Source organism: Parasteatoda tepidariorum, chromosome 8 (genome assembly GCF_982258835.1).
Source record: "Parasteatoda tepidariorum strain Cologne lab strain chromosome 8, Ptep-v5.0, whole genome shotgun sequence".
Taxonomy (NCBI): Eukaryota; Metazoa; Arthropoda; class Arachnida; order Araneae; family Theridiidae; genus Parasteatoda; species Parasteatoda tepidariorum.
This window is the reverse complement of record NC_141762.1, coordinates 10,064,841-10,136,929: the sequence shown is the minus strand read 5'-3', so window position 1 is coordinate 10,136,929 and position 72,089 is coordinate 10,064,841. Positions and strand designations below refer to the sequence as shown.

Sequence of the window (72,089 nt, the reverse complement as noted above, 5' to 3'; positions counted from 1 at the left end):
TAAATAAATCAAGTATGAAGCATATTAGAAATAATCTACGGCTATTAAAAATCAGTTCGGTAAATAAAATAATATAAATAGGTGACAAAATTTAGTTAACACTAAGCATTTAATAACTGGTCAAAGGACTAATTATTGTAATGCTGTATTACATTGTATTGTAAGTTAAAGTTGTGATTTATCAAGACAAGCTCATTCGTATACAATAAATTATTTTCTACAGAATAAAGTGTTCTTTTTCACATGTTCATCTACCTTATCGTCTGCTAAACAAATCAATTTTACCTTAATGTACCATTTACATCTTTGTTGTTGTTGATTGTTGATGAAGTCTATAATGAATTAGATAAAGGCAGCTATGCGGCTCTAGGTGCCCTGATTCATAATCATCCTAAGCCAAAATTCGCTCTTTTATACTCCCTTCGTCCCAAATTAGTTGCTACATTTAGGTCGAAAGTTATGTCCCAAATTAGTTCTACATTTCAAGTGGAATCATAAATAACTTCGGATGCATTTTAATAAATTCACACCAGTAAAATTACACTATTTATGAATTCTCGATTCATCTAACTATATGATAGTTCCGAGCGAATGCTGATGGAAGAGTCAGAATCCTTATTAAATAGGACGTGTCTATAACCCCTTAACGCACAGATTTTTTGAAAAAAAAAACCGGTCAAAAAAAATCATATTTTTTATGTGAAAGAAACACACTTTAGAACATTTTCTTTTCGCTTGGTGGACAATTTTGATATACAGCGCTTTTGTTCCGTGGAAAAAATCTATATTCAAAGATGCCAACTATTCCGGACACGCCGAAATAATGAAAAAAAAACGGTAAATAACTACAAAGTAAAATTTGCAATTATTTTTGTTTGCTTTTTCAAAGCAATAGCACGACATAGAGACAAATCAGACTTTGGTTCAGTAGATCAAAATTACGATCTGCGGATGGATGGGTAAGGGTTTTGCAAACCTAGGTACATGTCCACGTCTGGAGGAAAGGAAAAGATGGATGGTGTGTCAATGTGCTTTCCCCGTAAAACGGGATGTAACGTATGTATGTTGTCTCCGAATCCTCCTCAGGGATGTTTCCCAAACTGCCGCCAATAGCCCATTGTGTAGCTCTAGGACGATGTCAATGAAAGGCAGTACAGTATTATATTTTCCATTATTGATTTATATGATAAGCTCGATTGTAATTAAGCTTTATATTTGCACGGAGGCAGAATGGTCAAGTTCTGAACTCTCCGATGGCTGTAGTTACACAAGAGATGGCGGCTTGTGAAGTTGCTGGAGTTCTCTTTACTTGTGATCTTGTAAATAATAACCCGGATGTCATCACAATAACAGCAAATTATGGATTAGGAGAGGTAAGAAATGCGAATAACATGTGATTTTATTAATTGAGACATTTTTCTCTTTAGAAAAAGATGAAATTATCTTTAATCCTTTGCAAGTTACGAAAAGACCATTGCTGTATGGGATTCAAGTTATTATTTCTGACTGCATATAGCTCCGTTTTATTTCACTATCACATTATGCAAATATGCTTTCGACACAATATAAAAGGTTTTAAAAGTTCATCACGTCAAACTGAAATTTAATTCATACTATCTATTATAATATGTATTAAAGAATTATTAAAATAAAGTTTATAGCTTCGTAGTCTTGCTGGAATCCTAGATTTAGCAACTTGCCCTTAACAAATCAAATGCTAGATAAAAAAAATGTTACTTCTGTTTCCCTGTAGAAGAAAATGGTCAGCAAGCGGCAATATTTATTATTCTTTCATCCGTTTTTTTAAATGCTGACAAAAGGACGTACATTTGTTACAATTTTTAGAAATTATTTTTATTAATTCTTCTTAACAAAACGATATGTTTCATTTCCCTCATTTTCAAGAGTTGGCGATGTTGATATTCATTCGTTCCAGCTGGGACCTAGAGTATGAATGCAAAGAAATTATTGTACACAATGTGGAACTTGCAGATGGCACGAAAATTTTTTTTTTTTTTTTTGCTTTTGTTTTTGTATTTATAACGTTTGTGATATCTCTGTCTTCAATGTTTGGATAGTTTTTAAGGATTCTTGTATCACTCTAATTACTCATCGTGAATAATTCGTTCTTGTGCTTGAAGAACTGCGAAATAGTATTTTGAGGCAGAGAGCCCCGAATTTACAACATTCATTCTGTAAAATAAAAGCTTCTTTTAACATCACAAAGGACATCATGAAACTTCTGTTAGTTAAGAGAGATGCTAGGAACCAATTTGTTGATATTTTACTGACACGCATAAATAGTAATGATGGAATTTCCGTAACATGTTTAAAACGTGTGATGGAAATTTAAAACATGTGTGCTAATACGTATTGCTTATACTCGTGTCTTTTCTTTATATTTGTATGAGTTGTGTTCTAGTCAAAGAATAATTTACAATACAATATTATACTGTATTGTTATATTGTCATTATTTTAGCCCAAAAAAATAACCAATAGAATTTTTTCAGTATCTAGAAACCCTTATATAATGTATTTTTAACAATATCCACCAGTTACAAAATATACCAGTTTATAATTCTAATGACCAATAAGTAAGGACAGCTTAAAAATAAGAGAACATTAGACACTTTAGTAAAACATACTTATCTACATAGACGTCGTGAGTTAAAAAAACAACAAGCCAATAAGTAAGTTCAATTTTTCTTACCCAGTAGACTGCCTGTTCGCTTTAAAAGAGAACTAATTTCGCCAAATCAGAGAAAAATTTAAAGATGACATGCAAATTCAGTTTTAATCTAAAAAATTACATTGCAAAATAAAAAAGAACATAACTATTCTGTTGCGATCGCTTTTTATTGAAATTCATAAAATTTTGAAGTGATAATTTTCTTTTATGTTATCTTATACAAGGTCCGGCTATTAATTTCCAGGACTGACGTAACTGTAGGAGAACGAAAAGCCGGAAGATGGCGCTAATGATTGCATATTGAAGAGTGCTTTCTTGCGCATGTGCAGTGCAATCGGCACCATGCTGAAGTAAGTGGTTCTTGTAGAAAGGCGCATTGAAACGTAGCTCTTAAATTCCTGTTGTCGAAGTGAAAATGGAGCAAGAATAAACATTAAATGTTGCTTCAAATTGGGCAAGACAGCTGCGGAAACCTACAAATTGTTAAAACAAGTTTACGGCGAGGAAGCATTATGTCGCTCAAGAACTTTTGAATGGTTTAAAAGCTTTCGGGACTGCGCGAAAGCGTGGAAGATGATCCACACACAGGTTGGCCGCAGTCGTTACGCACGCCCGAAGCAATTGAAAAAGTTCGCTTCCACACATTGCGCTGCCTGTGAGGCTATTCTTAACCCAGCATGGTGTCGTTGAGATGCAGCATCCACCATACTCTCCAGACCTAGCACCCGCAGACTGTTTCCTAAGCTGAAAAATTCGCTGAAGGGGACAAGATTTCAAGATATCGAAGCCATCAAGAAGACTGTAACGTCACTATTAAAGAGCATTCCGAAAGAGGACTTTAAAACTTCTTTCCGAAATTTGTACAGCCGAGCACAGACGTGCATTACGGCTGATGGGGATTACTTCGAATAATATTAAATGGCTATGCGTTTAATTTTATTTTCTTCTGAGTTATTCTATGAGTCCTGGAAATTAATAGCCGGACCTTGTATATTACGAGCCTGTAGATCATTTGTAACTCAACTATCATAATTGTCATGAAGTTTAAAAAATATCTACTATCCCAGCTTCAAAAGCTAGAATAATAATATTTTATAGTAAATATTGGTTTTTATAATACACAATAATATTTTTTCTTACCTAATTTTTGTATTAATCGATTTTAATTGTTCTGAGATAATTATGACTGAAATTTGCATTTCTAAGTTTCTGCAGCAATTTGCTTTCTCAAATTTACTAAGAGGGATTAAACTTGGCAATTTTTTCAGACAAATTTCTTTCATTTAACAATTAAAGGTGAATGCAAACTTCGTTTCGCTATAAAAAATTATTGCTATGGGGATAGTTATGACTAGGACTGGGCGATATTAGAAATTATGTATAGTGATGCATCGTCAGTTTTGCATCTCGATATAGCGATGTATCGCGATATAGTATTTTTGAATTTCATTTACTTGTAAGGCACAGAAAATCAGATTTCTATCAAAACTTTATACTCAGATTGATTTAAATCAATTTATAAATTTGAAGATATATATGTTTTACTTAAGAAAGATATTAAATAAATTGACTACAATGTACAAATCTTACTTAAAATATTTATTGAAATGTTTGTTTAGAAATTCATAATACTCGTAAAACAAAGTGTTAAAAACTTTTTTTCAAGCGTTTTTTACAAATTAATATTTTCTTGTACTATTATGCATAAATAATTACATAATTATTAAGTTAGATCGTAATGTTCAATTTCTAAATGAAACGTTAAAAATTATTTGTATGTTTAAAACAAAGTGCTAAATAAATTTTAGAAAAAAACGCTTTTAAAACACTTTTTTATTATTATTATCATTTCAGTTATTATAGTTCATTTACGTCACACTAGAGCTGCACAATGGGCTATAGGCGACGGTCTGGGAAACATCCCTGAGGATGATCCGAAGACATGTCATTACAATTTTGATCCTCTGCAGATGGGATGGCACCCCCGCTTCGGTAGCTCGACGACCTGCACGCGATGTCGAGCACTTTACGGTAGAACAGTTTAACGAGGACCCATACCGCACACCCTCGGTCCCTACGCAGACTGATCCAAGTGGTCACTCACCCGCGCACTGACCGCAGCCAGTGATGCTTGACTTCGGTGATCTGCAGGGAACCGTGTCTTAACGATCAGTCCACTGCGGGACCTTATCATTTCAGATAAATAATTAAATTAAATTAAATAATGACCGAATTATGAACGAAAAACAAAGTAAGATTTAATTTCTTAAAAATAAAAAAATTTTGATATTCGATAATATATTTAGCTAATTAACAAATAATATGAAAAGAACATTTTTTAAAAAAAATTATTATACTCTCTAATAAAACGAAGTGCTAAATGATTTAAAAAAATGAAAAAAATACGCAAACCTTTCGAATTTTTTTGTATAAACAAAGTTGATTGACTTATGTCCAAATCCATATGACAAAAATAAATTTTGTTTTAACTTTATGTCTAAAAATAAAAACAACAAGATTTATAAATTTAAAATCAGTAATAAAAACTCATTAAATTATTAGACGTTTCATCCAAAAAAGTTATTAATAAATTAAAAGAAAGTAGAAAAAAATAACCTAACAAATTCAATTCTTTCTGGGCGCCTGAATTAGATTGTCGATAATTTTCACATTTAAAAATAAAAAGATGTTTTTTTTTAAAAAAAAAAAACTTATGTAATTAATGAGGAAACTCTTCTTTATATATTCGTTTCAATAATAGATTGCCTTCAGAACTAGGTAACATCGGCGATCACGAAGTTAGTACCACTGAAAATAATCTGCAAGAAAAGTCGCGACAAAGAAAAAAAAAGCTAAGAGGTGCGAAAAGGAACATGCGATATAACGATTTGTGTTCTCAAAACTCTGATTCTGATTCTACAGCTCTTCAATCAAGGCCATTTCAACATAACGAAACGAACATCGTCTTCCACAGCGCGAGTCGACATCGGAACGTAAGAGAAGAGTCTTATATCGCTATATCGTTATCTTATATCCTTGCGTGTCTTATATCGCTATATCGTTTTGCGCTCGTTGTCTTTACTCGACAGCTTAAATCAGATTTCTGATGCATCGCCTTGAATGAAAGTCGCTGTATCGTCTTGCCTATATATGCGTTAAATCGATATGTCTCGATACATCGATTTACAGTCCAGTCCTAGTTATGACTTTAAAATTTAATCGATTAATTATATAAAAATAAAAAAAATAGTTTCTACCACTTCTAGTTGTAAGTGGAATCCCTGAAATAGACGAATTCCACAGAGAGTTTCAAAAGAAGCGATCGCAATTTTTTTTTTTTAAGAAATTACGAAATTATTCGTAAATTCTAAGAACTTAAGAATTCCAATAATATCTCTAAACTATCAACCTTTATGGCTATTTTTGTTCCCTCATTAAGATACCTTAACCCTTTCTAAAGCCGTGGTAACATATTTACCACCAATTTTTGAAGTCGATGGTGAAATTTTTTACTACTTTTAATTCAGGTTTCTATTTGTTAATAACTTCAGCTTTCTTGAAGTTCGTTTGAATAAAATTGGCAACCATCAGTTAGTTTAAAAAAACGTATACAAGTTATAAAATGCATCATTCCTTTTGAAGATTGAAGCATTTATAAGATTTATTTCATAAATAAATAAAAATGAAAGTCAATAAGTTCCTAATAGGTCGTGTTAAATGCATTTAACACCCAAACAATGGCATTTTTATAAACTAAATGAGTTTTTTTTTTTACTTATATCAAATACTATTCTTAAAACAATTTCAACACCAAAAATATTTTTATTTACCTTCACTAGAATTAAATGACCCCTTCAAAGGGTTAAATACTGACTTGATGTCCAACTCCGTAGCCTTGTAATTTTGAACCAATCTAGAAGACAAGGAAACTCCTGGATCAGTACCCCCAGAGGTATTGATTTGTCATGGGAACATGGAGGACTTTGAGACTCGACGGATTAAACGAGCATCAATCACCATTTACTACACGGGCCGGTGGGGATCGAACCCACGAACTCCTGGACGTGGGCCCAGTGCCCTACCAACCAGGCTATCCCGGCCAAATATTAAACATTATTTAAATTGAATATCCAATAACCATTTATGCATTATTGATTTATATTTATTAGGTACATTGCTGATTAGATGTTATTTTGTTCAGCATATTCGGTTTTATTAATTTTTTTAAAAAGCAGATGGATTTAAAGAAAAACTATAATTAAACATATATTGTTTTAGACAACTCATTTTCTGATATTCGACTAATTTTTTCTTTTGCTAAACGACTAATTTTTTTGTTTCGGTAAAGGACTAATTTTTTGTTCTAAATATTTTTTTAGCACTTAAATCTGCTGATACATTTATTATACAGCCACTCCCAACGAAAGAAATAGAACCAAGCAAATAGTCAACCAAGTCCTTCAACTGTGAGGGAAGAAATGTTTCTTCTTTCTTCTTTGTTTTACTCATTGTCTCGATATAGTCCGTATTTATTGAGTATCGATATTTATCGAGTGTCAATATTTTCCGGTATGTATCGAGTATCGGTTTCTTATGACGTTTATTGACTGTCAATATTTTCTGGTATTTATCTAATTTGGTATTTTTCGCTATAGTTTTGTGTCTATATTTATCCGATTTATAACAGATCGTTATTCAAGGAAGTTTGTTTTACCCATTGTCTCGATATAGTCCGTATTTATTGAGTATCGATATTTATCGAGTGTCAATATTTTCCGGTATGTATCGAGTATCGGTTTCTTATGACGTTTATTGACTGTCAATATTTTCCGGTATTTATCTAATTTGGTATTTTTCGTTATTGTTTTGTGTCTATATTTATCTGATTTATAACAGATCGTTCTTCAAGGAAGTTTGTTTTACTCATTGTCTCGATATAGTCCGTATTTATTGAGTATCGATATTTATCGAGTGTCATTATTTTCCGGTATGTATCGAGTATCGGTTTCTTATGACGTTTATTGACTGTCAATATTTTCCGGTATTTATCTAATTTGGTATTTTTCGCTATTGTTTTGTGTCTATATTTATCTGATTTATAACAGATCGTTCTTCAAGGAAGTTTGTTTTACTCATTGTCTCGATATAGTCCGTATTTATTGAGTATCGATATTTATCGAGTGTCATTATTTTCCGGTATGTATCGAGTATCGGTTTCTTATGACGTTTATTGAGTGTCAATATTTTCCGGTATTTATCTAATTTGGTATTTTTCGTTATTGTTTTGTGTCTATATTTATCCGATTTATGACAGATCGTTCTTCAAGGAAGTTTGTTTTACTCATTGTCTCGATATAGTCCGTATTTATTGAGTATCGATATTTATCGAGTGTCATTATTTTCCGGTATGTATCGAGTATCGGTTTCTTATGACGTTTATTGACTGTCAATATTTTCCGGTATTTATCTAATTTGGTATTTTTCGCTATTGTTTTGTGTCTATATTTATCCGATTTATGACAGATCGTTATTCAAGGAAGTTTGTTTTACCCATTGTCTCGATATAGTCCGTATTTATTGAGTATCGATATTTATCGAGTGTCAATATTTTCCGGTATGTATCGAGTATCGGTTTCTTATGACGTTTATTGACTGTCAATATTTTCCGGTATTTATCTAATTTGGTATTTTTCGCTATTGTTTTGTGTCTATATTTATCTGATTTATAACAGATCGTTCTTCAAGGAAGTTTGTTTTACTCATTGTCTCGATATAGTCCGTATTTATTGAGTATCGATATTTATCGAGTGTCATTATTTTCCGGTATGTATCGAGTATCGGTTTCTTATGACGTTTATTGACTGTCAATATTTTCCGGTATTTATCTAATTTGGTATTTTTCGTTATTGTTTTGTGTCTATATTTATCCGATTTATGACAGATCGTTCTTCAAGGAAGTTTGTTTTACTCATTGTCTCGATATAGTCCGTATTTATTGAGTATCGATATTTATCGAGTGTCATTATTTTCCGGTATGTATCGAGTATCGGTTTCTTATGACGTTTATTGACTGTCAATATTTTCCGGTATTTATCTAATTTGGTATTTTTCGCTATTGTTTTGTGTCTATATTTATCTGATTTATAACAGATCGTTCTTCAAGGAAGTTTGTTTTACTCATTGTCTCGATATAGTCCGTATTTATTGAGTATCGATATTTATCGAGTGTCATTATTTTCCGGTATGTATCGAGTATCGGTTTCTTATGACGTTTATTGACTGTCAATATTTTCCGGTATTTATCTAATTTGGTATTTTTCGCTATTGTTTTGTGTCTATATTTATCTGATTTATAACAGATCGTTCTTCAAGGAAGTTTGTTTTACTCATTGTCTCGATATAGTCCGTATTTATTGAGTATCGATATTTATCGAGTGTCATTATTTTCCGGTATGTATCGAGTATCGGTTTCTTATGACGTTTATTGACTGTCAATATTTTCCGGTATTTATCTAATTTGGTATTTTTCGTTATTGTTTTGTGTCTATATTTATCCGATTTATGACAGATCGTTCTTCAAGGAAGTTTGTTTTACTCATTGTCTCGATATAGTCCGTATTTTTTGAGTATCGATATTTATCGAGTGTCATTATTTTCCGGTATGTATCGAGTATCGGTTTCTTATGACGTTTATTGACTGTCAATATTTTCCGGTATTTATCTAATTTGGTATTTTTCGCTATTGTTTTGTGTCTATATTTATCTGATTTATAACAGATCGTTCTTCAAGGAAGTTTGTTTTACTCATTGTCTCGATATAGTCCGTATTTATTGAGTATCGATATTTATCGAGTGTCATTATTTTCCGGTATGTATCGAGTATCGGTTTCTTATGACGTTTATTGACTGTCAATATTTTCCGGTATTTATCTAATTTGGTATTTTTCGTTATTGTTTTGTGTCTATATTTATCCGATTTATGACAGATCGTTCTTCAAGGAAGTTTGTTTTACTCATTGTCTCGATATAGTCCGTATTTATTGAGTATCGATATTTATCGAGTGTCATTATTTTCCGGTATGTATCGAGTATCGGTTTCTTATGACGTTTATTGACTGTCAATATTTTCCGGTATTTATCTAATTTGGTATTTTTCGCTATTGTTTTGTGTCTATATTTATCTGATTTATAACAGATCGTTCTTCAAGGAAGTTTGTTTTACTCATTGTCTCGATATAGTCCGTATTTATTGAGTATCGATATTTATCGAGTGTCATTATTTTCCGGTATGTATCGAGTATCGGTTTCTTATGACGTTTATTGACTGTCAATATTTTCCGGTATTTATCTAATTTGGTATTTTTCGCTATTGTTTTGTGTCTATATTTATCTGATTTATAACAGATCGTTCTTCAAGGAAGTTTGTTTTACTCATTGTCTCGATATAGTCCGTATTTATTGAGTATCGATATTTATCGAGTGTCATTATTTTCCGGTATGTATCGAGTATCGGTTTCTTATGACGTTTATTGACTGTCAATATTTTCCGGTATTTATCTAATTTGGTATTTTTCGCTATTGTTTTGTGTCTATATTTATCTGATTTATAACAGATCGTTCTTCAAGGAAGTTTGTTTTACTCATTGTCTCGATATAGTCCGTATTTATTGAGTATCGATATTTATCGAGTGTCATTATTTTCCGGTATGTATCGAGTATCGGTTTCTTATGACGTTTATTGACTGTCAATATTTTCCGGTATTTATCTAATTTGGTATTTTTCGCTATTGTTTTGTGTCTATATTTATCTGATTTATAACAGATCGTTCTTCAAGGAAGTTTGTTTTACTCATTGTCTCGATATAGTCCGTATTTATTGAGTATCGATATTTATCGAGTGTCATTATTTTCCGGTATGTATCGAGTATCGGTTTCTTATGACGTTTATTGACTGTCAATATTTTCCGGTATTTATCTAATTTGGTATTTTTCGTTATTGTTTTGTGTCTATATTTATCCGATTTATGACAGATCGTTCTTCAAGGAAGTTTGTTTTACTCATTGTCTCGATATAGTCCGTATTTATTGAGTATCGATATTTATCGAGTGTCATTATTTTCCGGTATGTATCGAGTATCGGTTTCTTATGACGTTTATTGACTGTCAATATTTTCCGGTATTTATCTAATTTGGTATTTTTCGCTATTGTTTTGTGTCTATATTTATCTGATTTATAACAGATCGTTCTTCAAGGAAGTTTGTTTTACTCATTGTCTCGATATAGTCCGTATTTATTGAGTATCGATATTTATCGAGTGTCATTATTTTCCGGTATGAATCGAGTATCGGTTTCTTATGACGTTTATTGACTGTCAATATTTTCCGGTATTTATCTAATTTGGTATTTTTCGCTATTGTTTTGTGTCTATATTTATCTGATTTATAACAGATCGTTCTTCAAGGAAGTTTGTTTTACTCATTGTCTCGATATAGTCCGTATTTATTGAGTATCGATATTTATCGAGTGTCATTATTTTCCGGTATGTATCGAGTATCGGTTTCTTATGACGTTTATTGACTGTCAATATTTTCCGGTATTTATCTAATTTGGTATTTTTCGCTATTGTTTTGTGTCTATATTTATCTGATTTATAACAGATCGTTCTTCAAGGAAGTTTGTTTTACTCATTGTCTCGATATAGTCCGTATTTATTGAGTATCGATATTTATCGAGTGTCATTATTTTCCGGTATGTATCGAGTATCGGTTTCTTATGACGTTTATTGACTGTCAATATTTTCCGGTATTTATCTAATTTGGTATTTTTCGCTATTGTTTTGTGTCTATATTTATCTGATTTATAACAGATCGTTCTTCAAGGAAGTTTGTTTTACTCATTGTCTCGATATAGTCCGTATTTATTGAGTATCGATATTTATCGAGTGTCATTATTTTCCGGTATGTATCGAGTATCGGTTTCTTATGACGTTTATTGACTGTCAATATTTTCCGGTATTTATCTAATTTGGTATTTTTCGCTATTGTTTTGTGTCTATATTTATCTGATTTATAACAGATCGTTCTTCAAGGAAGTTTGTTTTACTCATTGTCTCGATATAGTCCGTATTTATTGAGTATCGATATTTATCGAGTGTCATTATTTTCCGGTATGTATCGAGTATCGGTTTCTTATGACGTTTATTGACTGTCAATATTTTCCGGTATTTATCTAATTTGGTATTTTTCGCTATTGTTTTGTGTCTATATTTATCTGATTTATAACAGATCGTTCTTCAAGGAAGTTTGTTTTACTCATTGTCTCGATATAGTCCGTATTTATTGAGTATCGATATTTATCGAGTGTCATTATTTTCCGGTATGTATCGAGTATCGGTTTCTTATGACGTTTATTGACTGTCAATATTTTCCGGTATTTATCTAATTTGGTATTTTTCGTTATTGTTTTGTGTCTATATTTATCCGATTTATGACAGATCGTTCTTCAAGGAAGTTTGTTTTACTCATTGTCTCGATATAGTCCGTATTTATTGAGTATCGATATTTATCGAGTGTCATTATTTTCCGGTATGTATCGAGTATCGGTTTCTTATGACGTTTATTGACTGTCAATATTTTCCAGTATTTATCTAATTTGGTATTTTTCGCTATAGTTTTGTGTCTATATTTATCCGATTTATGACAGATCGTTATTCAAGGAAGTTTGTTTTACCCATTGTCTCGATATAGTCCGTATTTATTGAGTATCGATATTTATCGAGTGTCAATATTTTCCGGTATGTATCGAGTATCGGTTTCTTATGACGTTTATTGACTGTCAATATTTTCCGGTATTTATCTAATTTGGTATTTTTCGCTATTGTTTTGTGTCTATATTTATCTGATTTATAACAGATCGTTCTTCAAGGAAGTTTGTTTTACTCATTGTCTCGATATAGTCCGTATTTATTGAGTATCGATATTTATCGAGTGTCATTATTTTCCGGTATGTATCGAGTATCGGTTTCTTATGACGTTTATTGACTGTCAATATTTTCCGGTATTTATCTAATTTGGTATTTTTCGTTATTGTTTTGTGTCTATATTTATCCGATTTATGACAGATCGTTCTTCAAGGAAGTTTGTTTTACTCATTGTCTCGATATAGTCCGTATTTATTGAGTATCGATATTTATCGAGTGTCATTATTTTCCGGTATGTATCGAGTATCGGTTTCTTATGACGTTTATTGACTGTCAATATTTTCCGGTATTTATCTAATTCGGTATTTTTCGCTATTGTTTTGTGTCTATATTTATCTGATTTATAACATATCGTTCTTCAAGGAAGTTTGTTTTACTCATTGTCTCGATATAGTCCGTATTTATTGAGTATCGATATTTATCGAGTGTCATTATTTTCCGGTATGTATCGAGTATCGGTTTCTTATGACGTTTATTGACTGTCAATATTTTCCGGTATTTATCTAATTTGGTATTTTTCGCTATTGTTTTGTGTCTATATTTATCTGATTTATAACAGATCGTTCTTCAAGGAAGTTTGTTTTACTCATTGTCTCGATATAGTCCGTATTTATTGAGTATCGATATTTATCGAGTGTCATTATTTTCCGGTATGTATCGAGTATCGGTTTCTTATGACGTTTATTGACTGTCAATATTTTCCGGTATTTATCTAATTTGGTATTTTTCGCTATTGTTTTGTGTCTATATTTATCTGATTTATAACAGATCGTTCTTCAAGGAAGTTTGTTTTACTCATTGTCTCGATATAGTCCGTATTTATTGAGTATCGATATTTATCGAGTGTCATTATTTTCCGGTATGTATCGAGTATCGGTTTCTTATGACGTTTATTGACTGTCAATATTTTCCGGTATTTATCTAATTTGGTATTTTTCGTTATTGTTTTGTGTCTATATTTATCCGATTTATGACAGATCGTTCTTCAAGGAAGTTTGTTTTACTCATTGTCTCGATATAGTCCGTATTTATTGAGTATCGATATTTATCGAGTGTCAATATTTTCCGGTATGTATTGAGTATCGGTTTCTTATGACGTTTATTGATTGTCAATATTTTCCGGTATTTATCTAATTTGGTATTTTTCGCTATTGTTTTGTGTCTATATTTATCTGATTTATAACAGATCGTTCTTCAAGGAAGTTTGTTTTACTCATTGTCTCGATATAGTCCGTATTTATTGAGTATCGATATTTATCGAGTGTCATTATTTTCCGGTATGTATCGAGTATCGGTTTCTTATGACGTTTATTGACTGTCAATATTTTCCGGTATTTATCTAATTTGGTATTTTTCGTTATTGTTTTGTGTCTATATTTATCCGATTTATGACAGATCGTTCTTCAAGGAAGTTTGTTTTACTCATTGTCTCGATATAGTCCGTATTTATTGAGTATCGATATTTATCGAGTGTCAATATTTTCCGGTATGTATTGAGTATCGGTTTCTTATGACGTTTATTGATTGTTAATATTTTCCGGTATTTATCTAATTTGGTATTTTTGGCTATTGTTTTGTGTTTATATTTATCCGATTTATAACAGATCGTTCTTCAAGGAAGTTTGTTTTACTCATTGTCTCGATATAGTCCGTATTTATTGAGTATCGATATTTATCGAGTGTCATTATTTTCCGGTATGTATCGAGTATCGGTTTCTTATGACGTTTATTGACTGTCAATATTTTCCGGTATTTATCTAATTTGGTATTTTTCGTTATTGTTTTGTGTCTATATTTATCCGATTTATGACAGATCGTTCTTCAAGGAAGTTTGTTTTACTCATTGTCTCGATATAGTCCGTATTTATTGAGTATCGATATTTATCGAGTGTCAATATTTTCCGGTATGTATTGAGTATCGGTTTCTTATGACGTTTATTGATTGTTAATATTTTCCGGTATTTATCTAATTTGGTATTTTTGGCTATTGTTTTGTGTTTATATTTATCCGATTTATAACAGATCGTTCTTCAAGGAAGTTTGTTTTACTCATTGTCTCGATATAGTCCGTATTTATTGAGTATCGATATTTATCGAGTGTCAATGTTTTCCGTTATGTATCGGTTCCGAGTATCGGTTTCTTATGACATTTATTGAGCGTCAATGTGTTTTCCGGTTTTTATCTAATTTGGTATTTTTCGCTATTATTTTGTGTCTATATTTTTCCTATTTATGATAGATCGTTAGAATATATTTTTAATATTGTTATCGCGACAAGCAAAAATATCAATATTTTACGATGCACCGTCCAGTTCTTTTAAAAGCATAGAAAATGTTGTTATTATTATTATTTTTTTAAATTTTAACGTACCACTTAAAGTGTTAAATTATTTTTATCAATAATTATATCCTTTATTCAAATAAACGTAGGGTTTGATATATCGAGCTTTGAACTGTCGAATTCGGGTTATACGGAAAGATGCTGGAGCCCGGTTGTACGAAATTTTATCCTTGACGATTCCGGTCAGCCCATTTGATGTTCCTGACGAGGAAAAAATTTTGATGTTTTGAGTTATTGATGTTTAATCCTTTTGGTGAGTAGTTCTTAATAATTCTCTCGAAATTATGTCTGGACGTGGCAAAGTTTGAAGCTCGTAGTTTAAAGTAAAGTACAAAAATTAAGTTTAAGTTTATTCAATTCAATTTTTAAAGTACTGCAAAATGAGTCTTCGACGTTGCGGACGTGGTGGAAAGACAAGCACGCCTACCGGGCGTCAAAACCTCAGTGACTCTACGACGGATGAGGAATCCACAGAATTCGACAACAAAATCAAATCACGCAATATGGCTACATATCAAAATCATCCACGTGGCGGAAAATGGCAAACCGAAAAGACTTCACGAGAACCAACGGTCAGCGTATTGACAAAACATACCGTAGATTGTAAACGTGGCGATTGCAGGTGGAGTTGGCGATGGATTACGCGTAAATGTGGTGGGAGAACGAAATTACATTAACCTAAGCAGTGTAATTCGATATTTTCTTCTTCTCCTCGACTAGCCATTATGAATAAAAATAACTCATTAATTCCTTTTAGCAGAGAAAATAAAAAAGAAAATAACACCTTTTTATTGTCAGGATCACTTTACAAATACACTGTATTCATATTTTATTAAGTGCTATAATTTATATTTTATAAAACGATCTAGCTTTTTGATAAAACAGATTCAATTTTTTAATTTTTTTTACAAGAATTGTGTTTGCGAAGAAATAAAAATAATTTATTAATGAACCAATCACAAAAAATAACGTAACATTTTAATACTATGTTTTATTGAAACGCTATTTTGAAGAATTAATTCTATTTAACTTTTATTGTAAGAAAACATAACCTGTTTTATTTTAGTGATATTTTCTATGAAATCAATATTCTCTATAAAAGAATAATGTAAGCTTTTTTATAAAGATTATTTTTTTAGAAATTAACAAAGACATATTATTTACTAGAAAAAAAATAGAGTATTCAAAAATGCTATCACGCTTTAAAGTAATAGTTTCTTGTTAACGAAATAATCAATATTTTTAAAATAAAGTTTGAAAGCGTTTGTTTCATTACTAGAAGCATTCATTATAAAAAAATATATATTAAATTACTTTTTTGCATAATTTTATGAAATAACTTTTTTTTGGAATGAGATGAGATTTTAAACTTTGTGAAAAATTGATTCAATTCCTTAATATATATAAAAGTCGGTAAATACTTCATTCATTATGGAGGTCATAGATAACTTGATACCTTTTCAATGTAAGAATAATAAATGCAATTAATAGAAAATTCACAATTTTAAAAATATATTTTATTTACACGCATTGCGTACAGGTTATAATGCAACTATCATACGTAACATAAATTTATAGATTCCTAAATACTGTTATATGAGTTTGGTAATTAAAAATATAATTAAAAAGTAACATAATTAAAAAATAACATAATTAAAAAAAATTTCAACCTTCAATTAAAAACTTCCTCTTGTCATATATTAATAATAATGATAATTTTTAGCAACTTTTTTGGGCACAAATTTTTAATTCTCGAACTTAATACTATCCTTTATATGAAAATATCAGAAAATTTATAAAAGAAAAACTATATTTTAAAATTGAAACATTGGCGACCACAGAGGTTAGATGTATGTGCTGAGTTTAAATAAATTATATGTTATAAAACTCACATTTAAGATTTAGATCAATTTATTATCAGGTCATAAGAGTGTTTTTTAATAAATAAATGCAGTGATTGTTTGATTTACAATTGTAAGGTCCTGGGTGTTTAATGTTAAGTTATACATTTCTTTAGAAATAATATTTGAAATATGCAAAGCAGGGCGGCATTCATTTCAACTTAAAAATCATCAACTTAACTTTCAATAACTATAGATAAATAAAAAACAAAAGTTTGATAAAAACTTTAAAAGAAATACTTTTAGAAAAATTCTTTCTAAATAATATTTAAATAAAACACAATCACTTCGTCTGAGTGATTCTGTAAGAAATTCTAAACTTTACAATTTTACAAGTTAGGTGAAAAGTAAATATCTACAATAGTGGTAGGGAATTAAGGAAATTCTAAATCTAAAGTTTGAGTCCTAGAACGTAAACATCTGATCATTAGATCAAAAGTTAGTTTTAGATTTTTCGTTTATTGCTCACTGTACACTAAAAGGTGATTTTTTTTTCTTTTGAAATTTTGATTTTAATGCCCTTACTTCAACCTCCTTCGAGTTATGCTTACTTTATAAATTTAATCTCAACTTTATTTTTCTTTTCACTTTTAAACTGTAAAAGACTTTTTCTCCATTTGTAAATTATGAAAAAAGTTATTAATCTGATTGCGTAAACAGTTAATTTATTAAAATTGAACATTCCAAATTAATTCCTTTTAATAGTCATTTATATTATTAATAATAATTATTTGCACAAAATTATAATAGAGGAAAGTTTGATTAGAAATTTAAAAGTTCTTGCTACAATAATTAGGGAATTTCTATTGACAAATTCAAGTAATTTTTTTTCCGGAGCAAAATGCATTTTTATTTAAAATGGAACAGTACTGACTTAACATTTATACGATAAAACACTCTCTAATCGCTAACACCGATGACAGGAAAAAAATTTCGTTTTTTTTTTCTTTTCCACAAAAAGTTTAGAACTTAAAATGTTGTTCTTTCATTATAAAGCAATAGCATAATATTCTCGTATCATGTAAAACTTGATGACGAAGTTACTTATCTACCGCTTTACAGTTATAAAATGAAATGATTATTGAATTCTACTTGCATTTTAAAATGTCAATGTCTCCATCGTTCAATGAATTTTACGATTATTTTTAAAAAACTGTGTATAATGAACATTTCAACTAAAATAATTAGTGCAAAATAGCTGCTAATAATTCTCTTAAACATTTATAAATATTATACATTTATAAATTTCAGCCTTTCGCATTATTGCTAAATAACCTCTACGTCGAAAAATATTTAAGGAATTCCATAATAACTGAAAATTAAATAAAACTTAAAAAAAATTGTAAATGGTTATCGAGCAGAACCATTAAGTTTAATTAATGAATATAGAATTACTAGCAAAGTCACTGCTGAACAATAATTTTTTTTTTAATCTTTTAAGTAAACAAACTTTATTGTAATAATCATTTCATTATTAAGGATTAGAGGTTATTGTGAAATTATTAATTTTAATAAGTGGATGAGTAGGTAAAGAAGTTCACTACTCGAAATACGCGTATACATTTAATGAAAGTTATGAAAATACAGAAGGGGGCTATGGAGGTAATAATATAAAAAATTTTTTATCTTAGTTTTATTATGATCTTCTAAAAAACGCTAATAAACACAATTATGTTAACAAATACAAACGATTATGTCGGAGCTATAACAAAAAAATACGCTTTATATTTCATTTAATGCAGAAGAATCTAATGAAGATCAGCTTATTTGAAACTCTGAAATGTGACACCCATATATAACTTGGTGAATGATAGATACGTGATACCGAAAACAAAACAAAAACATAAGCACACAGCTGTTTGGCGATTTGCGAGGCGCTCCTTCAACGCCGATAGATATTTTCGCCAACCCCTTTACAATCTACGGTATGTTTTGTCAATACGCCAACGGTCAATGTGGAAAGCATGAGTCCAGGTGAACGAAAGTTATATGAAGAATGGATGGAAATGATAAGGATGACCAACGAAGAAATTGAAACAACAGAGAAAGAGCTCCAGGATTGCTCGCAACTCAAAACTCAACTTATGGAAAGTCAAGATGCAGGCCAACATTTAGAACCGAAAAGTGAAATGACAACCGATACAGAAAATACAGCTAAAAATAATGCAGAGCCTCCTACAAAAAAGCGAAAAAGGAAGAAGAAAAAGCAAAACAAAGCCAAAAATATTGAGGATACACAAATCATGATTACAGAAAGCACCTCTTCTTCACCAATAGATGCCGCCACCTCCTTGCTACTATCTGAAACAATAGTCAACTCCGACATAGCTCCACCCATGGAAGTTCCCAATGAAGAAACAGACACACCCATAACCTCTGCACAAGCACATCCAACCATACATATTAAAGTATTACTCCGTGGACTATCAACAGAATACAAAACAGATGAGATCTCCCATCAACTGGCAAAAACAGGCATTACAACTCATAAAGTCATACAGTTTAAGAGAAAAGTGGGCGAGGCCTATAGGCTCCTCCCACTTTTTCTCATAATTCTTAAAAATACAGTGCAAAATCATCAAATTAACTCCATCACCACTATTCAAAGTATTCCAGTCAGAATAGAGAGATTTAGGGGGGGGGTCGTGGACCAATTCAATGTTTTAATTGTCAAGCATTCCACCACACTCAAAGATCATGCAACGCTGCCTCAAGATGTGTGAAATGCGCTGGCAATCATCGCTCCCATGAATGCAGAAAGGACAGACACACTCCACCAAAATGTTGCAACTGTAGTGAATCCCACACCGCAAACTACACTGGGTGCATAGCCCGTCCCACTAGGAAGGGCTCTCGCCCGATTCCTACAACAACAGCCGGTATGGCTCGCAGACTTGTCATAATAATAAAAGAACTGCAAGAACTCATAAAGAATGAAGAGGTACTCCAATTACTGCAAAGAATCATTAGAGATAATGCTCCATAATGTCATAGTCATGCCCAATTCCGGACTATTCATTCTGAACTCTTGCATTAGTGTAATATGTAGATTATCAAACTCTTCTTCAATGAAAAAAGTAAAACAGCTCAATTAAATTGCAAACTGTGTCCGATTGATGGCGACACCAATATTAAACAAAACTTCTGTAAATTTATCATATATCATGTTATATTTGCTTTACAACATAAAATTACACAATTCTAACTTTATTCAATGATAAATTGTCAATCGCATTTGCATATATTCTAATTTTACTCATAATTTATCACAACTTATGAATGCATCAAATTTAAATTCCATTCAATGCTAAAATATCAATTGTAATTGTTTTTACATTAATTTAATTCATATTTTAATCACAACCTATGATTGCATCAAATTTAATACCAATCAATGCTTAAATATCAATTGTGCTTTTTATATTCACGAAAATTTCGGATTATTGCATAAATCATGACTTATATTAAATATCAAATTATGTTTAATTTATCAAGCAAATATGCTTGATCTTCTGTAATGCTACCTAAATGCTGCATAATTCAAAATGTTTTTTAATTCAACTTGTAAATACTTCATGATGAATGGGTTAGGGGCCGCTGCGCGGCCCAGGCACCCAATTTTAGTTAAATAAAGAGAAAAGAGAAATAAACGTAGTTCAATTCGTTTGCATAACGTTTTTTTACCGTTTCCGTGGCTTCTGCGGAAATATTTAAGAAGATAAGTTAGTAATCGATAATTTTTTCTTTCGCTATACATGCTTCCCTTTTTTGTAGTATATATGTTACGGTTAATGTGAAATAGTCGGTTATTAATATATTAACCGTTAATAATCAATAATATTATTAAATATAATATTAATAACAAAAAAGTCGGTTAAAGGGAATAATTTAAATGAACATTAACCGGTTATTATTAACCTCTTGGAGGCTCGAGTTAATTCGAGCGCGCAGAACAGGCCAAACTGTGCACACTCGAGATAGTTCGAGCGGCTTTGTATTTTATGCTGCTATAATTTTTCATACTCGAATATAATCGAGAATTGAAAATAATAATGTGAAAGCTAAGTAAAAAAAATCGTTTTATTGATATCTATCATTTACATAGGATTGTAAGTTATAACACTTATTTATTCAAGAATAACCTATTCAGAGATCCCGACTTGCTCCGGACAGCGAATAAATATTTTCGAGTGGTAGTTTATTAATTACGATTTTTGATTTAATAAATTCAATTTAGTAGATTTTTATCCACCACAATTTCTGAATAATTCGTAGGCTTATATAATTCACCACTTACTAATACTTATGTAATGCTATGCCTTTTAAGTAGCAAGCAAAAATAGTCAATTTATTTTGTTATTTACCGTTTTTTAAAAATTATTTTGGCGTGTCCTCCAAAGCCATAGCCTTTTCCATGGAACAGCAGCGCAGTATAACAAAATTGTCCACGAAAAGAAAAGACAATGTTTTAAAGTGTGTGTTTTTTACATTAAAAAGAATTGATTTCTTTTGGTCGGTTTTTTTCAAAAGATCTGTGCGTTAAGGGGTTTATTAATAACCAATGAAGCTTGATCAATGTCATTCTTCCCCGTTTTTATTGGAGGTAGTTCCATATCGTGATCTGCCACTATAAGGCGCCAAATTAATTTGAAACTAGAAAAATTAAAATTTAAAAAGAAAAAAAAAATGTAGATGTTTTTTTCCTTGTGTTGGCTATGAGTTCATTTCGAGTTGGTCCCTTTCTGATATGTTCTTTTTAGTTCCTCGTGTGCAGATGTCTGGAATTTGCCAAGACTTGGCGATTAGTCAGCCACAGATTACAGTACAGAAATCTCCCCTTTTAATATCTCATTCTGACCAAAAGGAGCCGTTATTATTAATAATAACCGGATTTATTACTTTAATCATTACGTATATGCAAATTCTAGTTTTTTCACAACATTTAATACTATTTTTTCAACATAATTTACTTATAACAAATGTTTTTAAAACTAGAAAAATAATTCAGTTTAGAAAGGTACTTACGAATCTAATAATATGACGCGAGTTTTTTTATAATCATAACAGCATTTTAATAAATCCCGTAATATATATCTATCTTAAAACTAAATATTTGCAATTTTGAGATACAAAATGACTTTCAAAATGAAATCTAGTCAAAAGTAGTTTCCATCTTTTTCATTACAGTATTGGTATAATTTGTTATTTTTTAATAAGCAATTATTATGCAAGCGTTTTTAGTTTCATTGACGAAATCGTCTCCTGTCAATAAAAATAAACAAATTTGTATGTGGAATAAAATAAGCGTAGAAAGAAACTTTGAGTTCCTTAATCTGTACTACAGTCTTTTTTTAAAGTTTTAATCTAACACTTAATGTATCAGGAGGCTATTTCGCCAACACTTAGATAGGTATAATTGCCGATCAGTACTTTCTTATATACATTTGCTTCATATTTTTTTTAAAAGAAACTTTTAAAAAAATTATCTTTACAATTTAAGCTATAATCACTGTTTTATATTTTTTTCTTCTTAGTGAATTATTGTTAACTGTTAGATTAGTATATCTATTTTTAAGACACTTTAACTTTTACACCACGTCTGTAATTTTGCTTTCTTTCTTTTATCTCAAACTCATTTTCAATTGCATTTTTGTTTTTTAGTGATATAGACGCATTATAAAGAGTAATTTTTATCTTAGGATAATTTTTCTTTATTTTGAAATATCGCATTTAACATCGTAAAGGAATGCGTCCTCAAGAGAATCTTTACGTTTTCCCGTTAAAAAATAATGCATACATTCATGCTTCAATCATAGGTTCATCATGGTAGTTAAATAATTTGATATTTAACTTATTAATATTAATTATAAGTATTAAATTATTTTTACTTAACAATAAATAAAAATGAGGTTAATTAAAATTATATGAAATTAAAATTTATATGTTTAAATAATCTGACCAGGCTCCTACTATCAATAGGCTCCTACTAGTTGCCATTGACGAAAAAGTTGCTTTTTTACATTGTTTTTGGAATTATAAATATTAATAACGCATATTCATTAATAATTTTCTCTCATAATTTCTTTCAGGCTGTTGTTTCTGGATCAGTTGAACCGGATACAATTATGCTTGAAAGATCTGATAATGATGAATTAAAAGTGAAATCTATAACAGTTGGCTCTAAGCACCAAAGAATTGTTTTAAAAGGTAAAACTCAATGCATCCACTTTTGGTGTAGTCAGTAATATTGACTTAATTCAATACTCTATGTTTAGGTACTTTATTTAAACAGTTAGTGTTTCGATTAAAATGTCATTTTACGTCTTAGATTATAGTTAACTCATTGCCTGGCATTCTATTGCCTTTAACAGTAATTACTTATTATACCTATTATAATTTACTAATGAATTCAAGAACTTTTCTTCTTAACTAATTACGCTTTTAGATATAAAAGATTGGATAAATTATTTACCGCGCTTTGTTTCACTAGCAATTGTTTTGAAGTTTATTCACATTTAAAAAAAATTTAATTGAATTTAAAAGCACGTTACTTAAAATACGTATCTAAATTAATCAAAATTCATTTTTTTTAAATCAAATTTTTTTTATCATTCTTACAGCACGTTTCTGATTGAATAGTTTATTACAAAACTGTGATGAAACGCACTTATGAGGATTTTATGGGTCTGGTTCATTTCATCGACAATCACTTCATCGACAGGCCATTTCATCGACACCACTTCATCGACAGGCCATTTCATCGACTAGGTCATTTCGTCGACAGGCCGTTTCCTCGACAGGGGTGTTTCGTCGACAGGCCATTTCATCGACTAGGTCATTTCGTCGACAGGCCGTTTCCTCGACAGGGTCGTTTCGTCGACAAGTCATTTCGTCGACAGGGTCATTTCGTCGACAAGTCATTTCGTCGACAGGGTCATTTCGTCGACAAGGTCATTTCGTCGACAGGGTCATTTCGTCGACAAGTCATTTCGTCGACAGGGTCATTTCGTCGACAGGCTCATTTCATCGACAAGTCATTTCGTAGACAGGGTCATTTCGTCGACAAGTCATTTCGTCGACAGGGTCATTTCGTCGACAAGTCATTTCGTCGACAGGGTCATTTCGTCGACAAGTCATTTCGTCGACAGGGTCATTTCGTCGATAGGTCATTTCGTCGACAGGGTTATTTCGTCGACAGGTCATTTCGTCGACAGGGTCATTTCGTCGACAAGTCATTTCGTCGACAGGGTCTTTTCATTTACAGGGTCGTTTCGTCGACAAGGTCATTTCGTCGACAGGGTTATTTCGTCGACAAGTCATTTCGTTGACAGGATCTTTTCATTTACAGGGTCATTTCGTCGACAGGGTCATTTCGTTGATAGTGTCATGCGTAATTCTGAAACTATTTTTGAGATTTATTCTAAATATTTCTATTATTAATTAGAAAAATGCACTTATTTAATTTTATACTAAAGTAAAATTCTTTATGGCGGTTTATTGTTCCAATTGCACTAAAAGAAGTTCGCTTTTTAAATTAATTAATAGGTAGTTGAGAAGCGTTTAAACGGTTGATGTATCGAAATCTACATTTCTATATCTAAATCGTAATAGCTCGACACTTATTTTTAGGATAGGTGAGGATTGTCTTCAGAACATTACCAAGCATGATATCCGGACCGTGGTTGCAGTTAATATAGTGTGACGTTAACAATCAAATTGTTTTTAATATCAAATCAAATTAATAAAATATATTTTTAGAATTAAAAGTAATAAAAATATATTACAATGAAAATTTAGACACTATTTCAAGGAGAGGAAAGCTAAATTTATTGCTGTAAAAATTTTCAACATTTTTACATAAATTTTAACAAAAACATAGACATCAGTCGAATTCGCACAGAAATGAAAATAATCATAGACCTAATTATTATATCTGCATAAGTAGAAAAAAAATTCTAGGTTTTTTATGATGGAAAAGTAATTTCTTAATGTTCACTTTAATTGCAATTTTAAACTTTTTGCTCAGCATCTTTAACATTAGGACAGGAATATGCTTATTCGAACGATCAAACTGAGTCTTAGTTTCGTTACTACTATTAGAGATTTCGAAGAACAATAGGAACACAAACTTGATGTTTAGGTATTTACCGAGGCGGTTGTAGATTCCCACAATATTTAAAGTGCTACTCACCTTACCAAAATTGTTTAGAAGCACGGGCGTAACGTTGCAAGCCTGTTAGTGTTTGGTCTTCACAAAATATGTTTTTTCTATGAATAGTGAATTTAATAATAGTATTAATTATTCAATTCTAATCTAATACTATCAAATTATACTATTTTTGAATTATACTATTATTATAATTAAATAATAATAGTATAATTTAATAAGAATAATAATAGTATAATTTAATAAGAATAATAATAGTAGTAAGTAAATGATGAATTAATTCATTTTTTATTTGCAGGATTTAAATTAGACACATTTTGCTTAAAAGAAAATTAACAAAAAGTCAAGCTTGGAATTTAAATGTAAGAATAAATAACTCCTACTCTACAAAAAAGAAAAAAAAATTTTGCAATTAAAATTTGACCAATTTTTTACTAGTATAATTGCTTAAATTTTTAACTGATTTTCTACACAGGATGAAAACACAATTTTCAAACACTTACTGACCACTATTAGCACGACTTATCGCCAATCAAAATTTTGATTATTTTCTGCCTGAACAAGCCAGGAGACTCAAAACTAAAATGTAGAAAAAATGAAAATAAAAAATGCATATGTATTTAAAATATCAAGTTTGTTCAATAGACTACAAATGAGAAAAACAATTTATAAAAATTTTCACGCATAGCAAAAACCACAAGGGCAAAATTTCACAAAATATTCTATCAACATTCAAAATTCCACTTTTTTCGTTTTGGTAACAAAAATTCACATTTCTTTATCAGGACACATATCAAACATGAAATTAAAAAACATTTCCATTAACGCTTTTAAAAGGACTTATTGCTCGCCTTTAAAATATATACTCTCCCTGCAAATTTTATTAATTTAAATAAATTTTTATTCTCTTGCAAATCGAAAAGAAAAACATTTTAATATTTGAGTAAAAAAACAAGTTTGCTAAACTTATTTTAATAAAACATTAATGGGAATAAAATCAGATGCATATAGATAACTCTCCTCAATTATAAACTCAAAAGTCAATTTATTTGTTATATCGTAGTAAATTGCGTTTCCCCTCCAAATGTTTTAGATCATAAAAACCAATTAAACAGGTTTCCTCCCCTCCTCTGATTTAGAACCATTTTTTATATCATTTCGATTGCATCGCATACCGAGGATGTGGAGTCATTGTGAGTTTTTTTTTTTTTTTTTTACTTTAACGAAGTTTATTTTATAAGGTAAAAGAACTTATAAATGTTTAGGGAACATATAGGATAAAATACATATTAAACGCCACAACGTTATAAATAATTAATTAAATAAGAAATAAAATAAACTGGAAATGCGAGAACAAGATTTTTGTTTCAAATAATATTTCATTTAAATTTCACAAGAATTGTCAGAAACTTCCCTCTTCAGCAGAATAGCTTACAAAGACATGAGGAAGAGGATTAGAACAAAAAATTTATCAACATTATTTCCCAATGTGTTTTCCAAGTTGGATTTTCATTTTATTTTTCCCCTCATGCATTTTTTCCCAAGATTTTTATAATACTAGGAAGTTCAGCCCGTTGCTCACTTCGCTCGCCAACCTTCGTAATAGCCACTCATATAACTTAGTTTGTTTTTTTCCTATATCGATCTTTCTTTTAAAGAGAAAATATATAAATATTGAAATTTCATGTAAGAAAATTTTATTAATATGTCAATAGTAACAAAATTAACGATTACTTGCATATAAAAAAAAATCAACTGAGCTTGAAAAAAATAAATATCTAAACACAGGGAATATATAAATTTTTGATAAAACAAGAAGTAATCTTACTAGCTAACTATCTAAAAGGTTTGTGTTTTTCGGATTAAATTCTTTGTAAACATCACCATTGTTATCATTGCAAAAGTTAGTTCCTTTTCCTTCTCTTTTTTTTTTTGGACAAGGTTTTAAACCGTATTAATGCGTTTTACTAATTGCGGGGGAACGTTATATAAGTATAATTTTCTTTTTTATCGACAGAAAATTTTTGCAGCTGAAATGGCCTGTTAACGAAAAAACCTTGTCATTGAAATTATCTATCGACCACATGGTTTCATTATCTCTCAGATTCATTTTATACCGTCTTTTTTTCCTTCCTAATTTCACCCGTCATTCACTCCCTACATCAAGAATCATTCACAATAGTTGTTGCAATTGCTTTTGGGATGATAATCTACAATAATGTACATTAAAAATTAATCTTAGAAACAAATGTGTTAAATATGGTTAGACAAAATTGTGTAATATACAACTTAAATGTGTAAAATACAATTAATGTTTCGTTTTTGCAACGTGATATGAATAGAGGAGTAGGCAATTTTCAAATGAAATGCTTTTTTCCGGCAACTTCAACATACTATTAAGATTTTGCATCAGGCTAGGCTTATAAAACTTCATCAGAAATATACTAAATTACAAAAAAGTACAAGGGGCATAACGTCTATTGTAAAAGAATCATAAGACTAGTTTCAAAATTACGCATGATTTTGCCTTAAACAGGGTTTTTTCCTTTTTCTCAATATTTCTTGGTTTACTTAAAATATATTTAAAATTTTACACAAACCTATACCATTTACAAAATACCTATGTCGACCTGGAGAAGTAATTAAAATTTACAAATATATCTTTTTTTTTTCTTGAGTTTATGATTATAATAACTATTTACAGATAAAAAATTAATATTAATCTTGAATACACGCTTATAAAGTATCTGACTCTCCCTTACAAATAAAATAAACTGTGTTTTTAAGTTCCACCTTTGAAAATTAGATTTCCAGAAACTTTTGTGATCAATGATTTTTTGAACCATCTGAACCCTCGATATCCTGAAACTTCCGGATCACGGTTAGCAAAAAATCCGGAAATCCGGATTTTTTCCGGAGCATTAGCCCTGCTACAAAATAATCTTCTCTTAATATTGTCGACGAAATTACCCCTGTTGACAAAATGACTCTGTCGACAAAATGACCCTGTCGACAAAATGTCCCTGTCGACAAAACTACCTTGTCGACGAAATGACTTGTCAACGAAATGACCCTGTCGACAAAATAACCCTGTCGACGAAATGATTTGTCGATGAAATGACCCTGTCGAGGAAACGATCATGTCGACGAAATGACTTGTCGACCAAATGACTTGTTGACGAAATGACCTGTTGACGAAACGGCCTGCTGACGAAATGATTTGTCGATGAAATGACCCTGTCGATGAAACGATCATGTTGATGAAATGACCCTGTCGACAAAATGACCCAGTCGACGAAATGACCCTGCTGACAAAACTACCCTGTCGATGTAATAACCTAGGTGAAGATACGACCCTGTCGATGAAATGACTTGACGACGAAATGACCCTGTCGACGAAATGACCCTGTCGATGAAATGAACCTGTCGACGAAATGACTTGTCGACGAAATGACCCTGTCGACGAAATGACCTGTCGACGAAATAACCCTGTCGACGAAATGACTTATCGACGAAATGACCCTGTCGACGAAATGACTTGTCGACGAAATGACCCTGTCGACGAAATGACCCTGTCGACGAAATGACTTGTCGACGAAATGACCCTGTCGACGAAATGACTTGTCGACGAAATGACCCTGTCGACGAAATGACCCTGTCGACGAAATGACTTGTCGACGAAATGACCCTGCCGACGAAATGACTTGTCGACGAAATGACCCTGTCGACGAAATGACTTGTCGACGAAAAGACCCTGTCGACGAAAAGACCCTGTCGACGAAATGACCTTGTCGACGAAATGACCCTGTCGACGAAATGACTTGTCGACGAAATGACCCTGTCGACGAAATGGCCTGTCGACGAAATAACCCTGTCGACGAAATGACTCATCGACGAAATGACCCTGTCGACGAAATGACCCTGTCGACGAAATGACTTGTCGACGAAATGACCCTGTCGACGAAATGGCCTGTCGACGAAACAACCCTGTCGAGGAAACGGCCTGTCGACGAAATGACCTAGTCGATGAAACGGCCTGTCAATGAAGTGGTGTCGATGAAATGGTGTGTCGATGAAGTGATTGTCGATGAAATGAATGCGACCCGGATTTTATGTGCTATGAAAAAAAATTATAAAAGTGCTACCAAATCTCTCTCCTAGCTAGTTTGTGAAATTATAAAAGTGTTTGTGAAATTATAAATGAAATCTAAAATGAAAATAATAAAATAAATATTATAAAATATTTAAATGAAAAGGATTTAAACTATTTTAAACGTAACTTAAATGGTATGATTTTTTCACGAGGGGTCCCAATAGTAAAAGCAATTAAAGAAAAACTTTAGGAGATAGAATGCTTTCGTTTCGTCCGCTTACGAGACAGGAAAATTTATTTTAACCATGTTTTAAAATTAATTACAAGTTTCGCCAAGAGATGGTGTTGCCAACTGCAAAATTAACTGTAGCACAATGATTCAGAATGAACTACAAAATTAATTATAGCACAGAAACAAGGAGGAGGACAAAAGCGACTGAATCCGGTGTAAAATTTTCAGTTGGAATGGTCTTACACTGAGTAGAAAAGTATTGTTTCACTATTACGCTCATATATATTTTTTGTAATTATTTATATGTATTGGCAGTTAAACTCACTTATAATTAAAGAAGTTTAACCTTTTCACGCCGCCTGTCACAAATACGTACCCGCACAAAGCCGAATCAATCAGGATAAAACAATGAAACTGGTAACCAAAGTAGTTCTTTAGCAGTTTATTTGTGGGCTTGGTTATAATTGTTTGATTAATTTAATTCACCATTACTGTAGTTTAAAATAAAATTATTTAGTTATACTTTGTCCTAACATCGTTTGTATGATTAAACTGACAATAATTAAAGTAAAATCAAAGTAAGTCTGTCAAATTAGCAACGCGTACATTTAAGCTACCGTTTTTTATTTATTTACATCCAGATTCTGATTTTGTACGAATGCTTTTATGAATCACCCGTCCCCAAAGGGTTAATATTTAGATAATACTTTATAAGTAAATAAAATTCCTACCGATTTAAGCATTGAAACCGCGATATTCTCCAATTGGACTGATAGAATTTTCTGTATCCTCACCTTAACCCGTTTTGTCCCGAACATATAAATTTAAATGACACAAAAAGTGGTTTTATAGAAAAAGTGGTATAGTATATTATCGAAATTAATTGGTTTTTCTACTGTTAAGGCATTCAAAAAGTCTTTGATAGATCTAAAGTACTTGTACCTTAGAATTCTAGATCTAATCAGAAATAACTAAAACATTGTGGTATCTGAGAATCCTTTAATTCACCCAGATAAATGAAAATACTGAATAAAGTTTCCCACCACAATGAATGTTTTTGAAAAAAGGAACTGTCCTAAATATATGACGCTGGGCGTTAACCGGTTAAAAGAGAACAAACTCATCGTAATCTCTACTTATTTTAATTTCTGAAAGCTTAAAGCATGCCTGATTATAACAGGGTACTCACGGTTTGGAAATTTTTTTTAAAAATGGTAGCAAAAGTGAGATAGATGCATAGCTGCCAACTCTTCCAGTTTTTTGGGAAGATCTTATTTATCACATTTAAAATTAATATCATCTCACATTATTACATAAAACTTTTTAAACTATAATAATAATTATAGATGAGTTCGACCACCACTATATATAAATAATTAGAACAGAAATATAAAGGCATATTAGTACCTAGGATAGCGAGTTTCAACCCGTTTAAAGTATAATTATAAGTTAAGTTTCTCTACATAAGTTAAAATGTTAATTAACGGTAAGTTAATGAAATACAGAGCAGTATCACTCATCGAATTAGTGGAAATATAATTCTTCCTCGTCCACTTCTTTTACTTAACTTAAACTTATTATTTGGTTATGTATTTAATTGCAACCGCGATATATTTTCTTTTGAGGACCTGGCAAGTTCAACACATAATTAGTTTGTTTATGTTCCGCATGGCTTCATGCCTGTCTCTGTATATAGTGAAGGAATTGAAATCTTTGAGAAAGAATCTTTGTGAGAGAATTTAGAATGTGTCATTTAAGAAAATTGATACCTGGCGGGCTCGGCTTACTCGAAATAGAATGGAAAGAACAGTTGCTAAGATAAACAAATACCACGTTTCAACAACCAATCAGGATCGAAATTCCCACACCACGTCACTTGCAGGTATCCCATTTTTTAGAGAATCATTTTGCAGTGCTTAATTCTTTGTAAGCTCTTTTTTTAGTAAGTTGAATCATAAGTGAGCGTAACGGCCCTAACGCAGCTGCACAACGCATTGTTTACTTAATTATTACACAACCTATCTCTATAATGTTCAGTGTTCGAAATTCCTGGTCAGCAACTCTGTACACATATATGATAGTAAGTCATTCGGTGCAGAGCTGTCGGAAACAGCGGGCGACTCATCAGTATGTATACAGTGCATAGGAAAAAATGGACCCCTCTGAATAACTAATGATCTAATCGAATCTTCACATACAAGTACTCCACCGTAATGGTTAAAACGGGTGACCACTATTATGCTAATTAATTTGTACTGGCGATGTTTTTAAGTTATGAAATCAGACACAAAACTCTCTAAATAAACATACATTTTTTATACAAAGGATATTGATTCCTGATCCCGAAAATATGGGGTAAATCGTCACTTTTGCGAGGGAGCAAATTTAGTCAAAGGTAAAGAAGTGCTCTTCATTATAATTTCGCCATTTTAGTTAACGATGTAGGGTCATGAAGATCTGTGCTGAAGAAAAATTTCGTCGCATATTTGAAAGTTCGCGTTTTGTCACAAATCGCATGATTTTTTCACAAAATGATTATCAAAATTAATGAAAGATACCTTAAGGATTGTTGGATCGTCAAAAGTGAGATTTTTATTTCTGAGAGTGCGCAATCTGGGAAATATGGCCTTGATAGTTTAGACAGGATAGGGGTCAAAAATTGGAATCCCTTAATGTTAATGTAAATTTACTTCTTGCGTATTTCATCATATGTCGTAACTTTATAAGATAATCGAAAAAAAAATTACACAATTAATTTAAAAAATTAAAAATTATAAAATTCGTTTATCCAAAGATATGCTAAAAATAATCGATATTAATTATTTGCTAATTTTCATTATTTTTTAAATATTATTTAATTTAATAACAGTCGAAAAATTTTGAATTGTAAAGTTTAAAAATTTTTATATCATTTTAACAAATATAATTTTGTATGTGGAAAAAAATTGAATGAAATCGGTTTTCATATTTTAAAAAAATTAAATGTTTTAAATTCGATTTTCAACTAACCCATTATAATAACTTTCCAGTTCTCTTTTCCAAAAATGTAAAGACCGGTATCACCATTATTTCCATATTTCATTTTTAGTTTTTATCTTGGTCAAAATGAAATATACCTGTTTCACGCGTTATAAAAAGGCTGTTTCGGTCAATGACAACCGTTGAGGTACCTACTTGAATTTTGATTAATATATTAATATATTTATATTCCAACTCTATAATTTTCTCAAATTATTTCCATAAAATAGAATAATTTTTTTATTTTTTAAAGTTCAGCTTAACATAGAATGGAATTAAAAGCTTTACAGCTTTAAACAGAATTTTCTAACTTATTTCACGATATTAAGTAGCAAAAAAATTTAGAGGGACAAGATTTGAAAAAGTTTAAATAAAGTAAGAGAATAGAGATTCGAATTGAAATGAAATGATTCATTCATTTTGAATAATTTCTTTCCTCTTCTCTGAATCATACAGATTATTCATTTCGTTCGATTTTACTCTATTTATATAGTTCATTCAAGTCCTTTTAATGCATTTTTAGAAGAAAAAAAAGTATCAAAATATTTTAAGTATCAATTTTAACTGGTCACAATTTTATGATTCAGGTAAATTTAATTCTTATTAGCATAATAAATGCTTTCAATATTTATGCATCTTTAAAGAGCAATGAAAATTTAGTATCATAAAATGAAAAAACCTTTATAATTCTGATTCGTATTATTTGTTTAACATTTAATTTATTTTCATGTGAATGTTAACGTACAATCACGGGACATGCACGTGTTTCAGTTTTCAAGGTCTGATAGAATCGTCAAATATTAGAAGAAAATTACAAAAGAAGAATTACAAATAAAAATAATAAAAAGTTTTTTTTTATAAAAAAATATTTTAATCTCACCTCAAATGACAAAAAGCACCATTTTTGCAAGTAGCTTCTATTATCACATAAAATCTAACGTTTTTCAAAAGTGATGTAGGTCCCATTTTTTTCAAAAGCAGAAAACGAAAAAATTTCAAGAACTTAGTTTTTGCAATATACTTAATTCACCATCTAAATGATCCCCTTTGTTAAATTTAAGTCTTTTACTTTTAAAGCCTCTCTTAAAATAATAAAACATAAGGTAATAGGCAATTGAACCCTAGACCTGAGAGTAACCATTGGTCAAGTGGCGAGTCAACGAAAAAATGACGACTTAAATAAAGAAACGGCGAATTTTTCCCATCTTTTTTGTTTTCCTGCATGAGGAATTTTCTTGCACTGTGAAGTCATTTCAGTGGGTTTAACTAAATTTTGTCATATATTTATATTCTTTTTATTGTTGAAACTTTTGATGACTGTAGATTATTTCTAATATGAGTTTTCTTAAAAAAAAAAAAAAAAGAATTTAATCCAAGCAAAAAATAAAAAATAAAAGAAAGGAAACAGTGGCTATTAAATGAAAAGGACCTATCGGCAGTGGTCACCACCGTCCAATTAGGTTTGAGAGACAAAAGTGGCTACTAAGTTATACCATTCTACCGGCCACTGGCTAATGATTGAAAATTAAAAATTTCAAGCCTAGAACACCCAGTCTGAATATGGAATACTTACCTAATGTACTGTGCGAAAAAATAAACGGACCACCCTAAACTTTTGATCTAATGATCGGATCTTCACGTTCTAGGACTCAATCTTTAAGATATGAGGGGGTTACATCAAATAAACTAAATAATAATTGCAGACAATATTTTAAGTAACGATATCAGACATTCGATTTCTGACCCCCAATATAAAGGGGGTAGCTGCAATCTGAGAAATATGATCCCAATTGTTTGGTCAGGAGAGCCGGTCAAGAGTTGGACCCCTTAATGTTAATTTTACATTTTGCTTATTATGCCATGTCTCGAGAACTTTTTAAGCGATAAGAAATTTTTTTGCCCACAATTATAAAATTCGTTCATCCAATGATAATTTTTTGCAAAATGCAATTTCCTGTAAATTTTTAGTATTTTTTTTATTATTTTATTTAATAATACATATTCAATAGACTTTTGAATTGTAAGGTGTACAATTTCCTACACATTTTCACAAATGCAATTCTAAATGGCAAAATACAAAATTAAAAATACGATCCCTTATATATATATATATATATATATATATATATATATATATATATATATATATATATATATATATATATATATATATATATATATATATATATATATATATATATATATATATATATATATATATATATATATATATATATATATATATATATATATATATATATATATATATATATATATATATATATATATATATATATACGTGTGTGTGAAAAAGGTATATTTATTTAGTGAAAGAAAATTTTTTGATTTTGATTTCGTCTGCAATAGTTAATTCGCGTATATGAAATCATCCTCTTGAATCATTCAGATTGAATCCCAGGACGTGGAGATCCCACCATTAGCTCAAAAGTTTTTCAGGGGTGGTCCGTGGTGGTGGTTCTCTTATAATGATAACCGCAGTACATTGAACGTACTGAACATATTTTCCCCATTTTTCATAGAGCGCTTACCTTCCAATGAGGTGTATAGGGTTCGAATCCCACACATTGCTGGTCGGTATGAATCCCGCCCCCGGCTCTCACCGACCACTGAGCTGACGTAAAAATATCCTCAGTGGTAGACGGATCATATGTTAGAGTCCCCTTGCCTTCAGGCTAACGTGGGAGATTTTCGTGGTTTTCTTCTCCATCTAACGCAAATGCTATTAGTTCAATCAAAAAGTCCCCCACGAAGGCAAATTTCACCAAATGCTTGAACCAGGTGTTCTCTCGTCTTTTGGATTGGGTTCAAAATTGCAAGGCTACGGAGTTGAACAATAATAGTCATAAACCCAAAAAATTGGGTCGGCTGTTCAACGACGGAAATAAAATGTAAAATATTTATGTTAGTGTGAATGACCGAAATTGGTGGTTGTGATTTACCCCGGTGAATGTTGGTCTCACCGGTGAGGGTTCCCGCGGGCATTGAAAATTTTAAAAAGTGGTAAACAGATGTCCATATTAAAATTTCAGTGTGATCACCACTAAAAATTGTTTTCCATAGAAAAATATATATTCATGAAAATTCCAGCTTGCGAAACCACTTAAGCATAAAGTGATATATTAAAATAAAAAAAATAAATAGATTATAGCATTGACCTAAATTTACTACCACTACTAAAATTTTTCAGCGAGAGCGGGAACCCAAGTGCCACTGCCAGGTATATATTTGGCCGGTATTTCCAATATCAATGTTTTTTTAAGGTTCAGTGCCACTGCCCGGTATACACTTGTCCGGTATGCCCTACATTAATGTTTTCTAAGGTCAAGTGGCACTTCCCAGTATGTATTTAACCGGTACTCTGAACACTGATGTTTCTCCTAATCTATCATCAGCAGATATTAAAATATCGAATAAATATAATAATATCAACAAATAAATTAATATCAAATTGGAAAAAACAATTATTTCGGTCACTCCCCAAAATGACTATGTGATTGTTGACATTCACCGCTGAAAGTCGACATTCTCTTCATTTTGGTCATTCACAGTAACATGTACTACACATATATAAACCTTTACGTTCTTCGCAAACTTTTACATTTAGACAAAAATAAATGTTATTAAAAATTATCATTTCGAAATAAAAATCAACAGCTTTCGGAACAAAACTAATTTATGATTTGAAAACTCTTTACAAGAATTAGATATGATCAAATACTTGCATAAATGCAATAAAAAATTTGCTCTCTCGATGTAATCAATATTTTGAATAACCTACATTTCCTATTATACGAAAATAAATAAAATGAAATGTTAATAAACAAAATGTTTGAGAAAAGCTGTAAGGGGCCGTTCAAAAAGTACGTACACAAAAATGGAGAAATTTTAAATCCCTCCCCCCCTTCGTACATTACCGTACATAAGGTCTTACTCCCTCCTCTTAGAGTACGTACATTTTATTAGTCTACCCCCCTTTTTCATAAAAATTAAAATAATTATGTTTTAAATAAAATTAAATATTTACTTAAGGAGGGTGTAGGATAAAGTCAAATTTAAATTTGGTGTATGTTTATAAAGTACGTACTTTGTATAATACCTCCCCCCCTCCCCATCGTACAAAACCGTACATAATAGCAAATCCCCTCCCACCCCTTCGGGATGTACGTACTTTTTGAACGGCCCCGTAAATACATTAAATACTAATTTAGTAAATAACTACCTTTAGAAATGCTATTTGTTAACCTTATCGATGCTAAATCGTTAATACATTGTGAGTGAATCAAGTAAAAATACGTTTTTAAAATTTTTGCGATCCGTGCAAAAGTTTAAGAAGTGGTAGCAAAACTAATGGTAGCTTCCACTCTGTTTTTCATAGAAATTATCCTTTCATGATTATCACAAACATAGATGATTCAGTGTATATGTAATTAGTACTGAAATCGTTCATCGTAATTTTTCTTTTTAAATTGAAATTGTAGCTATACAGACAAGTTTGTCCAACTTTTATGAAATCTTGCCTACCTCTATTTCAAAATGTTAATCTATAATACCCATAATATATTTTTGGGAAAGTTGCCCTCTTGTATTGTATTAACCCTTTCGCGCCGACTGTCACAAATACGTGACAGCATGAAACTGTATCAATCAGGATAAAAAGATAAAACTGGTAATCAAAGTAATTCTTTAGCAGTTTATTTGTGGGCGGAGTTATAATTGTTTGATTTATTTAATTCACCATTACTTTGTTCAAAATAAAACTATTTAGTTATACTTTGAACTAACATTGATTATATATATGATTAAACTAACAATAATTAAAGAAAAAGCAAAGTAAGTCTGTCAAATTAGCAACGACTACATTTAAGTTACCGCTTTTTATTTAATTGCAACTTGATTCTGATTTTGTACAAATGCTTTTCTGAATCACCCGTCCCCAAGGGGTTAACACCCATTCTCAATTAATTAAAAAAAGAATGCAAAATCAAAAATAACTATTAAAATTTGTTAAAATAAGTCGTAACATAATCTTTTTAAATGAAAAGCAAATTAAGGCAATTAAACTTTTCAAACAACGAAGCAATTAAGTAAATTAAGGTAATTAAAGTTGTCAAGAAACTACATTTTAAAGTGAACAGAATGTCTACTGGAACTGGTCACGTGAATTTTTTTAAAATTCAAAAATTTTCGATCTAACTAATTTAAAAAACACAGTTTCGCGTTCACTGGACATTGTTGGAACCTCAGCATTTGGCGCAGAGTGTCACTAACTGATTCATACATTATATACATTTGCAGGCTTGTCTGCTCACTTTAGGTTTTCAAACCTTTGTCAAGTAAAAGGGCAGATTCAGAGAAGGACATCACGAAATACCCATCCAGGGTTAGGGCGGAATTCGAATTCGCAACCGCTCCGCTTTGCACAGCGTTTGGCGGAGGACACCGCCCGGCCAGGGAGGCCCCTAGGATCTGAAAATTCCGGATTCGAAACTATGGATTAGAAATTAATTTTTAAAAAAAGAGTGGTGATTAACAGTATCATAACGAAAATTTTTTGTTCCAGATTCTCGTCTGCCGTAGACACCCTTAGGAAACACAATCTTGATAATCTGGCAAAATTAACTAATAACTTTTCATTGACAATAGAAATATTCAAATTTTTCCACACTAGTCCCTTCTCCTCTACACAATTTTCAAGTGGAGAGATTTTATAACTAATTGTTTCTTCTAAAAAGTCCCATTTTTATCGTGTCACTTTTAGTTTCTAACACAAAGCAGAACATTTTTATACATTCTTCTGTTTCTCGGTACTAAAGGCTAGATACGGTTGAAACTTATCCGGAAAAGGTTATCAACCGTTGTTAAGAATATATTTAAATTTTTTTGTCTTCGGGTGAAATTTTTTTTGCTGTTGTTTTTGTTAACACGTTGTCTAAACGTGTAAACGCCATATAAACGCCATGTAAAATGCCACGCTAATTTTACATGGCTTGCCAGACTGGCCACAACGGTAAATAACTACAAACTAAACTTGCAAATGTTAGGCAGATTTTGCTAGTTTTTTAAAAGGTTTAGCATGACATATATGGAAAAAGTGGTGAATTATATAAGCCTATGAATTGTTTAGAAATATCGGTGGATAAAAATCTACTAAATTGAATTTATTAAACCCAGATTCTCGATTAATAAACTACCACTTGAAAATATTTATTCACTGTCCGGAGCTAGTGGGCATCTCTGTGTATGTAAATAAAACTATTTTTGTGTGTTCTATATTGCATTAATTTCTTCAAACCATTTTAGTAACGATAATATTATAAAAATAATTACAAATTTACTCGAATTGTGTGTTTCTAATAATCTTGGCTTCGCCGGTTACCGGTGATCCCCGTGGTGCTACGAACAAAATTAGTGCCGGTCACCGGTGACCCCCATGGCATTCAACGTGTTAAAAAACATAGTTATAAGGTTGTTCGAGGCTTTAAGGCTCCGTTGGGGCCTTTTACTTGTCTATCGTTTGTGCGTTAATTCATATTGAAGCTATTTTAATCATGAATCTTTTTAGAAGAAAACAAAACAAATGAGTTATGCAGAATTGTATTTATTTATTTTGTTTATTGGTACAACATACATTTGTAGGCTTGCGTTCTCAATTAAGGATTGTACGTGCTCAAGATTGCGTGCTCAATTATTATAAACCTTTAGTCATATAGAGAGACAGATATCACTATACAGAGAAGGACAGCACGAGGATACATCGAAGATAACTGCGAGATTTGTACTACCTGCCTCCATGGCTTAGCTCAACGCTTGGTGGAAGATACAGTTCGCCCTCTACACTATAGTAACAATTGTGGAATATTATATCTTTTTCTAAACAATAAGGAATGATAGTTTCGGTGAGTACATTTTTCCTGAGGGTAAGATTGAAATAAAATGCTCTTACTATCAGTGTCCAATCTTTTCCAAATAACAGTCTAGTCTGGATGTCTGAGTGTTAAATTGTAGGCAAATGGTTTCGCTTATACATGTTGAATTAAGAATGATGACACAGTGGAACCCCGATTTTTTACGTTCTCCGTCGAACAAGACTTAGAAAACGCACGAAGCAGGAAAATGTAAAATCGGGGTAAAATAAATTTAAGTATATTTTTCAAAAATTGACACTTACGGGGTAATCTTTACATATATATAAAATTTATATCGATAAAATTACATATTACATACATATACATAAAATTTATATAGATTACATATAGATAAAATTTCAGCAATATCGCTCTCAATGCTTACTATTGTTTGCAAACTTGCTTTATGGTTTACATTCGCAAATATTTCGGAGTTTTTATGCTTTCAAACTCTAGATCAGTTGTGGGCATCTACTACGATATTTTTAACTCATCTTCATTGTTTTCATCAATATCGTTGGGAGCAGGAATTAAATCAGATAATGAAGGAATTGAAAAGCAATGGGATGTGTTTAGCAGTTGATATACGCGTCATCAATTTCAGAAAATCTTCAGGCATGCAATTTTATTCCGAAGAGTCAACGTTCCCGTTTGATGTTGAGACGCAATTAACCCCGATAAACTTTATTAAACCCATTTGTATTGCATTTGAGTCGACACTGTCCAACGCTGTGGAAATCAAATTCAGAGCGTTTAGAACATTTACTTTTTGCTTTAGAAGCTTCTTGCAGGTCATCGGAATCAAGAAAAATGATTACCCAACCAGCTGTTTAGTGTAACGTTCTTTAAACGATTAGATAATTTCAAGATTCAGTGGTTAAGGACTGTTGGAAAAATTTGACAATTTAAGTTCCATACTTCCTTTCCTCTCTCACAGATATCAGAACAATAAGATAGAATAAAAAGAATGCCGGAAAATCTATTGGACAAGTTATTTTTTTTAGGTAAAAGAAAAGAAGGGGAAAAGTTATTGCGAGCTTACAGAGAAAAAATGATTCAAAAACGATGCCTCAAAAACATATAAAGCGAAATTTTCTTATAAAGGGTAACGCAAAATCAGAGATAATTGAACATCATCGGTATGGGCAATTTTCACAGACCAGCAGAATATGATGTAGGAACAGGATAACTTACGAAACGGACGACGTAAAACCGGGGTTCCACTGTATATTGAATTTAAATTGGGAATATTGACGCTCAATTACTCTATTTTTTCTTTCCACTTCAATTACCATTGATTTTAAATTATTTACTTTTATAGGAACACTTTTTAAAAGAATTACTATAAAAAAATGAATACGTGGCACCAGATCACTTGAGAAATACTAAGGATGTAGTTCACACTTGCTACCTCATAATCTTGTTTATTTCGCGATCGAAACACTCGAGTACGCCCTCTAGCGGATAGGTTATTTTCAGGCTTTTACTTATTAAGTTTTCATTTAGTTCTATCAGAATGATTAGCAGAGTAGGAACACTGCTTACTTCAGTCAACACTGCTTACTTCATTCCAATGAATAAATGTGATTTCAGAACGTATAGAACTGAAATAGTTATAGAATATTCTTCTTTTTTATAGAATAGTATATATTTCTGTATCTATATAATTCGAAAAACAACAGTAAAGAATCTTCCGAATTACTTGAAGTGGCATCATTTGTGTTGATTATTAATAAATTTTTATAGTTTTCTTTTTAAGTATTTTTTAATTTTGAATGATAAATTTTAACTAGAATTCAGCTATTTTGTATTTAAGTTACATATTGAAATTCATATTGAGATCTTGCAACTATAAAATTTTGTTGCGTGGTACGTCATCTTAAAGTAATGAAGGGATAATTTATGTATATATTATTGAGAATAAAGTTTTCAAATGTAGAACATATTATTTTGGAATTCTCTGGATTTATAAGTTAGGTAAGTGTTATGATTTTGATAACAAAAAATTAACTTGTAAATTTTTTTTTCCGAATTTGATGACAGTTCTTTTTAGAATGGTTTTCTACGTCCAATTAAGAATAAAAAAAACATGAAAGTTAATTTTAATTGGAGGAATTTTTAGAAGCGCATTTTTTAGGAAGCGTTCTTTATTTTCCGTTTTTTAGTTTACAAAGCATGATTTTAATGTTATATCGTTAAATTTAGTACAACGATTACCAGGCATTAGGTTCTAACTCTAATAAGAAGATACATATTTTTTTTCTGTTTATTCACAAATATTTTTCCGATGTACTTTGGATGTTCCTTCTTTAAAGAAAAGGAGATACCATTTTGCATGCATATGAAAGAATATCAAAAATTTTTCTTTTTTAAATTTAATGAGCCACAATAAAGAAGGAACGTTGCAATGCTACACGCTACATTAAAGTTACACGCTACATTGTTCATGTAGAAATCGCAGGTATTCGTCTCCTACAACAACGCCCCCAACAACTCGTCTCCTACAACAACTCGTTGCGATCGCGAATCTTGAAAATACTTGATTATTTTAATCGTCTCTAGTTATACTTCAAACAATGGCTAGCGCTTAACGAATCAGAAAATTCAGTTTCGCTTTTCGTTCATCTCACTCAAACGGTTCTTCGTAGAATATTCTAATGTCGACAGTGACCTTTCTCGTGATTTGAACTATCAGTATGCCGAATTTCATCGCTTCCAGTCCGATAGTTCATTAAAAGACATACATACATAAATTCATTTTTGTATGTATTGAAAATTTTTATAAATATTTTTATAAAACAAGAAAAATAGCAATAGGCCTGATGCAACAACAAATTCTAGACGCTGATGCTAAAATGTAACCTTTTTGTTACATATCTTCGCTGTGTATCATAATAAAATACTTACTTGTTCAAACATTGCTAAACTGCTTTAAATTTCAAATAAATGCTTTTAATAAACCATAAAGTCGGAATATAAAGCAAATAATAAAAACAAGATTATTAGTTTACTAGTTATAGTTGTACTAAGTAGAAAATTTAATTTTAAATATAACAAAGTTGACAGACCACTATAAACATCTGCTCAATTTAATAGATAAAGAAAGAGTAATAAAATTGGTAAATAGCCAGATTTTACATTTCGCTGTTTTCAATATAAATACAGCATAAACTTGAAAGTATTCCTGAATTGTTCAACCAGCTTTAGTTTCAAAATGACTCTCCAACGTTTCTTGCTTGTTCTTGTAGTTTTGGCTGTTTTAGCTGTTTCAGGTAAGCTTAAAAGCTTTTTTGACACTGTTATAAATTTTGAAGCATGGTTGAGCAAAAATATCGTTCAAATTTGCTGCAACTTTAATACGGAGCTCAGTTTTAATATATTATTATACTACACAAACTTTAATACACCATACAATGTTTCAATTTAAAGGAAAACATATGTGTGCTTCATTTTAACCCTCGATTAAGATTGCATTAAATTTACGCTACTTTACCGAAATTATGGTACTGGTATTACGACTATAAGCTGATATTATGGTACGTTAAATATTGAATATGGAACAAAATATTTGAAAAGTTTCGTGGATGAACAGTTAAAGTAAGATTTTGGGGAACTTGAGAAAGAATCAGAGTATCTGGTTTAATTTGATACCTTATAATCATGAATCAGTTTTGTACCTAAAGCCATTGTTACCATTGTTAAAGTTGCAGAAAGTTCGTACTGTATTTTGTTTCAAGATACTGATATTATGCTTCAAAATTAAACTGTTTTTTCATATGATACAGTTAGTTTAATGACTGCAAAATTGAAAAGCTTTGTGCAAAAATGTGTTAAAAAGAGTTTAGGAAATTAGAGAAATAATCTGGTTCAGTACTTCTTGAAGGCATACGATTCAATTTGTGGTTTAATTCCAGGAAAGGTTATGGTTCAATTTAATACCTTTTTATGGCTAAATCAAATTATATGGTTTGAAATTGAGCGATATTATGGTTTGAAATTGAACAGATTTTCTTATATTATATGGGAAGTTACATGAATATAAAATTGTAAAGATTTGAGGAAGAATGTAATAAAGTAAGATTTTTGAGAATTTGAGAAAGTATCACAGTATTTAGTTGATGTTAATACTTCTTTAAGATTTGAGAAAGGACGTATCAAATTACTAGACCTAAGAATCCGGGGTTCGAACCCCATTAATGGTTAATAGTTAAAAAATAATATATCATGAAAATAAAAGTTTTTTTTTTTGAGACACGATGGCTCAGGGGATAGAGCGTTCGCCTTCCAATGAGGTTAACCGGGTTCGAATCATAGCTGGTCGATAAGAATTTTGCATCCGGCTTGCAGCGGCCACTGTGTTGATGTGAACGATTCTCAGTGGTAGACGGATCATGGGTTAGAGTCCCGTTGTCGTCAAGCTATACGTGGGTAGTTCTCGTGGTCTTCCTCTCCATGTGACGCAAATGCGGGTTGGTTCCGTCAAAAAGTCCTCCGCGAAGGCAAATTTCTCCCAACAGGTGATCCAAGAGTTCCCTTGTCTTCTGGATTGTGTTCAAAACTACAAGGCTACGGTGTTGAACATTAGTAGCCGTAAACCCAAAACATAGGGTAGGCTGTTCAACGACTCTTATACAATAAAATAAAAATTAAGCGAAATTTTTAGGCGAAATGCAAGCACAGACACAGAAGAAACCTTTAAATTTTTAATGTTTATTTGTTTTAGTAATGGGAAAAGTTCATCATTATACACAAGGAGGAGGAGTGCCTGATACAATGCCTGATACAGCAGTAGAAGAAGAATCAGACGGGGGAGGATTAGGACTTTTAGGTGGTGAGTATTGTGTCATAATATGCAATGTTGTAGACGCAAGATGATGAAATTAAATATCATCACTATGAGCTCAATATTTTTAATTATAAAATCACATTAAACATTTAACAATAAAGAGTAAAAAAAATATAATGTTAACTAACATAATTTAACTAGAAAGTTTTTACTCAAATGAGTAGGAAAGGGGGAACCAGGGTGGTTCGCAGAGCTCGTCCTGCGTCATCATATATTAAGTCAGAAAAAGATAGTTGTTATCGTCTTTGGGGTAGAGGGGTAGCGCCATCTAGTGCTACAAATAAGCCACCCGTTACAATGTCTAATAAGGTCTAATAAAACGTGAAGATTACATATAACGATTTTATAAAGTGTTTTACGAGTAGATACGAATTAATTAACTGTTTTACCTTGTAACAAAAATATTTGTACTTTAAATGTCTTGGAAATATGTTTGAAGTTAATCTCTTAACTTGGCTACACGTTTTAAATAAGTTCTTAATTTGGCTATAAGGGTCTTGAGAATTTGAAGCCCTAGAAATATTTTCGAAATTAAAATCAGCTTTCAAAAATATCTCATAACATTAAATTTATTGCTGTAGGGTAATTTTCAACTCAATAACGTCTGAATAAATGTTATTTTAGTCAACAGAATTTTATTTATTTGAAAAAAAAAACAACTTTTTTTTTGAGAAAATGTTAAAAATGGCGGTGATTTGGAAGCATTTTTAAATTTTCTTATCAATTTTTGTTGTTAATGAAAATAAGAGAAACTATAATAATTTTTATAAGTATTTATTGTTTTGGGATACAGAAATTATTGTAATGTATTTAGTAATTATTGTAGTAAAATTTAACATCTCAATTAAATAGTAATTTAAACAAGAAAATAGAATAATAAATTAAATTTGCTACATTTTGTACAAAATTTGAGTCCAAAATTTCGTTTAACATATTTTTTACATAGGATTCGACACTAAATTCCTACAGTCTTTTTAAATTTTTGAAAAATTCAAAGTAATAGACCATAAATTTTTTTGTGGCATTTTCCTTATCGTTTGCTGCAAATTTTTGGAATTTTTTTTCATTTACTCAAATGGATGGCCAAAATAAGGTACGCCTTGTAAGTCCGCATTTCATTTTTAAACTTGGCATGCAGGTCACGAGTGGTTCTTTCTCTCATGGATCCCTTAACATATTCAGCACAAATGTCAGGAGCAGCTTTCGTTACATTAGAATCTAGCAATCGAGTGACTACTATAAGAATTTAACTCTTCACTGCATTTGTTTGCATACCTGCAACGCTAGAGATTGAATTAGACTTCTTCATCAGGAATTTTTAAAATTAACTAACTAACTCAGTGGCGCGACAGCCCATTAAGAGGGCCAAGGCCGACTGTGCCCAATTTTTTAAAATTAACGCAAAAAAAATACTAAATGTCCCCACTTCAATGCTACGTAGGGAGTGGTAGGAAGAGGTTGAAATTGTATTTTAGTTCATGATGTGATACTTTAAGGTCATATGTTTATTTCTCTCGTTATTTTCAAAGGAGTACGCAAGTGTATATGCATGTTTATAAACCTATTCGTTCTTTATAATCTTGTACATTCAGACAGAAACTAAACTAAACCGAAAATACCATTTCAAAAATTTTTTCATGTATATATATTTGTTTTCGGAAGGCAAAATTTAGTGGTGGTAACACAGAAACTAAAATATCGACTATGTTTTATTTTCGTTACCAATTTTTGAAATTTTCAGGGCCTGCGGGAAACCTGTTCTACGCTTTTTTGATAAAATCTCTTCTTGCAGGACTGCCAACAACTACACTTTTTGCAAAATATTTTATTTTTCTTGTTTTCCAGTGGCGCCATGAATGGCCAAGAATTAGATTTCTGCCACATCCATATGTCACACCCGTTAATGGGGAGGACCCATTCATTCATCCGCAGATCGTAATTTTGACCTGAATCAGAGAACGATCCATTTTCAATTCAGTACCCTCTGAGGTTTTGATTTGTTATGGGAGCATGGAGAACTTTGTGACCCGACAGATTTAATGTGCACCAGTCACCATTTACTACACGGGGAAGTATTCAGCCGACTGGATTCGAGTCCCCGTTCTCACAAACGTGAGTCCAGCGCCTTGCAAACCAGGCTATACGTAAATGATTCAAAAGTTCGTGGCGAGCCTTTTAAAATGTTGGCAAAATTACCAAAAATTCTGAAAGCTCTACTTTTTGACTGCGCACCACTCTATGTACTTAAATGTTTTGCAAACAGCTGACCTGGTTGCCTTTTACAGGCTTTATTTTTTTATATTTATTTTTCATTCTGAATTTCGTATTTTTGAACAAGGCTTATACTTTTACTTATACTTTATGCCTTAACCAAGGCTTATATTTTTGGGAAAAAAAAAAAAAAAAAAAAAAAAAAAACAATTTATGGTATTTTCTTTTTAAATCGGCTAATTTCAGGAGATTCAAATATTTTTCAGTAAGATCAAAATTTTTTTTGCGTAAATTGTTGTTAATTTTTAATCGATTTAAATTTTGATAAAAAAAAAAGATTTTTGTGTTAATCTCTGCCTTATATTCCCTGATGAGGTTAAGAATTTTAAAACGAATATTTAAAAAAATTGATTTTATTTTTTATTGATTGTTTTAATATAAAGTCTTATTTGGAATGTTTTTAATGAAATTTTTTCAATTTTGAAGGAGTCAAGGAGTTGCTTGATGACGTACTCAGTGATGTTGGAGTTCACAATCAGTAACCAATGGAATTCACAGCCAAAATTCAAAACGAAAAATATATTGTTGGAATCGAAACTTAAGCGATTCAATAGCAATATTCAATGTAAAAATCGGTTAATCAAGATAGTCTTATTAACAAATATTATAAGTTATTTGTATTATAAACTGAGCTTTTGATTTATTGTAATAAAAATAGCTTATGTAAAGTAAAATTATCCAAAATTATGCATAAATATTTTGACTTCGTAATGTGTGTCATGTTTGAACTATAACATCGAAGAGGGGTCTCATTGGTACAGATACATGAGCAGTTCAGCAGCGTGTTCAATTAAGACTTATAAGCTTTTGTCAAGTCGAAATACAGACAGGACGAAAGCTACATTTAGGGTTGTAGCGGGAATCGAACCTACTACCTCTACACAACATAGCGTAAGATGGGCGATACCACTCAGTGAGGAAGACCCCAGCTTTGGTTCGGAGTGTTGATGTCATAAATTGGGACAAAGTGATTGAAATAAAAAGAGATACTTAGCTAGAGCATATATATTATTTCCTCATATTGTCTGTAAAGTTTATCGAAAAGTATTAATAGTAAGCCGTTTTTGCATTACATGGAGAGGAAAACCTTCCACGGTTAGCCTGACGGCAAGGAGACTCTAACCCATGATCCGTCTACCACTAAGGATATTTTACGTCAGCACTGCGGTCGAACTAAGGCGGATGCGGAATTCGTATCAATCAGCCGTCGCTGGGATTCGAACCCGGTCACCTCATTGAAAGGTGAACTCTCTATCCCCTAAGCTATCATGGCTCATACAATTTTATTTAATTTATCTCTTGGGGCCTCCCTGGCCAAGAGGTATCTCCCGCCAAACGATGTGTGAAGCGTGGAGGTGGCGGGTCTGAATTCCGGCGTAACCCTGGATGTATTTATTCTTACTGACGTCCTTCTCTGATTTGTTTTATCTGTCCTTCTATTAGACAAAGGTTGTAACGTATCAAGCTATATTAAAGAAAAATTCTTTTTTTTTTTTTATAAAAACATTTATTTTACAACAAGAAATACAGTAATGAAATTAAAGGTCCCGTAGCGAGATAGTAATAACTTTTCAAACAAAGATAGAAAACCCGTAGCAGGTAGTACAAACCTCAAATTCGAAAAACAAAAACTACTCTCTAAAATATCAACAACTCTCTGTTGTTCTAAAAATTATGTCCCGCAGTGGACTGATCGTTAAGACACGGTTCCCAGCAGATCACCGAAGTCAAGCATCACTGGCTGCGGTCAGTGTGCGGGTGGGTGACCACTTGGATCAGCCTGCATAGGGACCGAGGGTGTGCGGTATTGGTCCTCGTTAAACTGTGCTACCGTAAATTGCTCGACTTCGCGTGCAGGTCGTCGGGCTACCGAAGCGGGGGTGCCATCCCCTCCGCAGAGGATCAAAATTGTGATGGCATGTCTTCGGATCATCCTCAGGGATGTTTCCCAGACCGTCGCCAATAGCCCATTGTGCAGCTCTAGTACGACGTAAATGAACAACAACAACAACAACAACATCTAAAAATTATCTCGTGCTTTTAATTTTATTGAGTATTGAGTACAGTAAAGTGCGGCGAGCTCTCTGCTTATCACTTATAGCTCTGCGTTTTTCTAATTTTATCCAATGCTTTTATTTTTTAATTTATCTCTTTATGTGTTTATTTTATTTTATTCATGCTTTTGCTAGCCCGTTATTTTTTTAATATTTTTACTTTTATTCATACTTTTGCTAGCCAGTTTTTTTTAAATTTATATTTATAGACTTTATAAGGTATATAAACCTAAATTGAGCTCACAAGCCTACAAATGTATGTAATTTCAATAAAGAAATAAATGCGTTTATATCGGGGTTACTCTTTTAAAGAATGTGCGTAACTATCCTTATTCTAAAGGTTTATTATTTAATTCACTTCTAATTTATTAAAATTTTTGCAGAGAGCGGAGCAAAACTTATAGCAAGCATACTAGTTTAATTGTAAAAAATAAAATATTAATGTTGGATTTTTTTCAACTAGAATTCAGCTATTCTGTTTTTAAGCTGCATATTCAAATTCATATCGAGATCTTACAATTGAGTATAATATGAAAAAAGCACAACTACTTCCACTTACTAAGAATAACATTTACCTTTTAGTTTAATTAATAAACTGAGTTTTAAATATGCTTACTAAATTCATAAACTTCGGTAAAACAACAATATAAATTATTTCCAAAGGAACTAGACTAATACAATTCCAACCTGGCGAGTAGCGACTTATAACAAGACACTTCGTTTAATGTTTTTACTTGTTGCTAGAAATCAGGTTCGCGGAAAATGCTGTTTACTAGTTAAATTTAGTAGGAATAACACGATCTGTGACGTAGGCTATTCGCGATCGCAACGAACTATAGGGGGCGTTGTTGTATGAGACTAATACCTGCGATTTCTATATGAACAGTCATTCATTTACTCTGGAGACGTCGTTAATGTAGCACGTAGCATTGCAACGTTCCTTCCTTATTGTGGCTAATTAAATTTAAAGAAGAAAAATGCTTGATATTCTTTCTTATGCAAACGAAAACAAAATGGTATCTCTTTTTATTAGAGAAGGAATATCCAAAACACATCGGAAAAATATTTGTGCATTAACAGAAAAAAATGTGTATATTCTTATAAGATATAAAACCTAATGCCCGAGAAATAGTTTTACTAAATTTAATGATATGACATGAAAGGCCCATTTAAACTTCACATTCTATAGTTTTAAGAATCATATTACTTCAAAAATTAAAGTGAACAAAAAGTATACATAAGCCTCATAATTTTATGAAATTTAATTTTGTAAACAAAGTTTTTTGACAACAATTTTTATCCAAAAATTTCAAGTTTCAATAAAAATCATTATTTAGAAACTAAGAAACGTAAAATAAAGAATGCTGACGAAACAAAAACAAAAAAACAATTCTTTTTTGTCGCCATTTTTAGTGCTACAAAAATTCGTCTTTGGGATTTGCCAAAAACAAAACAAGATGCAATTTTATTTTTTCAGGAGGGAAATATTTTACCGAAAAAACGAAAATGTACCAATTCCCACAACATAAAACTTTATCTTGGTAAACGTACGTTTTGGAAATGTTATTTCATTTGGAATCTTATTTATCGAAGTTCATATGGCGATATGATTGTTTTGAATCTATGCTAAACTCTATATCGGCTCATTTTCCACCGAAATCCGATTGACTATTTTGATTTTAAATAAAGTGTTTTATTTTATGAATTGTCGCAAAAATTTTAAGTGTAGATTAGCGGCACTTAAAAACCGCCAAATCTGTAGCGGCGGTGGCGTTAATACGTAAGTACCGAATTTTTATTCCATACTTTTCTGAATCATATTACTTCAAACATTGGAATATACAAGAAGTATACATAAACACATAATGCTATATTATTTAATTTTTCAAAATAAGTATTTTGAGAACAATTTTTATCAAAAGATTATAAACTAAAAAACGGAAAATAAAGAATTCTTAGGATAAAAAAACGATTTTAAGAATTCTTTACATTGAAATAAAAACTTTAATATTGTTTCTTTTTTTATTATTCTTATAGTTCTTAATCAGACGTAAAATACCATTCTGTAGAGAACCATCATCAAATGAAAAAAAAATTTTACAAGCAAATTTTTCATTGTAAAAATCATTGCACTTACCTGATTTATAATTCCCGGAGAATTCCAAAATGATAAGTTCCTTGTTTGAAAACTTTATTCTCAAATAATAGATACATAGTTTATCCCTTCATTACTTTTAGATAACATACTACACAGCAAAATTTTATAATTGATATGAATTTGAATATGTAGCTAAAAACAGAATAGCTAAATTCTAGTTGAACTTATTCCTTCAAAACTAAAAAATACTTACCAAGAAAACGATAAAAATTAATTAAAAATCAGCACAAATGGCACTATTTCAAGTAACTTGGATAATTTTTATTGTTGTTTTCCGAATTATATGGATACAGAAATATATACTATTCTATAACGAAGAAGAATATGCTATAACTGTTACAATTCTGTATGTTCTGAATTCATATTTATTCACTGGAATGACGAAAGCAATGTTGACTCCACTTTAATTCGTAATGAATTGAAGACAGAAGAAATGCATTTTACCTTAATACACACATCTGTAACAGTATCCGAAATCGGAAGTCATCAGTTGCAAGTTTGTTGATAATAGAAATTAAAAATTATTGAGGAATTTTTCTTCAAATGTTTGGCGTGTTCTGTTCCTGAAAGATTTACTAATATTCTGGAGATTTTTTTTCAAGTTCTTCGGCTTTTTCCTTAGGGAAATTTTGTTTCTTATTTGCTGCTAAAAATGGCGTCTGATTCTGTCAATGATTTCGATGGAACTAAATGAAAACGTGATAAATTAATGTCTGATATTTACAGGCTCCCGCTAGACGGCGTACTCGAGCGCTGCGATCGCGAATAGTATACCCAATTGGATATAATATGAAAAAAAAACGACTACTTCCACTTCGAAAATTTTATTAGGAATAACATTTACCTTTTAGTTTAATTAATAAGCTGAGTTTTATATATGTTTACTAAATTCTTAAACTTAGATAAAGCAACAAAATAAATTATGTCAAAAGGAACTGGACTAATACAATTCCAACCTGCCGAGTAGCGACTTATAACAACGAAGTAACGAAGGGATAATCTATGCATATATTATTTGAAAATAAAATTTTCAAACGAGGAACTTATCATTTGGAATTCTCCTAATTTATAAATCAGATGAGTGTTATGATTTTTATTATAAAAAATTTTCTTGTAAAATTTTTTCTTCTTCTTATTTGATGATCGTTCTGTACAGAATGGTTTTTTACGTCTGATTAATGAACGTCTGAAACAATATGAAAGTTTTTATTTCATTATGAGGATTTTTTAAAATCGTTTTTTTATCCTACGAATTCTTTACTTTACGTTTTTTAGGTTATAATTTTTTGATAAAAATTGTTGTCAAAAAACTTTTTTTGCAAAATTAAATGATATAAAATTATTGGCTTACGTATACTTTTTGCATATTTTGAATATTTGAAGTAATATGATTCATAAAACTATGGAATGTAAGGTTTAAATAGGCTTTTATGTAATATCATTAAATTTAGTAAAACGATTTCGTAGTCATTAGGTTTTAGCTATGATAAGAAGATACATTTTTTTCTGTTTGTTTACAAATATTTTCCCGATGTTTTGGATGTTCCTTCTCTAAAAAAAAGAGATACCATTTTGTTTTCGCTTGCATAAGAAAGAATATCAAACATTTTTCTTTTTTAAATTTAACAAGCCACAAAAAAGAAGGAACGTTACAATGCTACACGCAACATTAAAGATTCCTCCTGAGCAAGATTATTTGAATTGTCTCGAGTTATACTTAAAACAATGGTTAGCGTTTAACCATTCAAAAAATTCAATTTCGTTTTTCGTTCATCCCGCTCAAACGGTTCTTCGTAGAATGTCGACAGTGACCTTTCTCGTGTTTTGTACGATCAGTATGCCGAATTTCATTGCTTCCAGTCTGATAGTTCTTTAAAGGACATACAGACATAAATTCATTTTTGTATATATTGAAAATTTTCATAAATATTTTTATAAAACAAGAAAAATCGCAATAGGCCTGATGCAACAACAAATTCTAGACGCTGATGCTAAAATGTAACCTTTTTGTTACGGATCTTCGATCTGTATCATAATAAAATATTTACTGATTCAAGCATTGCTAAACTGCTTTAAATTTCAAATAAATGCTTCTAATAAACCATAAAGTTGGAATATAAGGCGAATAATACAAACAAGATTATTAGTTTACTAGTTATAGTTGTACTAAGTAAAAAATATCATTAAATTTAGTACACCGTAAATAAACCATAAATTTGGAATATAAAACAATTAATAAAAACAAGATTATTAGTTTACTAGTTATAGTTTTACTAAGTAGAAAATTCAATTTTAAATATAACAAAGTTGACTGACAACTGTAAACATCTGCGCAATTTAATAGATAAAAAAGGAGTAATAAAATTGGTAAATTGCAATATTTTATATTTCGCTGTTTTCTTCAATATAAATACAGCATAAGCTTGAAAGTATTCCAGAATTGTTCCACCAGTTTCAGCTTCAAAATGACGCCCCAACGTTTCCTGCTTGTTCTTGTAGTTTTGGTTGTTTTAGCTGTTTCAGGTAAGCTTAAAAGCTTTTCTGACACTTATAAATTTTGGTGCATAGTTGAGCAATAATATCGTTCAAATTTGCTGCAACTTTAATACGAAGTTCAGTTTTAATATATTATTATACTACACAAACTTTAATACATCATACAATGTTTTAATTTAAAGGAAAACATGTGTGTGTGCTTCATTTTAACCCTCGATTAAGATTGCACCAAATTTACGCTACGTTACCGAAATTATGTTACTGGTATTATGACTATAAACTGATATTATGGTGCGCTAAATATTGAATGTCGAACAAAATATTGAAAAGTTTTGTGGATGAACATTTACAGTAAGATTTTGGGGAACTTGAGAAAGAATCAGAATATCTGGTTTAATTTGATACCTTACACTCATGAATCAGTTTAATACCTAATTAAAGTTGCAGAAAGTTCGTACTGCATTTTGTTTCAAGATACTGATATTATGGTTTAAAATTGAATAGTTTTTTCATATGATACAGTTTTAATGACTGAAAAGTTGAAAAGTTTTGTGTAAAAATGTGTTAAAAAGATTTTTAGAAATTAGAGAAAGAATCTGGTTTAATACAGTTCTTTATCAAGGCATACGATTCAATTTAATACCTTATTGTGGCATGTCGTTCAAGTTAATACTCCAGGATAGCTTATGGTTTAATTTAATACCCTTTTACGGCTAAAGCAAATTAGCTCGATAATATGCTTTGAGGTACAGATATTATGGTTTGAAATTGAGCAGATTTTTTTATACTGTATGGGAAGTTACGCGAATACAAAATTGTAAAGATTTGAGGAAGAATGCCATAAAGTAAGATTTTTGAGAATTTGAGAAAGCATCACAGTACAGTAAAACTTGTGTAAGTTGACCACTTGTTGTGCATTGTTTTAGTGGTCAATTTAGACAAGTGGACAACTTATAGATGGGGTGGGTCAGTGCTTACTTTTTTGTTTCCCGTATCATGTTGCTACATATTAAAATTTTTTTTTTTACTTGACTTAAAAATTTTATTTAGCAAATAGCCAAATGAATATCTTAAAAAATGCGTTTAAACCTGAATGAACTTCAATTTGTTTCATATAATTCTAATATTTAACTAACTTTTTAAAAAAAATTATTTCGTTAGTTATACATGTGAAGTGTTTAATAAAAATAATTTCTTAAAATATCAGAACACGAAGACATGTAATTTGAAAACTTTAACAAAACAAAATTATTTGAACACTTCAAAATTTATTCTGTTATTACAAACCTATTTGTTACAAAAATAGTCCCTCATTGTTGTTTGGCGTACCACTTCGCTCACAGAAGAAAAAAGGACCGTACAATTTACGTGATGAGATCGCGTAGAATACATTAATTTTTGTTGAGTCACATTCATGTTCAATTACAGTGAAAGGCTTCTCCGTACCCCATATTCAACTGTTGTGCCGATTAACTTTCCCCCTTATGTGGAAGGTTGCTTCATCACTAAAAAGGAGATGATCAACCATTGTTTCATTCTCCATGCTTTCCAGCATAAACGTAGCGTAATTCATACGTTTGCCGTAATCTTCAGTTGCTGCATAAGTTGAATTCTGTACCGCTACAGTTGCTGCCTTTGTCTGAGAACACACTATACCGTTGTTTGTGGCATTTGAAACTCGCTACTGCCTTCGTCCGTCGATTTTCGTGGGTTTCGTTCGGCTAATTCTTACAACGCTTTCCGCTGAAATACGCGGCCTTCCGTTACTTATCCCTTTGCAAGAACATCCTTTCTTTCCAAACATCCTGTCATAACAGAATGACAATTGTTAAACTTTAACACGCAGAATGTATTCTGCACGGGACTCGCCATTTTCACATATGAACTCGCACACTGCCCCTGAGCCTTATGCAAAGAAAGTTTGAAGTTCCATCTATAGTCTATGCTAATCTCATCGATAAATTATTTTTCATTAAATAGTTATTGTTGTTTGTAATAGCTAAATACATTTTGAATTACTCTGTATTATGGATGCCATATTTGCTGCTAATACGACACCCTCAGATTGTAAGTTTACTATTAAAGTATCCGCCAACTATTGTCTCAATTTTATAGTTAAAAAGTTGTCAGACTGATTCTGGGAATTTTTGGGAGGATTGTGCAGAGCTTTAGTCGTTTACTATTTAAATCAATTGAAACAGAAGTTTGTTCCAAGTCTTTAGTATTAATTAAGATGTCTTTTAGTTAGGATAGTGGACCCGCCACCTTTATAATCACATATGAATGCATTACTTTTAGGTTGTATTGGGGAGAGAGATGCGTTTCAGTTACGAAGCAGATATCTGCACCTACTTTAAGGAGAAAATCTTTTAATTCGTCTATCTTATTCTTTAAGCTGTCTGCATTGTTATCGGGTGTATTGAGTTTGTTATAGGGTGAGTGATTGGGTTTGTTGTTGAATTTGGTAATGAGTGTAGAATTTGTATCATGTTACTATTTTCTATATAATCAATTTTAATTGGTCAATTACTAAACTGAATTCAGTAGCGTAAAAGCTCAGAGGGCCACTGTGCCCATCTCAGTTTTCGTGATCTTTGGCTCTGGGGTGCAGATATTCCGGTTGGGTGGTCAGCCGAACACTGAACCCCCAGTATTTAGTCTCCAAGCATGCTTGGTTCTCATTTTATCTACCCATTGAAGGGATGAAAGGCTGAGTCAACCTTGCCTAATTCAAGGATCGAACCCAGGACCTGTGACACGAGAGTGGGAAACACTACCACTCAGCCACCGGGCGTCAATTAAGCTAAATTGAGTCGTGATGGCTCCGGAAATACAGCATTCGATGGTTAGACAATAAAATAGGCTACATTTTTAGACGTTGTTGTTGTTAATTTACGTCGCACTAGAGCTGCACAATGGGCTATTGGCGTCGGTCTGGGAAATATCCCGGAGGATGATCCGAAGACATGCCATCACAATTTTGATCCTCTGCGGAGGGGATGGCACCCCCGCTTCGGTAGCCCGACGACCTGCACGCGAAGTCGAGCACTTTACGGTAGCACAGTTTAACGAGGACCAATACCGCACACCCTCGGTCCCTACGCAGACTGATCCAAGTGGTCACCCACCCGCACACTGACAGTAGCCAGTGATGCTTGACTTCGGTGATCTACTGGGAACCGTGTCTTAACGATCAGTCCACTGCGGGACACATTTTTAGACAAAATGCAAACACAGGCACAGAAGAAACCTTTAAATAATTTATATTTATTTGTTTTAGCAATGGGAAAAGTTCACCATTATACAGGAGAACCAGTGCCTGATACAATGCCTGATGTAGCTGTAGAAGAACAGCCGGAAGAACAACCAGAAGAGGGAGGAGGAGGACTTTTAGGTGGTGAGTATTGAGTCATAATACGCAATGTCTAATAAGGCCTAATAAATGTCTAATGAAACGTGAAGATTACATATAACGAATTTATAAAGTGTTTTACGAGTAGATACGAGTTAATTAACCGTTTTACTTTTTTACCAAAATATTTGTATTTTAATGTTCTGGAAATATGCTTGATTTCTTTACTTGGCTACATGTTTTAAATAAGTTCTTAATTTGGCTACAAGGTTCTTGAGACTTTAAAACCATAGAAATATTTTCGAAACTAAAATCAGCTTGCAAAAATTTCTCATATCACATTTATTGCTGTTGCTGTAGAGTGATTTTTAACTCAATAACAACTGGATAAGTGTTATTTTAGTCAACATAATTTTATTTATTTAAAAAAAAAACATTTTCTTTCAGAAAATTATAAAAATGGCGTTGATTTGGAAGCATTTTTTAAATTTTTTTTTTCAATTTTTGTTGTTAATAAAAATAAGAGATACTATAATAATTATCATAAGTATTTATTGTTTCGGGCTACAGAAATTATTGTAATGCATTTAGTAATTTTTGTAACAAAATTTAAAGTCTAAATTAAATTATAATTTAAACAAGAAAATAGACTAATAAATTAAAATTTGCTACACTTTGTACAAAATTTGAATCCAAAATTTCGTTTAATATATTTTTTACTCAGGATTCGACACTAAATCCTGACAGTCTTTTTAAATTTTTGGAAAATTCAAAATGTTAGACCATTCTATTTTCTTTGCCATTTTCCTTAAAGTTTGTTGCAAGTTTTTGGACAAAAATTTGGTCATTTACTCAAATGTATGCCCAATCGCCCAAATGGATGGCCGGAATAAGGTACACCTTGGAAGTCTATATTTCATTTTTAAACTTGGCATGCAGGTCACGAGTGGTTCTTTCTCTCATGACTCCCTTAACATACTGAGCACAAATGTCAAGAGCAGCTTTCGCTACATTAGAATGTTGCAATCCCGTGACTTCTATAAGAATTTAACTCTTCACTACACTTGTTTGCATATCTGCAAAGCTAGAGATTGAATTAGATTTCTTCATCAGGAATTTTTAAAATTAACGAAAAAAAAATACTAAATGTCCCCACTTCAATGCTACGTAGGGAGTGGTAGGAAGACGTTGAAATTGTATTTTAGTTCATGACGTGATACTTTAAGGTCATATGTTTATTTCTCTTGTTATTTTCAAAGGAGTACGCAAGTGTATATGCATGTATATAAACCTAATATATATATATATATATATATATATATATATATATATATATATATATATATATATATATATATATATATATATATATATATATATATATATATATATATATATATATATACATATATATATATATATATATATATATATATATATATATATATATATATATATATATATACACATATATATATATATATATATATATATATATTAAATAAATAAATAAATACAAGAAAACACTAAGAAAGTTAAGAAAAACAATAAGTTTCATTTATTGCGCTTAAGCTGCAAGTAAACAGAACTCATTAGATAAGTTCAAAATGAAGAATAAAACAAAGAAAAATAAGAGACATATGAAAAAAAGGGGGGGGGGAATAATAAGTAAAAAAATAACAACAGTTTAAAAAAATATAACAGTTTAAAAAAAAAGAAAAGAAAAAAAAAGGATGAAATTTTATTTAAAAAAACCGGAAAAAAAAAGAAAAAAAAAGATATAATCTTTTCTTCAGCCCACACGATTATATCCGCAAAACAGAGTGCTTTCTGATATTGTATCAATAAAGCCAAAGCAAAATATATTAATACAATAGTGTGAGGAGCACTAAAAATTTTTTTTATAAAAATAACAACATATAAAATAGATCACAAAAAGTAAAAATAATTAAAAATAACATGTAAAAACAGGAAATAAAATAAAATAAAAAGAAAAAACATTAAAAGGGGACTATAAAGCGATTAACAAAATCAGATCAACTTACATGGGCAGAAAATTTTTCAAGAATGATTTAAAAATGTTTTCGCAGAAAGATTGCCAGATTACAAAATATGAAAACAAAAGCGCAAATTGAGTGTAACAAGAGGGTTTTAAAGTGCCGTTCTTACTGCACTGCTGATGTGATTTGTTATTCTGAGCTTTGATTTGTTAGTTACCAAGGATGGGCCCGAAATGGACGTGCGCAAGGTAATATTATACTGGATAATTTTAGAAATTGATCATAAATAGTTTTAGAAGATAGATATTTATTAAAGAAAACATATAAAATAGAAAAGAGAAACATAAATTGCCTGTTTTGCAAATAATTTTAGCCGTGGATTTGCACATAGAAAAATTATTTAAATTATCAAAGAAAAAAATTTTAATAGATAATTTTAACACGGATTTGCCCAAAATGGATTTGCACATGGAAAAATTAACAAAGAAATTATTTAGTAAATAATTTTGGCAATGGATTTACCTGAAATGGATTTGCACATGGGAAAATTATAAAATTTAACAAAAAAAAATGTTTAGTAAATATATCCACAAAAATATACGATTAATTTAATGATTTTATATAAAATTTTATTACTTTAGTTGGGTGTCCACTGTTTTTTATCAAATTTTGCAAGAGTTTATCGATTTGTTTTTTGGATAAATAAATAGTACTACATATTCTTTTAATTCTGTTAAAATTATCTATTAAAATTTTTTTCTTTGATAATTTAAATAATTTTTCTATGTGGTAATCCATATCGTGCAAATCCGCGGCTAAAATTATTTGCAAAACAGGAAATTTATGTTTCTCTTTTCCATTTTATATGTTTTCTTAAATAAATATCTATCTTCTAAAACTATTTATGATCAATTTCTAAAATTATCCAGTATAATATTACCTTGCGCACATCCATTTCGGGCCCATCCTTGGTAACTAACAAATCAAAGCTCAGAATAGCAAATCACTTCAGCAGTGCAGTAAGAACGACACTTTAAAACCCTCTTGTTACACTCAATTTGCGCTTTTGTTTTCATCTTTTGTTTTCATATTTTGTAATCTGGCAATCTTTCTGCGGAAACATTTTTAAATCATTCTTGAAAAATTTTCTGTCCATGTAAGTTGATCTGATTTTGCTATTTGCTTTATAGTCCCCTTTTAATGTTTTTTCTTTTTCTTTTATTTTATTTTCTGTTTTTACATGTTATTTTTACTTACTTTTACTTTTTGTGGTCTATTTTATATGTTGTTATTTTTATAAAAAAATTTTTGAGTGCTCCTCACACTATTGTATTAATATATTTTGCTTTGGCTTTATTGATACAATATCAGAAAGCACTCTGTTTTGCGGATATAATCGTGTGGGCTGAAGAAAAGATTATATCTTTTTTGTCCGTTTTTCTTTTATTTGATTTTTTCCCGGTTTTTTTAAATAAAATTTCATCCTTTTTTTTTCTTCATATGTCTATTATTTTTCTTCGTTTTATTCTTCATTTTGAACTTATATATATATATATATTTATATATATATATATTTATATATTTAAAAATATATATTTTTATTATTTTTTTTTTGAAAGCAAATTTTAGAGGTGGTAACACAGAAATTAAAATATCGACTATGTTTTATTTTCGTTACCACTTTTTAAAATTTTCAGAGCTTGTGGGAACCCTGTTCATCGCGTTTAATCACTTCTAGCCGGATTTGCCAACTACTGCACTTTTTCCAAAATATTTTACAGTGTGATAGACAGTCAAAAATCAAAGCTTTCAGAGTTTTTGAAATTTGTCAAAATTTTAGAAGCCTCACCACGTTAGAGCTAGAACAAAGTAGCGTTGCGTATGAACTTTTAAATCACTTTTATGTAGTGACGTGGTTAATAAATGAAATGAATAATAAATAATACATTAAACATAAACTTAGGCACCATTAGAATAAATTTTTACAGAAAGTGTAGAAAGTTGGAAGCCCTGTTCTAATCGTAACCTAAGTATATGTTTTAATGTGCGATTATTTCTTTCGTCAATTTAAATTATTTTACACCCGAAACTCCTTCCAAATGGTTGTTGTTGTAGTCGGCCATTAAGGCAGAGGGGGTGCGATTGTTATTGTTTTCCAGTGGCGCCATCTATGGCCAAGAATTCGACTTCTGCCACATCCATATGTCACACCCGCTTATAGGGCGGACCCATTCATACACTTATTCATTCATCCACAGATCGCAATTTTGACCTGAACAGGAGAACGATCCATTTTCAATTCAGTACCCCCAGAGGTTTGATTTGTTATGGGAACATGGAGGACTTTGTGACCCGACAGATTTAATAGCACCAGCCACCATTTACTACACGGGGGAGTCTTGAGCTCCCGTTGTCACAAACGTGAGTCCAGCGCCCTGCCAAACAGACTATCCCGGGCAATACACGTAAATGATTCAAAGGTTCGTGGTGAGGCTTTTAAAATGTTGGCAAAATTACCGAAAATTCTGAAAGCTCTACTTTTTGACTGCGTACCACTCTATGTACTTAAATGTTTTGCAAAAAGCTGGCCTGGTTACCTTTTATATGCTTTATTTTTTTTATACTTATTTCTCAATCTGAATTTTATATTTTTGAACTTTAAAACTAAACTTTAAACAAGGCTTATATTTTTGAAAAAAATATTAAATTTATGGTACTTTTCTTTTAAATTGGCTAATTTTAGAAGATTCTTTTAGTAAGATTTTTTGTGTAAATTGGTGTTAATTTTTAATAGCTCTAAATTTCGATAAAAAATGATTTTTGTGTTAGTCTCTGCCTTATATTCCCCGATAAGGTTAAGAATTTTAAAAAAAATTGATTTTACTTTTTATTGATTGCTTTAACATAAAGTCTAATTTGGAATGTTTTTAATGAAAATTTTTCAATTTTGAAGGAGTCAGGGGCTTGCTTGATAACGTACTCAGTGATCTTGGAGTTCGCAGCTAGTAACCATATTCGATGTAAAAATCAGTTAATCAAGATAGTCTTATCAACAAAAACTATAAACCATTTGTATTATAAACTGATCTTTTGATTTATTGTAATTAAAATAGCTTATGTACAGTAAAATTATTATTTTGAATATCCAAAATTATAAATAAATATTTTGACTTCGTAATGTGTGTCATGTTTGAACTATAATATCGAAGAGGGGTCTCATTGGTACGGATACATGAGCAGTTCAGCAAGCTTGCGTGTTCAATTAAGACTTCGTCAAGTAGAAATACAGACAACACGAAAGATACATTTAGGGTTATAACGAAAATCGAACCTACTACCTTCACACAACATAGCGTCAGATGGGCAATACCACTCGGTCAGAGAGATCCCAGCTTCGTGTTGATGTCATAAATTGGGACAAAGCAATTGAAATAAAAAGAGATACTTAGTAAGAACATATATATTATTTAATCATATTTGTAGAGTTTATCTAAAGTCGAGTTTGTCTGTAGAGTTTATCTAAAAGTATTAATAGTAATGTATTTTTCATTTTAAGTAATTTTTTCATCACTACAAATAAAAAATTCGAAGTATCCTATGAAATACTATTTCATTATATTTTATTTTATAACCGTCGTTGAACAGCTGATCCAATTTTTGGGTTTAAGACTACTGATGTTTGACTCCGTAACCTTGTAATTTTGAACCTGATTCAGAAGGCAAAGGAGCTACTGGATGAATTAATGAGTGAATTTTGTCTTCGTAGAGGACTTTTTGATGGAATTAACTCGCATTTCCATTACATGGAGAGGAGAACCACGCAAACCTTCCACGGTTATCCTGACTGCAAGGGGACTCTAACCCATGATCCGTCTACCACTGAGGATATTTTACGTCAGCACTGCGGCTGAACTAAACCGGATACGGAATTCGTGTCAATCAGCCATCGCTGGGATTCGAACCAACACCTCCTAGAAGTAGAAAGGCCTCAGCACGGATAAATTTAGTAGTCCGATGTGACGAAGTTAACTGCGGAGTAGACGAAAAATAAGAAAGATGTAATTACATTGGGGGTACTTACAGTGGTTGAAAATACAAAATATGTCATTACGTTTGGACTACTAGGGGATATTTATGGTAACCCGTGCTGAGGCCTGTTCTTTCTAGGAGGTGTTGTTCGAACCCGGTCATCTCATTAAAAGGCGAACGCTGTATCCCCTGAGCTATCATGGCTCATACAATTTTACTTAATTTATCTCTTCGGGCCTCCCTGGCCAAGAGGCATCTCCCGCCAAACGATGTGTGAAGCGTGGAGGTGGCAGGTCCGAATCCCGCCGTAATCCTGGATGTATTTATTCTTCCTGACGTCCTTCTCTGAATTGTTTTATCTGTCCTTCTATTAGACAAAGGTTATTAAACCTAGATTGAGCTCACCAGCCTACAAATGTATGTAATTTCAATAAAGAAATAAATACATTTATATCGGGGTTACTCTTTTAAAGAATGTGCGTAACTATCCTTATTCTAAAGGCTTATTATTTAACACGTTCACGCTGGGGTGACCCACCGGTGGGTCACGCCATCTTGGCAGCGCACCGGAGAAAAAACTGGTAACATTAAATTTCATTGTTTAGTTTTTTTCCGGGAATAATAAAAATCCATAACTACCAATTGTTTTTAACGGATGCAATTTACATATTGAATTGCTTCTTCGCCGTGATAAATTTCCTTACAGTGAATTGTTATTGTTGAGAATAGATTAACTCCTCCCGAATATTATCTAATATTGAAATAGTTCTTCTACCAGTATTTTCACTTTTCCCGGCGTGAACGTGTTAATTCACTTCTAATTTATTAAAACTTCTGCAGAAAGCGGAGCAAACCTTATAGCAAGTATACTAGTTTAATTGCAAAAAGTAAATTATTAAGGATGGATTTTTTTTCTATATATATCTGTTTTAAGATTTTATTTGTGGTGTAAATCAGTGTTTCCCAAACTTACGACTTTTGTGTCTCCTTCTAAATTTTTCGTAACGCTGTGTACCACTAATAAAAAAATCAATGTATTTTTTTAAAAATATGTTTATTTTTATTTTTTGGTATACATTTTTGTTAATAAGTCTATTTGCGTCAGTGAGAAGTATGATATTCTCTTTGCTGTGATAACAGTTAATCATAATTCGGTTCTCTTGTGGTCAATTTTAGTCTGAGATGCGATTCCACGTCCAATAATCTATTTCTTTTTTTCTTCAAATTAATGGCCGACCGGCCTGTGTAGGGGTCAGGGAACTGGCCTTGCATCAGAAAGGTTTTGGGTTCGAATCCCAAGCAAGGCATGGATGTTCTTTCATTCTCTTTACTATCTGTCCTTACTGTGGGAGCAACGTTGGTCCACCTAAGGGTGCCCCTGAAAGAGTGGTCAACAAATTTGCCCTTCAGATGACTGTATGACCTAAGTCATTCTTCAGGGGCGCATTGGAAAAAAAAATTCGAATTAATGTCCACGAATGCTGAAAAAGCGACTTCACATAAATATGAAGTTGAGAAAGGCAAAATATATTTCAGCTGGAAAAGGCAAAATATATTATAGCTAGTTTTCGGGAGGTGTTTACTTATTATTTTTTCAAACTATTCAATAATATCGACTTAACCACTTCGAGACGGGTGAGTCATATATGCATTCTTAGGATTAAAAAAGATAAAACTGGTAGCCAAACTATTTTTTTAGTAGACGGGATAACAATAGTTTGCTTTATTTAATTCACCACGACTTAATTCGAATTGAAAATTGTATAGTTACACTTTTAACACGCAAGGATTGGATGTGTTAGATTTAAAGTGAAAGCAGAAGTAAGTCTGTCAAAATAGCTATGCCCAAACTTAAGCTACCGCATTTTATTTTTTACAATCCTGATTCAGATTCCGTGTGACTACATTTGTGACTCTCCCGTCCCGAAAAGGCTAATCGCGGAAAAGAAGCAGTTTTGTGTGTATGCTAAAATTATAAAATAAATCTTGATAGTTACTATTTTATTTTTCGAAAGAAAAAAGTTCCCAGAATGAAATGACTTTCGTATCAATTTTTGCTCTTTTCCGTCCTGCTATATAAGGACTTTCAACCATGTCGCAAGGCGAATTAATACAGCTGCTTAAATAAAACAATATTGCATATAATTTGTAATTTATCTTAAACAATATTTTTGTGAACAAAAAAGAAAGAGTAATGAACCTCATAATACTACAAATTCTTGATGCTGATGATATAATATAACCATTTGGTATATCTTCGCCATGTATCGTGTAATAAAATATTTACTTGTTTATCTGTATTTAAACGCTACTCAAATATTTGAAGTTTGAAATTAATATTTTCAATAAACCATAAATTTATTATATAAAACATAAAATATGCAATAAAAATAATAAACGCAATAAAGATCTTCTTCAAATTCGGTAGAAAAAACTAACAATATAATAAAATTCGACATTGCGCTGTCTTACATGAAAAAAATTAAATATTTTTATCCCGTAGTTTTTCTTGAATATAAATACAGCATCTTCCTGAGAGAGTTTCAGAATTGTTCTACAGCTCAAATTACAATATGTCTTTCCAACGTTTCCTCTTCGTTCTTGTAGTGTTGGCTGTTTCTGCTGTTTCAGGTAAGTTTTTTCCTATACTGTTAGAAATTCGGAGCGAGGTTGAAGAATAATATTGCTCAAATTTTCTGCGACTTTAATACGGTAATGTACATTATAGTTCAAAAGAAAATTAAATACGAAATACTATGGTTTTAATTTGAATGAAAACATGGTTAGATTCAATAACTTAAAACGCGTAAAAAATTTACACCTTATTAAGCTACCAGATGTCAATATTGCGGTATAACATTGAGCAGATTTTTCTCAAAATATAGATAGTTTCATGAATGCAAAACTGAAAAGTTTCGTGGAAAAGCGTACAAAGTTTTAGAGAAAATATCAACGTATCAGATTCAATTTATATCACATAAAGCCTTTCGGTTATATTTAATACCTTATAAAGGTTGCAACAAACTTGTTAATTATTACTTTTGTTATTCGTTCAAATATGTTATATATGTTAGCAAGTCATAACAGAATTGTACTTCAAGGTTTCGATACTATGATTCAAACTTGGACCGATTTATCACATAGTATAGTTTGTTAGAAGAATACTAAGTTAAAACGCTTATGGAAGAACATGTTAAGTAAAAGTTTAGGTAAATCAAGAAAAGTATGAAAAAACATGATACCTTATTAATTGATACCTTATTAAATTGATACCTAATTGATACCCATTTGATACCTTATTAAAGTTTATTTTTTAATTCAATACCTTAGTAAGTTTATAGCAAGTTTTATCAGAATTGTCCTTCTAGGTTTTGATACTATGATTCAAACTTGAACCGATGTTTCATATAATAGTGCTGTTTAAAAGAATACTAAGTTAAAACTCTTAGGTAAGAACGCATACAATGAAATTTTAGGTAATTTGAGAAAGCATTAAATCTTCGGATGATTAATCTCATTAGACTTACACAGTAAATTTACTTTTATTAGTTCATTATCAAATTCTGTGACTAAACATTTCACGTTTCAAATCCAGTACGATTTTATGGGAACAAGTAAGCGATATAGTGTTTCTACCTGATTTGATTGTAAAAATAGAACTTTTCATAATTGTTTTATAATACGAAAAACGGGAATAAAATAATCCGAATTTTTTATTAGTGTTTATCTGTATCACGTTAAAGCTATGTTTTCACAGAAACACTAACGTCATAATTTAAATAAACAAATATCTTAATGTTTGTTGAAAACATGTAAGCACTGAAAAAATTCTTCAATATTAAATTAATGAATATTTAATCCTAAGTTATTACAACAAAAAAAATCACTTTCAAGTGTATTCTTAATTCCAATATTTTTATAGCATAGTTTACAATAAATTTAGATTGTTCCTTTTTATTTTCTATTTTTTATGTTTTCTCTAAAGAGAGGAAGCAAATTAATATCCTAAATTCGAATAAGTTTTTAAGCCCTTAGCAACTACATGCACAGAAATTAACTTGAATTTCTAAACTTTTTTGGTTTATTTGTTTTAGCAATGGCAAAAGTCCACCATTATCAAACAGGAGCAGCACCAGAACCAGAAGAAACAGAACAAGGAATGGGAATTTTAGGTGGTGAGTATAGTTTCATAATATGCAATATTTAATAAGGTAGGTAAGTAATTTATTTACGTCGCACTAAAGCTGTACATTGGGCTATTGGCGACAGTCTGGGAAACATCCCTGAAGATGATAGGAAGACATGACATCGCAATTTTGATTCTCTGCAAGGAGGACGGCTCCCCTTCTCTGGTAGCCTGACGACCTGCTCGCGAAGTCGAGCACTTTACAGTAGAAAAGTTTAAAGAGGCCCCTACGCAGGCTGATCAAAGTGATCACCCATCCGCCTTCTGACCACAGCCAGTGATGCCTGACTTCTGTGATTTGTTGGGAGCCGTGTCTCAACAATCAGTTCACTGTGGGACAGGGCGCGTTGGGAGATCACTGTGAGAGGAGGTCTCTGCTTCCAGCCATTACGGTAATCTGTTGCTTTATTAAATATTCTTCCAAGTGGTCGCAATTACGAGTTTACGAAGTATGCGTAATCTCGGTTCTTAATGATTCGTCAGAATTATGAGTCGGAAGATATAAAACGGAATTAAATAAAGTACGAAATACAATGTAAAAAGGAAAAGGGGAGGGGCATAGCGAGGTCGGAAATGATCTCGAAGGTTAAAAAAATCAATCCACACAGTGTATAAAAAGGCGACCAAATTGAAGTGACCGGTATCAACAGTAATAAGCATAATATGATGAGTAAAACTCTATTAGAATAATAAATGGGGAAAAAACTAGTTGTATAAAGTTTTATATAAGAAATGAACTATCATAAGATGAAATGTGAAGCGTAAAAATGACTAATGACAAGATAAATCTATTCACGCAAGATATTAATAAAACAATTTTATTAAAATATTAATCAAAATGTATTACTAATTTAAATGGAAGAAAAGAATCTTCCGCAAAATCCAAAATAATTCGTATTAAAATAAATTGAAAATGTTTCCTTCCAATTTTTAAAAAGGTACATAGAATGTCCGATTCAACATACTGTCAATTTAAATTTTATTAACTGTTCAATTGTCTTAAAGGTAGCTATTTTTTATTCATTCAGTACTTGGTCTTGGTACTGAACTAGAATTTAGTTTAACTGAGCTGGAATTTAACTTGGTACTGAACTAGAATTTAATTTAAGTATTTAAAGTTTAGTTAAATATATTAAAGTGGTACTTTTACTTAAAAAAAAATAGTTGATACAAATCATGATCGGCAATTGGAACCTATGCCTATGTGATATAGAAATCTATCTATCAGCCCCGTTAGGGCCTCTAACTTATTCGTCTGTGTGAGTATAATTTAAAAATAGTCGAAGCTCAATTGAAGGTGAGAAGAGTAGGGATCAGTTGCATTAACACTAGAAAGACAAAAACTTAGTATATACCTATATTGCCCAAAAGCAGTCAAAATGACAGAATTGTTTTTTGATTAATGGTTGGGCACTTGTGTCTATTTCCCATCGGCCTCAGAAATGCCGGAATTGCTACTCTCCTCTCGTTAGTGAGCACCTATGGCTAAGCCACGACAGTGGAGTAGCGTCGCACACGTCATGCAACCACAAACCCGTTTATAGGGCGGGTTCCATTCACACAATCACACAGAAGAAAGGACACAGAACACAGAGAGAGAGAGTTACATCCATGCCCAGAGCGGGATTCGAACCCACAGCCACTTCGCAGTCAGGCACGCTAACCGCTCGGCCACCTGGCCGGCATGACTCGATTGTATAAGAATAAATAATGTGTAAGAAAATTCGCTTAAATTTAATTTTTAATATTTTTTTATATTGTTTACAGTTTTATAACAAGTTATTAGTAACAATAAGAAAAATTATATGCTGCACAAAATTATAAGAAATTGTGTCATTGTTGTTTTTCTGATTGAAATTAAATGCATAGCTACCATAATGATGCTAAACCCAATATGTTTATAATTCAATGTATTTAATACTTTCATGATGAATTGGATAAGGGCCGCTGAGCGGCCCCAGTTGCCCAGTTTTTGATAAATAAAGGAAAGGAAAGTTAAATTAAAAGCAGTCAAAATGCCTTCCTTAGGCAATCTAGTGTTAACTGAGGTTCAAAAAATAAAGCAATTATGACATTAGTAAAAACGAGAAAGGGGTTTAGTGACTTACTGCCTCGCTTTCCTCCGGGGTCACCAATTGGAGGTTTTGTCTATCTAACATTTATATTCGTTTAAATTATCTGTAGTGATGGACACAATTCTTTTAAAAAAGTATTAATACATAAAGTTTCATACCACTAACACAAATATTTTCTGTATGATTTTTTTTTAAATTTATGATTTAAAATAAATTTTTAAATAATTTTTGTGATTAATTTTTAAGAATTTTTTTTTTATCGATTCGAGTTTTGAAATTCATAAAAAAGATTCTCGTGTAAACTCTGCCGTATATTTCCAGAAAAGATAAATTTTTTATCATTCTCCACAATATGAATTTTAGAAAGTATTTATTTTATTTTATTACTGATTTTCTTAATTTAAATTTTTATTTTGAATGTTTTTAATGAAAATTCATTATTTTTGAAGGAATCAAGGAGGGACTCGATGACATACTCAGTACAGCTGGAGTTCACAACCAGTAATTGGAATTCAAAATGAGAAAAAAAAAATGCGCTGTTGGAATTGAACCTTTAGCGATTCAATAGTAATGTTCAATGAAACAATCAGTTAATCAAGATATCCTTATCAACAAAAAATTTTAAACTATTTGTAAATTTTCTCAACCAGTGTAATAAAAATGACTAATGTGTAATAAAATTGTTATTTTTAACATTCAAAGTCATAAGTTTTGACTTTCAAATGTATGTCATGTTTGGAGACGGAATTATAACATTAAACAGGGGATTGATTGGTTTATTGGTACAGTCACCCCCCCCCCCCAAAAAAAAAGCAGATATCACCCTGAATAACTTTCGTACTTATGATCGAATTTTCACGAACTAAGTGTCAATCTTAATGATATATAGGGTTGACCTCAAATATACTAATTATTTATCACTTACTATTAATTAAGTTACGAAATCAGACACAAAAATGCACTTGATTAAACATATATTTTTTACATATTTGGAATCCTGACACTTGAAAAAGAGGAGTATAGGAAATTTCGAAAAACTTAATTCGAAAATTGGGTCGTAATAAAGATTTATATATTTGGTGATAGTCCAGAAAACAGCCAACAAAAGTCGCCGCCGCAAATGCATATTTTAAGATAACCCATAGACTGATTCAAAAGAGAAATACTTAATTTTACTCCGTTGCTAAGCAACCAAGTTCTGTCTATAAAAAAAATATTGAAATAATGTTCTGTGATTGCTTGGAGAGGTTTACTTAATAGTTAATAGAAAATATCTCGAAGTTTCTAGGCAATAGACAATTTTCAAGCTGATTTCTGTCCAAAAAGCAAAGATTTTTTTTCTCTTTATCTCTTTTGAAAAGAATCGATTTATAAATTATTCATGATTTTCTAAGCTTTTAGAATTTAAATACATAAACTTTTTATCTGACATTATTTGGATTTTTTGTTGTTGTTTTTACTACATTTATACGAGGATTTCATACTAAAATCAAATTTACAAAACTTATTATAAGTATATACAAAATTTTAGAGATAATTATTTTTACAGCTTTAATCGAGTCTTCTAGGCGAAAAAATTTGAAGTGCCTGAAAAATAAAATGTAGATTGTACAGTAATTCTAATGTACAGTCCGCAAAAAAAAAAAAAAAACGAATCACCCTGAATAACTTTCGTTCTAATGACCGGATTTTCACGAACTAAGTGTCAATCTTAATGGTTCCTGGGGGTGACCTCAAATATGCGAATTAATTAGTGCTAACTATTAATTAAGTTACGAAATCAGACACAAAAACATACTTTCTCTGAATAAAAATGCATTTTTTTTTACATATTTGGGTAGCCGCAATCTGGGAAATGTGGTCCCCATAGTTTGGTCAGGAGAGCGATTCAAAGTTCGTACCCCTTAATGTTAATTTCGCTTTTTGCGTTTTCAGTCATATTTTCAAAACTAATGAAGCAATTCAAAAAAAAATTGCACCCACTCATAAAACTCATTTACCAAAGATTATTTATGCAAAAAATAATTTTTAATAATTATTTATTATTTTTTATTATTTAATTAAAGTGAGGATGAAAAAATATTGAATTATAAGGTATGAATTTTTTTATACCATATTAATCTACATATTTTTCAATTGAAAAATCTAAAGTTTCAACTGTTTTTATTTATTAGAAGCTGAGAAAAATTATAATTAATTATTTTTAAAAAAATAATTTGGCGACAATAAAGTAATAACTAATTGGGGCGATTAATATTAAAATGTGATAAACTTGGGAGGAACTTGACTTAGCGCGCGTAGCGTAAAATTTCATTCATATTTTTTTCGCTAATAATCGTTTGCTAATCTTTTTATTTTTATTTCCTTCACACTATAAAATGCGATGTTTCTTTTTTAGTCATTTAATAATTTATTTGCAATTTAGTAAAGAATTTTGAATAAAAAACACTTTATTCAACAAATGTCTAGTTTTAAAAAAGCGGGCTTCTGATAGAATACACCAGATTGTGCTTATTTAATGTGATTATTTTTTTATTATTTTTTTTATTGGAAAAAAGAGGAAGGTTAAATCAAAGGAAAAATAAATAAATTACTTTTTTGCATTAACTTCAGAAAAAGATCGAAAATTTAAAGAGATTGAAAGAGCTGGAAAAAAAGCAGAAAGTATGACGAAGAGAAAGAAAATACTTAGAAAGATTTGAAAAAAAAAGCTTAAAAAATATGGGGAAAAGAGTAAAGAAAAAAGTGATCTAATTATAATAATAATAAGAACATCATCGGATTACACAATGATAAACATTCATAATTTAAAACGGACTATTAAACTGTGAGAAAAAAAATGAAAATCTTTTTTTAAAAATTATGTATTCAAACATATTTTATTTTCCATTCCATGATTGAAATTAAAGGTAACATTTTCCCCGTTAATTGTGGTTATACGTTGTATTTCGAAAAAAAATCTTGTTTTTAGACATTTGTGTGGCCTATGGATCCCTAACGAGCATCAAACATTCTCAAAATTAAGTGTTCATTCACTGGAAAATTTTGCGTTTATTCACTGGTAAGAACTGTTCCTTCAACTTGGTTATCTTGCTACTTATTATTTAAACCACCAAAAGCTTAAAACAATATTATGTAAGTTATAAATTTTTTTTTACATAATTTGCATTTAATTACAAATATGTCGACACCATCATTTAGCTAAAATTACAAATTTTGAAATTTTCATGATTTTTTTTTAAAGACAAGCTAAGCTTACGTGTTACTCCATTGT

General features: G+C 31.1%; 3 long non-coding RNA genes across 3 annotated transcripts; all 3 read left to right on the top strand.

The window, feature by feature from the left end:
* The first annotated feature begins 42,400 nt into the window (after positions 1 to 42,400).
* LOC122270087 (uncharacterized) lies at positions 42,401 to 47,176 on the top strand. The gene is made up of 3 exons (XR_006225595.3): positions 42,401 to 42,620; positions 44,072 to 44,179; positions 46,892 to 47,176. It is a non-coding gene; the product is annotated as an uncharacterized LOC122270087 (long non-coding RNA).
* Positions 47,177 to 53,040: 5,864 nt separating this feature from the next.
* LOC147805282 (uncharacterized) lies at positions 53,041 to 61,703 on the top strand. The gene is made up of 3 exons (XR_015428640.1): positions 53,041 to 53,200; positions 56,454 to 56,570; positions 61,479 to 61,703. It is a non-coding gene; the product is annotated as an uncharacterized LOC147805282 (long non-coding RNA).
* A 3,322-nt stretch (positions 61,704 to 65,025) lies between these two features.
* LOC107449215 (uncharacterized) lies at positions 65,026 to 69,523 on the top strand. The gene is made up of 3 exons (XR_001584748.4): positions 65,026 to 65,185; positions 66,649 to 66,729; positions 69,265 to 69,523. It is a non-coding gene; the product is annotated as an uncharacterized LOC107449215 (long non-coding RNA).
* Positions 69,524 to 72,089: the final 2,566 nt, after the last annotated feature.